At 36.5% G+C, this 72,089-nt stretch overlaps 2 protein-coding genes across 2 annotated transcripts in view; one reads left to right on the forward strand and one right to left on the reverse strand.

Annotated features, from left to right (window-relative positions):
- The window catches only part of CLDN16 (claudin 16), a 21,367-nt gene extending 18,949 nt beyond the window's left edge, over positions 1 to 2,418 (forward strand). The window contains exons 4-5 of the mRNA XM_060100162.1: positions 1,435 to 1,626; positions 2,285 to 2,418. Of these exons, the coding sequence (XP_059956145.1) occupies positions 1,435 to 1,626; positions 2,285 to 2,418 (326 nt within the window). The remainder of the gene's footprint in view (positions 1 to 1,434; positions 1,627 to 2,284) is intronic.
- Positions 2,419 to 26,151: 23,733 nt separating this feature from the next.
- Positions 26,152 to 44,850, reverse strand: TMEM207 (transmembrane protein 207). Its single transcript, XM_060098845.1, has 5 exons — positions 44,776 to 44,850; positions 42,883 to 42,920; positions 36,915 to 36,959; positions 35,950 to 36,092; positions 26,152 to 26,288 (listed from the first exon to the last, which is right to left on the reverse strand). The coding sequence occupies exons 1-5, from the start codon at positions 44,848 to 44,850 to the stop codon at positions 26,152 to 26,154; spliced, it is 438 nt and encodes a 145-aa protein (XP_059954828.1).
- Between the last annotated feature and the right edge of the window lie 27,239 nt (positions 44,851 to 72,089).

Here is a 72,089-nt window from a genome sequence, read left to right on the forward strand (position 1 = left end):
AGATGGTGGAAAGGAAAGTTTGCTTTATTTTGGATGCAGGCAACCAGTGGGGAGGGCAGAGGCCTGTCCAAAGGCTGACCGCCCCCCCACTCCCCGACAATGGGGAGCAAGAGCTTTTATAGGTGGAGGGAAGGGGCTACATGTAGAAACAGTACAGTCAGCTCTGACAGCCATCTTGAAATCGGTCATCGGTGGTCTGACTAGCATCATCTTGATTGTTTTAAGTACAGTTAATCTTCAGTTCCATGGTCAGTTTGTTCCCACTTCTTTGAGGCCAGTTGTCAGAATTGTGGCAGCTTATGTCATGGCTACAGCCTGCTCATCATGTAGTTAACTTCTTCCACCTGGTAGGGGTTTCAGTATCTATAAACCAGCGCACAGGATATGGCTCAGAGTACTATCCATAGCCCTTGAGAAGGAACTGAAGGGCCTTGACTTTGCTTACTGACTAAACTATCACTGTTTTGTCCTGTCTGACTGCTTTTTTTTCTTCTGCATTTTCTCACATCTCTGATTAAACTTATTCTTTGGCTAAAGTTTTTCCATAGACAAAAGGCAGGCGGAGGACGTGGGGGAGAAAGGACCATAAGGTCCTGCTCCGTTTCACACACACATATATATATGTGTGTATATATATATGTGTGTGTGTATACATATATGTGTGTGTATACATATATATATATATGCATATGTATATATATGCACACATATATATGTATACATATATATACCAAAATCTGTTTCTAAGTTTCAAAAAAGAGTTTTCATCCTAAACCTATGGGTTACAGTATTATGGAAAAGGTGTGGTAATTTACACCCTGTATTTTAATGGTTACTATGCGTTCATGATCTGGTCCTTCTTAAACTTCTTCCATTAAACAATTGAGAAAAGAATGCAATTAAATTGTGACTTCAATAGATATCACAGACAGACATACTAGAGAAAAAATGTGAGAGTTTCTTGGGGGTTACAGATTTCAGAAACACCATTTTCATATAGCCTTTTGTCTGACAACTCCCCACTCTTTTTTCTTACCTCTGAGCCCTGACATGCAATTTATACCTTTAAAGCAAGAGGACTCTAGTGACATTGTTTCAAGACAATCAATTTTCAGAAAGACAATTCTGTGAGAATTAAATTTTATTTAAAATGAACAAAATTTCTTAGGCTATCCTAATATGGTGTGGGAGTGTTACATAAATTTTCAACTTCTACTTTAGTTATTTGTTTTTTACCTCAAAGTACTAAAATGAAGGACTTTAAAAACATAGTTTCCATATGGGTGCTGATTATGTAGTTGACATAACTTCAGTCATGGGTCTGGGGAGCCATAGAATACTCTTAAATACAATACAGTAGAATACTCTTAAATCTCCTTGGATATAAATTTTTTAAAGGCCTGCATTATTTTTAGCAATTTTCATCTCCTTCAGGTGCCCCAGGAATCATCGGCTCTGTGTGGTATGCTGTTGATGTTTATGTGGAACGTTCTTCTCTGGTTTTGCACAATATATTTCTTGGCATCCAATACAAATTTGGTTGGTCCTGTTGGCTTGGAATGGCTGGGTCTCTGGGTTGCTTCTTGGCTGGTGCTGTCCTCACATGCTGCTTATACCTCTTCAAAGGTAAGAACAAAATAAATTAGCACACTTCCTTGCCTCCAGTATCATTCCTCCTAACCCAATGGAAACATATCTCACCAGCTCAAAGTAATGTTGATAACTTGATCCCTACCTACTTCCATTAGAAATTTCAGTTGTTCAAGGACAACTGATTTGCAGTACTAGAACCTTACTATCCTGTTAGTGGTATATTTGTTGAAAAGAAAAAAAAAATACTATAGCTACAACTGTATCTAACATTGAAATATATAATGGTTATTTTGATGTGTCATAATCTTATATATCTCACTTCACCCAATCAACTAAATTTATATCTAGAGTTAAACAGAGAAATAGACAGAGAGCCAAGTCAAATGCATACTTGTTAAAGAGTGTAATATGTTACTATTGGGTTTCTCAAAATGTCACTGAAAAAAAAAATAAGGAAATCCCTCTTCTCATAAGAAAGAAAAGAAAAGGAAACTACTTGACTGAATTTTAAATCTAAAAATAACTTTCAAGTTGAAAATCTTAGAGCTTCTTCTAAGTTCTTAGATGATTCTTTCTTATAATATTTATATTATTGCCCCTTTTGGGTAAGAGTATATAAAATTACATTTTCCCCCAAAGTTTACTGAGCCATAATTATTTTTATATCGCCATGTTTATCTCTTCCAAACAGATGTTGTACCTGAGAGGAGCTATCCTTATTCCAGGAGGAAAGCCTATTCAACTACAGCTGTTTCCATGGCCCAGTCATACGCAGCCCCTCGGACACAGACTGCCAAAATGTATGCTGTAGACACTAGGGTGTGAAGTGACACATATCAGTCTGTGTGTCTATGTTTAACTAACCAATCAATATGTTCAAGTTAATAAAATAGCCAGCCAATCCAGGAACAGTTATCTAGACTTCCTGTTCAACTAAATTAATTGCTTAGCTTAATCAAAAAGTTTGATTCTCCTATCACTTCTCCTTCTCACTTATTCTTATATTCTTCCACATTCTTTTACCCTCTCTCACACATATACACACGTACACTTTCCCTGTATTTTAAGATAAGGTTGTTGGGATATAAAACTGTTTGTTGTGATATTGCTGCTATAGATAGTGACATGGTGATATTAAAATTAAATGACACTTTAAGAATAGAAAACAACTTTCAAAAGAGGTCAGAGATTCTAATCTTTGAAAAGATTGACAAGCTCTTAGCTCTTTCCCTGGCTTTTGGCTCACTTTTTGTATTCTCAATTGAGTGAGTTATTTGATAACTTTGAAGAAGATGATTCTTCCAAATTCAAACGAGTATATCAAAACTTACCATTGCTCTGATTCTGTTAAAATAGAAAAAGAAAATAACAGCTTCATGTACCAGCCACTGGTGGGAGTTAAAGATAAAAAGGTCCCCCTCCAAACTCTAAATGTCAAAAGCAAATACTAAATTAATACCAGAGTCAGTACTGAACTTCTTCCTTATTAACCACATTAAAGATCTGTGTATTTTTTTAATCACTACTCCAAGTTTGCCTATAGATTGTCAAATATTAAACTACAGCAGTTAATAACTAAACCAGGGAGTTCACTTAGCATTGATTGGGCATCCAAATGTATCTCAAGAATGTACCATATTAGAATTCACCAATTCAGGTGTCCTCTCACCACTGGATCCTCAGCACTCAGCAAAATAGTTGACATATGATAAAATGTAAAAAGTATTTGCTGCTTGAAAACAATAAAGGCTCAACAATGCTCTGTTGAAAAAAATTAATTTTCCTCACAAAATTTGTGCTTTTTTGAAAAAATGGAATTATATACACACTTAAAGAAATCAATGAATAATTGCTAATGGGATTTTGTTCATATCCATAATATAACCATATTTCAATTTTTTTAATTGTAGAGTTTTTTTAAAGTTATAAAATTTAACCTCAGGTTTTCTGCTTCCTTGAAACTCACATGAATAACATTAATAGCCATACAGTACCTTAACAGACTATCAACTGAACTAAAAATTAATTCTTTGGAAAATGGAAATTTAGTTGTGAACATCTGAAGCTCCTAAAAGAAGTGTTTCCAATTTAAAAAAGCTAAAAATAATGTGAAAACAAGATGATGGAAACTGGTACATACATTGCTAAGAATGATGTTCATGACTCCATACGACATCTCTTTACTACTATCTCAGGAGAATTTATAATATAATCATAGAATTAAGAGCAACTGATTCACTTTTATTTCATGGATGTTATTAACTGTAACTGACATTTAACAAAAATAATTGTAGATTATGTTTACTAATTATATGGGTATTATTCTAAGCATTTTAAAGTTTATTTTGTGTTGTTCTTTTTTTCTCAACATTAGCTTTCAAATTTTTTATTCCCATATTTATTTTATGATATATTGTCTGTCATGTTTTATATATTTTAATAAGTCTCTTGACATACTTCTGGGGAAAGGCAGGGTAAAATTAATTAAATAATTAATTAGATTTTAGAGATACAAATTTTTCCCTCCTTAAAGGTTTCATTTCTATGAGGAAATATTTCAGAGGATTATGGTGATAATCGAAATCTATGAATGTTTTGAATATTTTTCTCAATAAAAACATTTTGCATATCCTGGGGAAAATATTAGTATTTTTTAAAAAAATCCCTTTGGGAATGTTCATTCCTAATCCACTGTAATCTAATGAAGCATTCCAAAATAAAGCATAACAAATAATATATTTTGCTTAGCAACTACAAAATATATTTGCTGTATAGTGAACAGCAAAATAAATATCAAATTGTGAAGAAGCAATAGTTGACATAGTGGTAGCTCAACATGCTCAGAAAGAAAAAAATAACATAAGCCCAAAGTATACTCATATCTAGTTATTAGGTTGAATCATTAACATAGCCCACCAAATTCTGAGTACTATAATTTAGTCATGTCCTGTTAATTGCAATAGGAAAAAATAAAAATGTATAAAATGGAGCAATCTTATTTACCTATCCCTTTATTAATCATGACTTTCTAATATCACATTTTTAACTGAAATTAGCCTTTTGTTATTATAAAAGTTATATATGTGCATTGTAGAAAGTTGGAAAACAAAAACAAAAATGTACCTTGTTTAAATACCATGGGACCATATTCTCTCCACCTATATCACTACTCCTAAAACCCTATTGAACATCTGCACATTCTTCCAGATATTCTGTTTATACACATACACACAAAGACTATCTATTCTTCTTTAAGAGACCATTCCATATCTGTGGCTTTGTAACCTAATTTCTCCCCCATTAATTATCATTGTCTTTTCATAGCAATAAATTTTCATCTTATTGATAACCAATCCATGTTTAAATTTACCCAAGTTTCTCAAAATGCACCATACTACTGGTTTGTTTCAACCAGTATTTTCATTTCCTCTGATTATTATGCCCCTTAAGTCTCTTTTAATTAAGCTACATTTTTTTCACCATCCCTGATTTATTAAAAAAAAAAAAGACAAAACAAAACTGAACCAGTTTTCCTACAGTTTATTCCACTTTCTGGATTTGTCTGGTGATGTCACTTAACTTGTTTCTCTATACCTTGTGTTTTCAGTAAATTGAAATTTAAATCAAAAGGCTTTGATGGAATCAAGTTAAGTAGTTTCTAAAATAAACCATAGGTGATGTGAAGCATATCTGGAGACCTAATATCTTGTTGATTTAGCCTTAATTATGGTAAGGTTGTTCACTGGATTAGGGTGTTGCTAATCTGATCCTTCCATTCTTCAATTGTACATACTTTTCCTTTAGTGACAAAAACAAGTGATTATTGTGGTGTTATTTTGGAAACCATAGGAATATCCTATTCTCCATCAACCATAATAATACTTTTAACAATTGATAATCTTTATTGGAGTCAGTACATTTGTTACAGTTTGTAGAAAGATGGTTTTCTAATTCTATTTTATCTTCATCTGTAGTAAAATCTCTTCTGTAAAATAAGCCTTGGTCTCTTCATTTGAGTCTATTTAGTTACCCTGAAAAGGCAGGATAAATGCTTAAAATTCTTCCCCTTCATTTATCAATTCACAATACAAAATAAGGAGCTGGCTTATTAGTGAGATAATATGTAATTTATCAGCCAAACAGGGACTATTTGAGAGTAAAAGTGGGGCCCATTAATAATTAAATGCTGGGAAAGTAAGGAGGTACTGTCTTTCTTTTAGCTCAAAGAGTGATGCATATTATGTTTCAATATTTCCTTATATTTGAGTGTCATTATGAACCTACAGATTACCATTGATTCAATGTGCTTTAATCCATAATAACTATTATTATTATGATACTTAAATTGTTCATCTTTTGTCTGCCTGGGCTTTTTTAAACTGGCTCCTGTGTTTTCTTGATACAGTACTTTAAAAATTTTTTTCTTCTGTAATCTTAATGTTGAGGTACATCCAGAAAAGTACATGTTTACAGCTAGATGAATTTTCACAGAGTGAATATACCTGCATAATCTGTATTCATGTCAATAAATAGATTATCCTTTCCCAGAAGCTCCCTCTGCCCCACCTTCCTGTCCTTACCCTCACCGTTCTGTGGGTAACCACTATCCTGATTTCCAAAACCATAGATGAGTTTTGTCTGTTTTCGAACTACTGTATATTTAATTCTTTGAATCTAACTTCTTACCCAACATTATGTCTTAAGATTCAAAATTCATCTATATGGTTTCATGTAGTTTAGTTCACTTACTTTCATTGCAGTACAGTATTCTATTGCAGAAAATACCACAACAAAATGTTTAATCCATTTTACTGGTAATGGACATTTGGTACGTTTCCAGTTTTTAGCTATTACAAATAGTGCTGCTATGAACTTTCTTTGTTTCTATTTTTTATTAAAGTGTAGTTGATTTACAATATTGTGTTAGTTTAAGGTATACAGCATAGTGATTCAGTATTTTTGCAGATTATATTCCATTATAGGTTATTACAAGATATTGGGTATAATTTCCTGTGCTATACAGCAAATTATTATGCTTAAACATTCTTGTACATGATTTGGGGAGAGCTATACCTTCTCTTCTCTGATACCTAGGAGTGGAGTTGCTCCATCACAGTTGCGCTTGGGTTCAGGGGTAGTGGATATTGCCAAAACATGTCCCAAAGTGCTTGTACCAATTTACACACTCACAGCAGTACATGATGTTCCACATCCTTGTCAGTGCCTAATATTATCTATCTTCTTTCATTTTAACCATTCTAGTAGTATGTAGGGGGTCAAAAAATAAAAATTTGTAGTTTATAACTCATCTCCCTAATAACTAATGAAGCCATACACATTTTACTATGGTTATTATCTATTTGAATATTCGATTTAGTGAATTATATGTTCAATTTCTTTGCCAATCATTCTATTTTCTTTTTTCTTTAAAGAGTTCTTTATATATTCTTGATCTGAGTCCTTTATCAGATATATGTGTTACAAATATCTTCTCCTAGCCTGTGGGCTGCTTTTCCACTTTATTAATGAAATTTTCTAATGACAAGTTATTTTTATTTATTTATTATTATTATTTTTTTGTGGTACGAGGGCCTCTCACTGTTGTGGCCTCTCCCGTTGGGGAGCACAGGCTCCAGACGCGCAGGCTCAGCGGCCATGGCTCACGGGCCCAGCCACTCCATGGCATACGGGATCCTCCTGGACCGGGGCACGAACCCACATCCCCTGAACTGGCAGGCGGACTCTCAACAACTGCGCCACCAGGGAAGCCCTGACAAGTTATTTTTACTGTAGTCCAGTTCATAATTTTTTCCCTTTATGATGATAATTTCTTTGTATCCTGGTTAAGAAATTTTTGTATGCCCCAAATCGTGATGATATTCTCTTCTGTTTTCTTCTAAACTATTTTAGTGATCCCTTGTATATTCTTTTATGTATTTTCTTTCTTGTATTTAAGTACAACATATATACTGAAAAGTACACAGATAATAAGTGTATAATTTGATAAATTTTTACAAAGTGAACATACTATGTAATCATCATCCAGATCAAAAATAACCAGAATTTCAGATTTATTTTATTTTATTTTTTTTTTAATGAGCTTACCTATATTTATTTATTTATTTATTTATTTATTTATTTATTTTTTTATGGTTGCTTTAAGATTATTTATTTATTTTATTTTTTTTATTTTACAAATTTAATCAGTTATACATATACATTTGTTTCCATATCCCCTCCCTTTTGCGTCTCCCTCCCAACCTCCCTATCCCACCCCTCCAGGCAGTCACAAAGAACCGAGCTGATCTCTCTGTGCTATGCGGCTGCTTCCCACTAGCTATCTACCTTATGTTTGGTAGTGTATATATGTCCATGCCGCTCTTTCACTTTGTCACAGCTTACCCTTCCCCCTCCCCATATCCTCAAGTCCATTCTCTAGTAGGTCTGTGTCTTTATTCCTGTCTTACTCCTATGTTCTTGATGACATTTTCTTTTCTTAAATTCCATATATATGTGTCAGCATACAGTATTTGTCTTTCTCTTTCTGACTTACTTCACTCTGTATGACAGACTCTAGGTCCATCCACCTCATTACAAATAGCTCAGTTTCATTTCTTTTTATGGCTGAGTAATATTCCATTGTATATATGTGCCACATCTTCTTTATCCATTCATCCGATGATGGACACTTAGGTTGTTTCCATCTCTGGGCTATTGTAAATAGGGCTGCTATGAACATTTTGGTACATGTCTCTTTTTGAATTATGGTTTTCTCAGGGTATATGACCAGTAGTGGGATTGCTGGGTCATACGGTAGTTCTATTTGTAGTTTTTTAAGGAACCTCCATACCGTTCTCCATAGTGGCTGTACCAATTCACATTCCCACCAGCAGTGCAAGAGTGTTCCCTTTTTTCCACAACCTCTCCAGCATTTATTGTTTCTAGATTTTTTGATGATGGCCATTCTGACTGGTGTGAGATGATATCTCATTGTAGTTTTGATTTGCATTTCTCTAATGAGTAAAGATGTTGAGCATCCTTTCATGTGTTTGTTGGCAGTCTGTATATCTTCTGTGGAGAAATGTCTATTTAGGTCTTCTGCCCATTTTTGGATTGGGTTGTTTGTTTTTTTGCTATTGAGCTGCATGAGCTGCTTATAAATTTTGGAGATTAATCCTTTGTCAGTTGCTTCATTTGCAAATATTTTCTCCCATTCTGAGGGTTGTCTTTTGGTCTTGTTTATGGTTTCCTTTGCTGTGCAAAAGCTTTTAAGTTTCATTAGGTCCCATGTGTTTATTTTTGTCTTTATTTCCATTTCTCTAGGAGGTGGGTCAAAAAGGTTCTTGCTGTGATTTATGTCATAGAGTGTTCTGCCTATGTTTTCCTCTAGGAGTTTGATAGTGTCTGGCCTTACATTTAGGTCTTTAATCCATTTTGAGCTTATTTTTGTGTATGGTGTTAGGGAGTGATCTAATCTCATACTTTTACATGTCCCTGTCCAGTTTTCCCAGCACCACTTATTGAAGAGACTGTCCTTTCTCCACTGTACATTCCTGCCTCCTTTATCAAAGATAAGGTGACCATATGTCCGTGGGTTTATCTCTGGGCTTTCTATCCTGTTCCATTGATCTATCTTTCTGTTTTTGTGCCAGTACCATACTGTCTTGATTACTGTAGCCTTGTAGTATAGTCTGAAGTCAGGGAGCCTGATTCCTCCAGCTCCATTTTTCGTTCTCAAGATTGCTTTGGCTATTCGGGGTCTTTTGTGTTTCCATACAAAGTGTGCAATTTTTTGTTCTAATTCTGTGAAAAATGCCATTGGTAGTTTGATAGGGATTGCATTGAATCTGTAGATTGCTTTGGGTAGTAGAGTCATTTTCACAATGTTGATTCTTCCAATCCAAGAACATGGTACATCTCTCCATCTATTTGTATCATCTTTAATTTCTTTCATCAGTGTCTTATAATTTTCTGCATACAGGTCTTTTGTCTCCTTAGGTAGGTTTATTCCTAGATATTTTATTCTTTTTGTTGCAATGGTAAATGGGAGTGTTTCCTTGATTTCACTTTCAGATTTTTCATCATTAGTATATAGGAATGCCAAAGATTTCTGTGCATTAATTTTGTATCCTGCTACTTTACCAAATTCATTGATTAACTCTAGTAGTTTTCTGGTAGCATCTTTAGGATTCTCTATGTATAGTATCATGTCATCTGCAAACAGTGACAGCTTTACTTCTTCTTTTCCAATTTGGATTCCTTTTATTTCCTTTTCTTCTCTGATTGCTGTGGCTAAAACTTCCAAAACTATGTTGAATAAGAGTGGTGAGAGTGGGCAACCTTGTCTTTTTCCTGATCTTAGTGGAAATGGTTTCAGTTTTTCACCATTGAGGACGATGCTGGCTGTGTGTTTGTCATATATGGCCTTTATTATGTTGAGGAAAGTTCCCTCTATGCCTACTTTCTGCAGGGTTTTTATCATAAATGGGTGTTGAATTTTGTCAAAAGCTTTCTCTGCATCTATTGAGATGATCATATGGTTTTTCTCCTTCAGTTTGTTAATATGGTGTATCACGTTGATTGATTTGCGTATATTGAAGAATCCTTGCATTCCTGGAATAAACCCCACTTGATCATGGTGTATGATCCTTTTAATGTGCTGCTGGATTCTGTTTGCTAGTATTTTGTTGAGGATTTTTGCATCTATGTTCATCAGTGATATTGGCCTGTAGTTTTCTTTCTTTGTGACATCCTTGTCTGGTTTTGGTATCAAGGTGATGGTGGCCTCGTAGAATGAGTCTGGGAGTGTTCCTCCCTCTGCTATATTTTGGAAGAGTTTGAGAAGGATAGGTGTTAGCTCTTCTCTAAATGCTTGATAGAATTCGCCTGTGAAGCCATCTGGTCCTGGGCTTTTGTTTGTCGGAAGATTTTTGATCACAGTTTCAATTTCAGTGCTTGTGATTGGTCTGTTCATATTTTCTATTTCTTCCTGATTCAGTCTTGGCAGGTTGTGCATTTCTAAGAATTTGTCCATTTCTTCCAGATTGTCCATTTTATTGGCATAGAGTTGCTTATAGTAATCTCTCATGATCTTTTGTATTTCTGCAGTGTCAGTTGTTACTTCTCCTTTTTCATTTCTAATTCTATTGATTTGAGTCTTCTCCCTTTTTTTCTTGATGAGTCTGGCTAATGGTTTATCAATTTTGTTTATCTTCTGAAAGAACCAGCTTTTAGTTTTATTGATCTTTGCTATCATTTCCTTCATTTCTTTTTCATTTATTTCTGATCTGATTTTTATGATTTCTTTCCTTCTGCTAACTTTGGGATGTTTTTGTTCTTCTTTCTCTACTTGCTTTAGGTGCAAGGTTAGGTTGTTTATTCGACTTGTTTCCTGTTTCTTAAGGTGGGATTGTATTGCCATAAACTTCCCTCTTAGAACTGCTTTTGCTGCATCCCATAGGTTTTGGGTCGTCGTGTCTCCATTGTCATTTGTTTCTAGGTATTTTTTAATTTCCTCTTTGATTTCTTCAGTGATCACTTCGTTATTAAGTAGTGTATTGTTTAGCCTCCACGTGTTTGTATGTTTTACAGATCTTTTCCTGTAATTGATATCTAGTCTCATAGCATTGTGGTCGGAAAAGATACTTGATACAATTTCAATTTTCTTAAATTTACCAAGGCTTGATTTGTGACCCAAGATATGATCTATCCTGGAGAATGTTCCATGAGCACTTGAGAAAAATGTGTATTCTGTTGTTTTTGGATGAAATGTCCTATAAATATCAATTAAGTCCATCTTGTTTAATGTATCATTTAAAGCTTGTGTTTCCTTATTTATTTTCATTTTGGATGACCTGTCCATTGGTGAAAGTGGGGTGTTAAAGTCCCCTACTATGATTGTGTTACTGTCGATTTCTCCTTTTATGGCTGTTAATATTTCTCTTATGTATTGAGGTGCTCCTATGTTTGGTGCATAAATATTTACAATTGTTATATCTTCTCCTTGGATCGATCCCTTGATCATTATGTAGTGTCCTTCTTTGTCTCTTCTAGTAGTCTTTATTTTAAAGTCTATTTTGTCTGATATGAGAATTGCTACTCCAGCTTTCTTTTGGTTTCCATTTGCATGGAATATCTTTTTCCATCCCCTTACTTTCAGTCTGTATGTGTCTCTAGGTCTGAAGTGGGTCTCTTGTAGACAGCATATATATGGGTCTTGTTTTTGTATCCATTCAGCCAGTCTGTGTCTTTTGGTGGGAGCATTTAGTCCATTTACATTTAAGGTAATTATTGATATGTATGTTCCTATTCCCATTTTCTTAATTGTTTTGGGTTCGTTATTGTAGTTCTTTTCCTTCTGTTGTGTTTCTTGCCTAGAGAAGTTCCTTTAGCATTTGTTGTAAAGCTGGTTTGGTGGTGCTGAACTCTCTCAGCTTTTGCTTGTCTGTAAAGGTTTTAATTTCTCCATCAAATCTGAATGAGATCCTTGCTGGGTAGAGTAATCTTGGTTGCAGGTTTTTCTCCTTCATCACTTTAAGTATGTCCTGCCACTCCCTTCTGGCTTGTAGAGTTTCTGCTGAGAGATCAGCTGTTATCCTGATGGGGATTCCCTTGTGTGTTATTTGTTGTTTTTGCCTTGCTGCTTTTAATATGATTTCTTTCTGTTTAATTTTTGACAGTTTGATTAATATGTGTCTTGGTGTATTTCTCCTTGGATTTATTCTGTATGGGACTCTCTGTGCCTCCTGGACTTGATTAACTATTTCCTTTCCCATATTAGGGAAGTTTTCAACTATAATCTCTTCAAATATTTTCTCAGTCCCTTTCTTTTTCTCTTCTTCTTCTGGAACCCCTATAATTCGAATGTTGGTGCGTTTAATGTTGTCCCAGAGGTCTCTGAGACTGTCCTCTGTTCTTTTCATTCTTTTTTCTTTATTTTGCTGTGCAGCAGTTATTTCCACTATTTTATCTTCCACCTCACTTATCCGTTCTTCTGCCTCAGTTATTCTGCTATTGATCCCATCTAGAGTATTTTTTATTTCATGTATTGTGTTTTTAATCGATGCTTGATTCATCTTTAGTTCTTCTAGGTCCTTATTAACTGTTTCTTGCATTTTGTCTATTCTATTTCCAAGATTTTGGATCATCTTTATCATCATTATTCTGAATTCTTTTTCAGGTAGACTGCCTATTACCTCTTCATTTGTTAGGTCTGGTGGGTTTTTATCTTGCTCCTTCTCCTGCTGTGTGTTTTTCTGTCTTCTCATTTTGCTTATGTTACTGTGTTTGGGGTCTCCTTTTTGCAGGCTGCAGGTTCGTAGTTCCCGTTGTTTTTGGTGTCTGTTCCCAGTGGCTAAGGTTGGTTTAGTGGGTTGTGTAGGCTTCTTGGTGGAGGGGACTACTGCCTGTGTTCTGGTGGATGAGGCTGGATCTTGTCTTTCTGGTGGGCAGGTCCACGTCTGGTGGTGTGTTTTGGGGTGTCTGTGGACTTTTTATGATTTTAGGCCACCTCTCTGCTAATGGGTGGCGTTGTGTTCCTGTCTTGCTAGTTGTTTGGCATAGGGTGTCCAGCACTATAGCTTGCTGGTCGTTGAGTGAAGCTAGGTGCTGCTGTTGAGATGGAGATCTCTGGAAGATTTTCGCCGTTTGATATTGTGTGGAGCTAGGAGGTCTCTTGTGGACCAGTGTCCTGAAGTTGGCTCTCCCACCTCAGAGGCACAGCACTGACTCCTGGCTCCTCAATTTGGGATGATTTGTTGTCTATTCATGTATTCCACAGATGCAGGGTACATCAAGTTGATTGTGGAGCTTTAATCCGCTGCTTCTGAGGCTGCTGGGAGAGGTTTCCCTTTCTCTTCTTTGTTCTCACAGCTCCTGGGTCTCAGCTTTGGACCTGGCCCCGCCTCTGCTCGTAGGTCGCCGGAGGGCGTCTGTTCTTCGCTCAGACAGGACAGGGTTAAAGGAGCAGCCTCTTCGGGGACTCTGGCTCACTCAGGCCGGGCGGGAGGGAGGGGTACGGCGTGCGGGGCGAGCCTGCAGCGGCAGAGGTCGGCGTGACGCTGCAGCAGCCCGAGGCGCGCCGTGCGTTCTCCCAGGGAAGCCTCCCCTGGATCCCGGGACCCTGGCAGTGGCGGGCTGCACAGGCTCCCGGAAGGGCGGTGTGGACAGTAACCTGCGCTCGCACACAGGCTTCTTGGCGGCGGCAGCAGCAGCCCCAGCGTCCCACGCCCGTCTCTGGGCTCCGCGCTTTCAGCCGCGACTCGCACCCGTCTCTGGAGCTCCTTTACGTGGCGCTCTTAATCCCCTCTCCTCGCGCACCAGGAAACCAAGAGGGAAGAAAAAGTCTCCTGCCTCTTCGGCAGCTCCAGAGTTTTCCCGGACTCCCTCCCGGCTAGCTGTGGCACATTAGCCCCCTTCAGGCTGAGTTCTCGCCGCCAGCCCCAGTCCTCTCCCTGCGCTCTGACCGAAGCCCGAGCCTCAGCTCCAGTGCTGCGCGCCCCGGCGGGCGAGCAGACAAGCCTCTCGGGCTGGTGAGTGCCGCTCGGCACCGATCCTCTGTGTGGGGATCTCTCCGCTTTGCCCTACCCAGGTATGTGGGGAGTTTCTTGCCTTTTGGGAGGTCTGGGGTCTTCTGCCAGCGTTCAGTAGGTGTTCTGTAGGAGTTGTTCCACGTGTAGCTGTATTTCTGGTGTATCCGTGGGGAGGAAGGTGATCTCCGCGTCTTACTCTTCCGCCATCTTACCCGGAAGTCCCCCAGGTTTATTTTTAATATACTTCCTAGATGATTCCTCTGCAGCTTGCATCATCCCACTTAACCGACCCAAGGGTGAAAACCACTTTTAGAAAAATATCTGGGTAAAGATAATTTCCATAAAAGGAGATAGGATAATGCAACTGTACAGATTTCCGATTATGTCCTTCGCCATATAATTTCCTCATTCTTAGTGCTGTAAACTTTAAAATTTTCAGATATACTGATATTAGAATGATCAATATATAATTCACAATTGATTGTGCGTGCACACGTGCATGCATGCACGCACACACACACACACCCCTACATACACAATACTTACCGGGAGTAAAATCAAGTAGAGCAATTGAAGTACAATGTTGAAGAGTTTTTCTTTGGTCTCCAGAGTTTAAGTCCTCTAAACGTAGGTTATATTTCATGGGTGCCTGGGATTCATAAAATTCAATCTTCCATTTTGTTTGAAAGTATGAACAACTGTTTCTTTTTAAGTACAATAGGAATCTCTGTCACTTATTCACCTTGGGGATCAAGTTTGCTACTTAATTTAAATATGAATCCAAGTGTTTTTGAATAAATTTAAAGAACAAAATAAATAGTATCCATAACCAGCATTTTATTGGAAGATTAAAGAGTCCAGGAGAAACATCTTATACCTAACTCCAATGAGTAGGTCAATTGGCTTTAACAAATTTCTTATAAAAGTATTAATACATTTGGTTAGAATTTGTTCCCAGACAACTGAAATGAGGTCCTGAAAATATAGTTCTAAGATTTATTTTTAATTTGACAATTACTCAAACTAATAATTTTAAAATAACTGATTCTTTTCAGTTTTTCTTCATAAAAATGTATATAAAATATAAAAAAAATAAGGAAAGGGTGAGGGTATTCCAGAAAACTTTATAATAATGCAAAATATGTAAAAAATATTAGGATGTCATCTAGATTATTATTCTATTTGAAAATTAGCCTTCCATAGTGATACTTATCAGTTTAATTATTCACATCACCTTACTCTCATTTAACTCTCGTGTTAGAGAGAAGTAATCATAGGAATGGAAATCTAAGTATCACAGGGTATCTTAACTAATTCTTTGCCTAGAACTAGAAATTCACACACACACACACACACACACACAAACACGCACAGAGTGATCTTTGGGAATATGGCTACTTTCCTTCAATTTGTTTTTTAAAACATAAAAGAAAAAGTTTAATGCTGGAAAAGAAACACTACAATAATGAGTTAGAAGTAGAGATTTAGTCTTAGAATGAATTTTTGAGGTCATCTTGTTTAACTCCCTCATTCTATAAATGTGCTTACTGTTTCAATTACTTTTGATAATAACATGATAGAAGTAAAATAGAGAAGTGGCATGGTAGTGGTGGGTTGAATTGGGAGATTGGGATTGGCATATATACACTAATATGTATAAAATGGATAACTAATAAGAACCTGCTGTATAAAAAATAAAATTCAAAAATTCAGAAAAAAAGAAGTAAAATAGAGGATTTTTTTTAATGTAAGTGGTGTCATACACCACTAGGCACAGTATTATTCATTAAACATACTGTTACTATTACTATATAATATTCTGTAAAACTATTCTTAATATTCTATGAGAATCTGTTGTTAATTCATTCAAAAACATTTATGTTGTCCTGTGGGCTAGATACCAGGTATTTTATGCTTAATAGAAAAATGAGAAAGTTGTCTCTGTCTCTCTTATTACCTTCATTTCTACAGCCAGATGAACATTAAATGTCCTTAAAAGCCCTGTAAATCACTGTTTTGGTTCAAGTCATTATCTCCATCCTAGTCCAGATTGTTATCTTTTCTCTCTTTGATGATGGTGGCAGCTTCCTCTTTTCCTTCTTCCAATCCGTGTTTACACTACAGCCAGACAGAGCTTTTAAAAATACATATCCAATCATGTTACCCCTTTGCTTCAATGTCTTCCTATTGTTTCTAGGATAAAGTAACAAAAATTTTAACATGATTTTTAAAGGTCAATCATGACTTGGTCCTTGGGTACCTCTCCTACTTCTTTTAGCACTCTCTCCTTTGCTCCACCCTCCAACCAGACTGCATTTCTTTCTCTGCCTCAAAAGCCCCATGTTTCTCTTGCCTCTGGCTCTGGAACAGCTTCTTCCTTTTCCAGTTCTTATCCCTATCATCCTTCCTATCTCTAGTAACACATCACTTCTTCAAGGGAGGCCTCCCTGACTTCCACTAGACTAGGTTCCCTAACACCTGAGGGCTCTGCCTTCATTGCCCGCATTGCACTTCACTTATGAGTGCATGATCTCCTGCAAGTTTGCAAGCTCTAAAAGGGTAAAACACTTTATACTTTGTGTACTGCTCTGTTCCCAGCAACTGGCACAGTGCCTGATGCGTAGTAGACCTCCAATACATATTTTTGAATAAATGAGTGAGTGAATGATGATAATACCCTAGCCTGGAGAAGCTAAACATTTTATTTGTATCCATTGTATGCAGTTATTTGTTCATTGGATTATTCCTTCCATTATTAATGCATACATTTGTGCAGTTTTATTGAAAGACCATCTCTATGTTTTCAAGCAACCAAAGACACAGAGAGGACAGAGGCATAAAAAAAGAAGAAACTTAGAGTACAATAAAGTAATTGCTATAATGTGGGTATGTATGGAATATCATGGAAAAAGCAATCTCTGCATCTGCCTGTGGAGTCAGGGAAGGCTTCATAGGGGAGGGAAATTTCAGTTGCATGAGGAAAGATGACAGGCATTTTCAAAGAAAACGATTACGGGAAAGAATTCTGTGTAAAGAGGAAAACATGCACAAAGAAATAGAATCAAGAGAGGGCAAGTAATTTGCTGAAAATGTAGTTCAATGTCCTCAGAGCATAATTGGGATAAGGAGGTTGCGATATATTCACAAATTAACTTTAAAATGAAAATCCTAGGAAGATAGTATTTCCTTCTTTCCAAGTAGGAAAATGGAGATGAAGATGTTTGCTAAAAAGCCCTCAATGCCACCATTAGAAATGCAAGCCAAGGTCATAAGGTGCTAGTTTTATTCTGTCAGATAACTATCCTGGTTTCCCTCCTACAGTCAGCCACTTTGAGGCATCATCCAAGGAGCAAAGTCTTATTAAAGACAGCTTTTGCCATCACAGAGATAAGTTTCATTCCCAAATTAATATTCCTACCATATCTTCTCCTTTACACTTTCATCTTCTTTCAAATCAGTTCTTTTTCCTTTTTGGTTTTGTCTCTTTATGTCAACATCCTCATGCTGGAGAGAATAGTTCCAATTTCATTTTAAGGAGATAAGCTGGGGATTATGTGGAAAAAGCATTCCTAGAGCAGGTTCTGCAGCTTTTGAGCTACGAAGTAATTGCTCTCCAGTGAATAATATTGGCCCTTGATATGCTGTAATTAATTGGAAAACAATATAATACATAGTCCTATATTGGTAACTCTATGTTTCCATTCAAAAAATCTGGTGATTTTTCATTTAAAATTTTATTGAAGTAATCTTTACTTTTTTAAAGAAAATAATAAAGAATAAAACAAACAAACAAAAACACCACTTATCCCTGTACCCAGAGAGTGTTTGTTAACATAGAGGAAAATTATACGTGCATAAGATTTTTCACAAATTAACAGTACAGAAATGTAAATATTAAACAACGTCTCTCTTACCCACATCCATGGTTTCCCCCCACCACTTCTCTCCCAAGAGATGTACCTATCACATATTTCTTATGTCTTTACAAAGAAAATAAATTTTATGGCATATATAGATCCTTTGAAAATGTATACACCATACTCTTTATCTTCCTTTTAAAAATAAAATTAATAGTTAACTATACTTATTGGCATTTTCCATATTACCTTATTCTTGTTAATGGCTGCATAGTTCTTTGTTCATATGTACCATTATTTGTCTAATTTGTCCCCTTAAACATCTCCATTGCTTCCTCCACTTTTTGTATCATAAGCACTGTGGCAATGAATATTCTTTTAAAAGCATCTTTGCCTTCTTATAGGATTACAACTATAGAATTACTTTCCAACTGTGTCTAAAAGTAGAAATGCTGAATCTATGAGAATATGTATTAATATTTTTGATACACATAGCCAAATTGGGTTCCAAAAAATGTTATGCTAATTCACACTTCTCCCAGTGGTATATAAAAAGGCTTGTTTACTCATATCCTTGCCAACATAAGATATTAGCAACATGTAATATTGTTACCACTTTTATGAGTAAAAAACTGATATCATATTATTGTTTTGATTTGCATTTATTTAACTAAATTGAGTATGGTTGATAAACTTTTTAAAATAATCACTAATTGTTTGAATATTTACTTCTGCAGATGGAAATTATTTTTTTATTGTTTTTACTACCCTGCTATGGTCTATTCCCAATTTCAAAACATGTATTTATTTTCTCAAAGTGTGTTATACTTCCTACCCATCTTATTTGAAATATTTTTAGGTGGTACATTGAGTATTTTTATTTTACAGCCGTCTATTTATTTTTATGTGGATATAAAAAACATGTTTTCCACTTAGAATACAATTTGAACTTTTCATTTAAATACATTTAAGTTTGAGACTGAGTTGATTTTAAAATACATTAAATAAAAATAAGTAAAAATGTTTTTTGGGTTATCAAAAATGGGTAAGTCCATATTTGGCTGACTGAATTTTGGTATACAATGGGCTAATCAACATAATATTCTCAAAATAAAATATATGCTAAGCAAAAGGTTCAGTAGTTTATTAAGTTTCATTGCTCAGGAAAAGTAGAGCCACAGGCTAGAATTAGAGTTAGCAAGTGAAAAATGGACATATGCTCAAATTCAACCTATAGACTTTCTCCAGAGCCAAAAACTAAGAAAATAAGAGTATTTATTTATTTGGTTATTTAAAATAGATCTCAGAAATCAAATCATTTCACTCATAAATATCTTATTATATATATAACAGATAAAGACTTTTTAACAATGTAACTACAATACCATTATCTCAGTCAACAACATAAACAACAGCTTCTTAATATCATTCTTCTCAATGTCTATTTTGTTCCAATTGTCTGAAAAATGTCTTTTCCTTCTACTAAATTTAAACTACATTATATAGTGCCTTTGTTTTCTAAAGCTATGGAGCAAGACGTATTGATTAAAGGAGGAAATCAGAGGGGGGCTTTATTTTATTGGTGAAGGGAAAGGCTTCAAGTTTAGTAAATAAAAACAAAATAAGCTAATTTGGTTAATATAGCAGCAACTGAAGCAGTTAGCAAACCTTGTCTAAAACAGACAAAATAAAGGTGAAGGAAACTAAGAATAAAATGCATTATTGGAAAATAAAAATTGGAGGCTAAAAATACAGTGGAGGCTTAATCACACAGAGTTAATGTTCCAGTATTGGCTGTTCTGAGCATATGTCAATTCTCGTTTTCTTCTTAATGGAATCCTCTCTTTATGCTCATAAATTTATAGTAAAACTGTATTTATAAAGTAGAAAAACTCTCCTCTGAAGACTTACACAGTTTAGTTTTGGTCCCAAACACTTAAACCTTAAACAGCAAAGCAGAGTTCCCGGGGTTACACAGACTTACCCTTTTTAGTGAGCATCTATTGTTACTTGAGTGTTCCCTTGAGTGGCTTACACACCTTATCAAAGTGTTCCTTTCCACCACAAACTCTCCTTTAAAAAAACCCTTATCTCCAGAAAGACCTTAGAACCTCAGTAATGTTTTGGTATCCTTGAGAGATTGGCCTCCCAACCCTTCATCCAACTCTCCTCATATAGCATCAATCTATTTTGTTGGCCATGCCACAGGTGACAAGCATTCCACATGGTATCAGGTAAGCATGCAATCGTCCACTGATTGTTTAAAATCAGTCCCTAGGCTTTCTTATTTTGTGTCTCTCAATACTCTTCATGAAAAAATAATAGCTCCAGACCTTTTAAATCTAAAAGGCAATTAGTCAGTGGTACCTAAGGCTCTTTAACAGTATAAACTTATCCAGATTTAGATACATAAATGAGAGAATAATCTGAACTGACAGATGAATTCAGGTTTCATATTCAATGAAAAAAGTTAAAGTTGACAATTTACTAAATATAAAGAGAGACAAAACTATATTAATTACTAGTGAAAGGGAAATTCTCTTAGTTTTGCTTACTGCATCCCATAAACAGATTTTCCAAAGGGGAAACTTTTCCTCAATAAACATGAGAATGAAACTAAGACACCTGAATTCTTTGATAATTTCAGTGCTTCTGAACAATACCATATTTCATCTTACTAATATAAAAATCTGACATCTTGATTGATATACATTACTTGCTTCATGAATCAGATAGATCTAGGCTGGCATAATTTTAGAAGGGGAAAAATAACTATTTCCAAATGCACAAATATAAATTACATTTTGTTTATCAACAAATTATATCATTTTGTAAAAGGATATTACTTTCATTTTCTCAGAACTACATTTAGTAAAATAACAAAAAATATATATATACTATTTTTCCAAGATGTAGTATTAAACAGGAAGAAAAAAGCTTGTATTGTTATTTTGTACAAAATCACAAAGCAAAATGGATTTAAAAGTGAAAGATTCCTTTGGAATGTATACTCTATTTCCTTTCTTTGTTCTGATTAAAAAAATCTTTCTCTATTGAAAGTGGAGCCTTATAGCCAACACATTTTCATGGTGTCATTTTATCTTATTCAAACCTGAAGTATTTCACATTTGCCTTAAATATAATATTCTGGTTGAGTTTCATTTTCATTGTCCAGCTGAATGCTATTCAGTCTTATCCTAGCTCTATTTCATTTCCATGAAAGATATTGAATTTTATAGTTGTCTTTTATAAAAGTTGTGCTCCTAACACAAATGAAACAAATTGGAACCACAAAACTGAAAATTAAAGGGGAACTCATGGTCAGGTAGAAAAGTATTAGACTAGACCTATAGGGTCAGTCCTGTAGGGTTATAGACCACATAAGGAACATATATACAAATTACCCTGCCTTTTTAGGCAACTCAAACTTACAAGTGTCACCCTCAGAAGTACAAGTATATTTCAAATTTTCTAGACTCTCTGATGGCAGGCGTCTCACCTGACGCTCAGCTTCATTGTGAGCAACACGAGCTAAAGTACTAAATTCCTCTGTGCAAATTTGAACCTCATTATTATTCCATTCTGCTAGAGTGTGTCCCTTAGCCATTAAATCAAATCTAGCTATTGGGCTAGAACCATGGATAGGCTTTCATGCCCTCTGCTGGACAGTCAAAGAAAAAGCTGCACCCTTCAGCAGTAAGAAAAACCTCCTTTTAAAAAATGAATCCTCTTTTAACATGGGAAGAAAAAGAAAATCTAGTCCTATCAAAATTAAAATCTGAGATGCCAGGTTAAATTGAATTTTAATGACTTACTGATAAACTAAGATGCAGGCAAAGATTTTTAGAAATGAGATGACAGAAAGGAACACAGGTTTTTTAATTTCTATTTTAAATATCATGATAATCTTATAACCCAAATTAGTTTTATCATTTTATTATTTGCAGTAGTTTTCAGTGGACCATAATGGACACTTACTACGGAACTTTCAAGTCTCTGTCTGGAGGTCAGATTAAAGTAGTGGAAACTCTAGTATCATGAAAAATAATACTAACAAAGTTTATCAGAGAAATACATCCAGAACCTTGTACAATATTTGACATACAACAGTCATTCAGTAAGTATTTTTAAGACATTAAATTAAGATGTGACCTGTGATATTCGATAAAAAATCTTTGTCAGAAAATTTCTCTGAAAACAAACTATTTTCTGTCAACCCTACCCACCTGCTTACAGCCTATTCTCCACACTTCTTCCCCAGCCCCCAAAAGTAAACCAACCAACCACACACCAAGCATGAACTTTGGTTAGACTTGCACTGGCACATAAAATTCAAGTCACTTAAAAATGAATTCTGACGGCTGCAACCCTGACTTTCACTAATGTCTTCATCAAACTCCAGCTGCTGAATCACTAGACCTGTTTCCAGATGTGCTTATACTTTTCTATGTGTTAATTATAACCTCTGCCTGTTCTGTAACTAGAATGGATTTTAACATACGTAGCTTATAGGATATGACCAAAATCTCTTTCGTTAGAGTTACTTATTTGAAATAAATGTAATTATAACCCACATTCTCTGATGTTTATTTCTATAACCACTTTTGAAGATAAAAGATCATAGTGAAAAAATACTTGCGGCAGGAATAAAGAGATCAAAATAGTCTCTAGTTTTGCCTCACACTACTTAGCTATGTACCTTGAGTAGTCAATTATATTTCCAAAGCCCATTTTTCTCATCTATTAAATGAAGGCAGTGTTTTGTGCTTTTTTAAAACAGAATTTTGCTGAGATTTTCAATTATAAAAGTAATGTACACATGTTATTAGGCAATTAGAAAAATCCAAAAAAGTGAATAAAAAATAAAATCACCTGTAGCCCCACAACCTAAAAACACTTATGTTTAACATTTTTCCTTGTGATATGATTCCCTCTGTTTGTTTGCAACTGCAAAGTATGAATCTGCCAAACCTTTATTTGTTTAACTTTATTTTTATTAAAGTAACTCTTGCATTTAGTTTTAAAAGTCAAATAGTACTATAGGCTCATGATGAAAACCAACACATCTCTGCTCTGCCTGTTCCCACACAGCATTATCTCCAAATGCTATTTCTTGAGGAAATAATTTTCAACTCTTTGACCTTTTGTTTCAGATATTTATGATATTTCCACATGATGTACTTTACTACTATTTTTTGATTTTTTAAAAAAATTTAGATATTATTCATTGATTCCACACAATCTGAGATTAGGATTTACTTTCTAACCCTAACCCACCTCCCCTCATCCAAACTTTCCTCCTCTGCCTACACTGTCAATATGAATAACCCTCATTTTATAATTCAACATCAATTATTTACATTATTCACAACTTAACCATTTGGGTTGTTAATCCAACTTTTGTTTTTCATAGGTTTATAATCACCTTGTTTTTTCAGTTTCTTCACTTTCCATTTACCAATCTTTAGTTTATCACCACATTTTCATTACAGATTTTTTCCTTAATCTTACCTCTTATTCTCCTATAGCTATTCACTGTCATGTTCTGATTGGAACTGGCTCTTCTCTGGGCTGCTTCAATGCTATCTTGCTGTAGATGAAGTTCATCATCATTCCCTAAATTCTCTTCACCTCTCTTGCCTCTAACTCTTGGGCATTTCTGCATTGGTACAGCAGGAATTTGCTTGATTATTCTCAGTTTCTTTCCAAAAGTCCTTTAGCATAGCAGAGAAACTAGAAACCCCAGTCAGTTATGATTTATCTATTTTTATCTATCTTAGACATCTTTCCATGTACTAAAACTTGTTGCTAATTTTCTTCATCATCTTCTTGCTACTCTCTTTGTTCTTGTGAATTAAAAAGCCCTTTTACTCCTTTACTATAATCTTCATGGGTTTAAGAAGAGAATGGATACATTCAATCTACCATGTATAACTTAAAGTTATACAACATTGTCAGCTGTCCCTGGCTCTTAGCCACAGTCACTTTTGTAAGGCTTCATTCCCATCAAATTCCCATCCAGTTATTTTCGGAAATTTTGAGAACTAGTGAGCTTTACTTATAAAATTGTTTGAATACATACTAAGTGCCAGGCTGCTTTAGAGGCTTGGGATATAAATTAGTGTATGACACAAAGATCCCTCCCTTCATGGATTTATGTTCTAGCAAGGGAAGGCTGACAGCAGATTATAAATCGAATTTTACTATACAGTATAGTAGAAGATGATAAGTAGAAGACAATAGATGTTATAGGAAAAGGAGTAGTGTACCTGAGACAAGGAGGTGAAAGTGCTAGGGTTGGGAGAAATTGCAATTTCAAGTAGGGTCATCAGGGCGGACCTCACAGAAAAAGTGACTTTCAAACAAAGACTTACAGGAGGTGAAGGCGTGAAGCAATGTTGATATCTGGGAGAAGAGTTTTGCAGGCAAAAGGAATAGAAAGCACTAAGGCTGGAAAGGTCAGATGGGGGTTGGGTACAGCCTGGCAGGTTTGAGAACAGGGCTCCTGGAGCAAATGAAGAAGGGTGAGAGTCACTAGAAAGGAGAACTGAGAGGCATATGGATCCTCTAATGCCATGTGTCGAGGACTTTTGTCATTTTCTGAGTGGGATATGTTGTCATTGGAGTTTAGTTAAGGAACATGATCATCCTTATGCTATAAGAATGCTACTCTAGTTACTGTGTTGGAAATAAAATATAGGAGGACAAAGCTGGGAGCAAACAGACCCGTTTAGATACTATTACAGTAATCCAGGGAAGAACTGACAGTACATGGCTCACACCAGAGATGGAGTAAAAAATGTTTAGAATCTAGAACTATTCTGAAGGTAGAGCCAAGCTAAGGCATTTCCTGATGTAGGAAGTCACATAAACGGAAAACTCAAGGCTCAAGTTATTTGGTCTGAGCACCTGGAAGGTTGCTATTAACCATCAATTAAGATAGGGAAGGTTTGGGCTTCCCTGGTGGCGCAGTGGTTGAGAGTCCGCCTGCCGATGCAGGGGACACGGGTTCGTGCCCCGGTCTGGGAGGATCCCACATGCCGCGGAGCGGCTGGGCCCGTGAGCCATGGCTGCTGAGCCTGCACGTCCGGAGCCTGTGCTCCGCAACGGGAGAGGCCACAACAGTGGGAGGCCCGCATACCGCAAAAACAAAACAAACAAAAAAAAAACAAAAAAAAAGATAGGGAAGGTTTGGATAAACATGTTTGGGAAGCAATTAGGATTTAAGCTTGGTCAATGTTAAATTTGAAATGTATATTCGACTAACAAGTGAAGATGTCAAAGATTCTGTTCAACAAAGACCATATGGCATCTGTCATGCATGTCTTTTCCTGGACCCCTTGCTCATGGCCACTGCAGAAATGTCACTTGATGATATCTCACTGCTACTTCTGTAGTTAGGGTCCTCAATGGGAATACTGATATTTATGCCAAGGGTTCTTACCATGGTTTGCTAAGAAATGCCAAGTCTTGAGGCACTGGTCTTGGGCTCTGGAGTCTACACTCACTCATATAAAATGGGAGCCTCTACTTCTCCACACTGTGGGATTACATGTGTCTCACAGCTTAAGTAGTCTCCTTCAGCTTCAATCAACACTTTCTCCCTTCTCAGGCTGTGACATACAACTCCTTGAACTTTTAATCTTCCTCTTCATTCATCCTTAACCCTTCAACTCCAAATGGCCCTTCTTCCTACTCTCTCCCCTCACCCTAATTCTAATATTCTCTTTCTGGTTCTCGGTCTGGACATGTATGCATCTCTATTTGGGTCACTGTTAAATTATGATAATTTTATTGACTCCATACTAGGGAAGAGGTCAAATTAAAATAGAGATTGAGGCAGAAAAAATTATGATGTGTACGACAGCGGAATCCTAACCTTAATGGAAGCCACTCCTTGAGTTAAGTACTGCCTATTTGAGTACATGGATAAATTTGATTAGGAGCATAAAAGTATAAAGCAGCAGTGACATACCAAGAGTCCACGAATTTACTACGGAAACATCTCCATGCTACAAGTTCTTTTCCTACATTCATGCTTTTGTCTATTTGTCCTTTTTTAGACTACATTAATTGATCTCTAGGAATTCCCACTAAATGATAGAACTGTTCTTAAATTTTATGTTTTGGAATTAAAAACATTTCTAATAGTTTCAATTAATCATCCAGATCTAAAATCGGCTTGATTTTAGAATTTTTTCATATGGAGGTGGGGGGCCTAAAGCACCAAAACATGGAACATGATACAGCTCAGGATTTTGAGTTTGAAGGTGCATTCCAACAGTTGGATTCACAGCTGCTTCTGTCCCTGGAAAGAGAAAGGTGGAGACATAATCTTTCTAGTCAGCATAAAACAGAAGCACATGAACTGCCTAATAAAATCTGGCATTTCTTGGATCACTGGAGCAACAGAAAATTGTTTGTTCCCTTGAGAAAAAATTTACAACCATATCACTCTCTGCCATAATAGTTTAGTCATTACAGCAAGAAAGTTTGCTCTCATGAACCCATTAGACCATCATTGACTAAGCCATAAAGAAGCATCTACAACTTAACAGCTGAAACTAGAAGAAATAGTCCTTTTGGAAGATCAGAAGACAAGATTCCTGTAAACACTGATGGCATTTTAGCTAATGTTTCCATCATGAGATATGCAAATATCACTAGAAACATTAAAGTATTACCTCTGAACTTCATTATTTTATATGTATGCTCTGTAAACTGCACCTAACACAATTAATTAATTTCAACATCTCTATGATGAATAGTAAAAATATCAAGTTGTGAAAAGTTGGCAATTAAAGTATACACATGCAATAAACAAAAGGCATTCTCAAATTTTAAATTTTGAAATCAAAGCTCTTGACTTTAGATTATGCACACTACAAGCCATTAAATATCAAAAAAGAAACATTTTCTTCCTTAAACTGATCACCTTGAGAGATCATGCACTTATTCCAATAGTTCTTTGGGAAGTCTTCTATTAGTATTGGCTTGAAAGACTGTTTCTGAGTCACACAGGAAATCAACAGTAATTTTTTATAGCCATTTCTCTCTTTATATTTTTTCTTTTATTCACAGGGGTCTTCACCTTTCTGGGAATGATTTGGCTTCTTCTTCCCAGAACAATAATAACAACCATAAATTCACCTTTAAAAAAGAAACTACACCCTTAAACTAAATCTGGCCCTTTGACTGCTTTTGTATATTAAATTGAAATAGCACAAACATGTCCATTCATTTGCATATTGTCTCTGGCTGCTTTTTCTACTATAATTGCATAAGTGAGTCGTCCCCACAGAGACCATACACTTGCAAAATCAAATATATTTTGGCCTTTAATATAAAAAAAATGTGCTGACCTCTTTCTTAAAGGATTAAGATTCAATACCATTGAGAAGATTCCAAAGAACACGTCACAATTATCAAAATGATTCCAAGAGTAGTTACATATTAGGCAATAGCTGCTTCACTGGAATCCATATGTAGATTACTCAAAATTATTACTTTGGAGTGCATTCTATTTACTTAGAATCATGAATTTCCATAGTATAATAATTCAAATATTATTATAATATGTGAAGGGTGGGGCCATATTTAGAATATAAATCTCACCTCCTGGTTCAACACTTTTCTTAAGGGGTTATTTATTTAATTGAATAATCTACTCCTAGGTTATTACACAGTTTTTTACACCTCAGTTTTTTGTTGTGTCATAAAAATCTCGTGATGGTATCTACATCTATAAAAACAAAGCTAAATGAATGTAAAGTGCTTAAAACAAAGCCTGACGCACATTAAAATTGATTGTCACACGGGCTTCCCTGGTGGCGCAGTGGTTGAGAGTCAGCCTGCTGATGCAGGGGACACGGGTTCGTGCCCCAGTCCAGGAAGATGCCACATGCCACGGAGCGGCTGGGCCCGTGAGTCATGGACACTGAGGCTGCGCGTCCAGAGCCTGTGCTCCGCAACGGGAGAGGCCACAGCAGTGAGAGGCCCGCGTACCGCAAAAAAAAAAAAAAAAAAAAAAAAAAAAAAATTGATTGTCACTATTATTAGTAGTGATAATAGTATTAGCATTATTACTATATAGCAAGAACTGTACTATGCTAAGAGTATGATGCATTTTCTTTTATTTATAATAGTGTTTCCCAAACTATCCTATCTTAATGGTTAAATAATGATTTAATTATTATCCTTACTAATGTTACAACACAGAGATCACTGAATGAAAACTTTCTTGGAGTTAGAGCCTTGAATAGTTAGGAAGTTTAGGATGACGAAGGCTAAGTCTGAGGGTCTTGATAAAATAGAGTTAACAGTGGCAAAGTAGACTTGCCTCAGTACTTCCCTCCGTATGGATACCAGTAGTAAGCACTGTCCATTTTCCAGATGAGCTGCTCCTGGCATATCCAATACAAAGTCAGAGGTCATTTGGCCATCATTGTACTTGGAGTGGTTGACCAGATTGACTCGACACAATTATTAGCTCACATTTATTTCCACCACTGCCATTATTAAGATCATGCCCCAAGCAACAAGACATTGAAACTTGCTCTATGTGATAGAAAAGTTTTACTGTTATTTCCTTACTACAAATTTGCCCATTGCTCTTAAACTTGTGAAAACCACAGGGTATACATTTGATAAACAGAACTAAGCTCAGAGAGCTTTTGTAAAATTGAACATATACCACTTTTCAATTTTTTTTCACATCATGTTTACATACAATATCATGTGATTGTGAGGGGGACAGATATTATTTTTGTCTTTTGACAAATTAAGAACCTGAGAGAGCTCAGTTAAAAATGCCTACAAAAATCCTATGGTTTTGACAGAGCTGTTGGTTAAGATATTAGAGTTTGTTTTTTAATTTTGTAAAATACACTCACTGCCAAGTTTTTACAGCCAGGTTTCAGATTCCCCAAGTCATTAAGAATCACTCCAATGGACTTAGCTTATTTTAACATACCTTTCTTCCTCTTCCTGCTCTGTTCCCTTCTCTGTGTCATTCTGTACTCTTACAGGGGGGTGGCTAATATTGCCTGAATTTGAGTCACTATTCTACCCTCTACTCTGTTGCTTAATCTCTAAGTGCCTTTGTTCCCTCATCTTTAATGTTCAGAATGTTAGTGAACCCCTCACAGAGTTGTAGGGAAGAATAAATGAGATGAGAGATGTCAAGGGTTAGCCCAGTGCATGACACATGAGTGCTCAATAAACGTGAGCCATTACTATTATCATGCCCGTGCATGACAGTGTATAAAGGAAATACTCTCATTTCTTTCCTACAATGAGTCCCAGAATATTTACATGAAGGACACAAAGTACATGAAAATACCATTTCAAAAAAGGTTCTAAAATAAGACAGGATCCTGGGAGAGGGGAAGGGAGCACTCACATTTAATCATTGCTGGAAGACTAGTGTTTCTATTTGCCCTGAAATAAGAAAAAGGTAAGATTATTTCTGAAATTGCAGAAGAAATTGGGTCAGGGAGATTGGATAGTTGAAAGGCAGCATTATCAAGGAGATCTTGCCAAGGAGGTGCTAAGCCAGGATGAGTCCCAGGAGGGGTGTCTCTGTGGCTCTCACCTTGCTGTCTTCTCAGGAAAAGCATGGGACCAGCCTGCTGCCTCGTCTGGGACCCAGCTCTGATCCACATGAGGTAGGAAGAAAAGGATTCCATGTAGATTTTATAGTAACATTATTTTTTGTTAAAACTTATCTTTTGTTAAGACAGATAATGGTTGGGATTCCTCTCCTAAGCTCTTAAATTCTCTCTTCTCTAATGAACACTAGATTTTTTTTCTGCTTCAAGCCTTTTGTTCTTCTCTCACCTCCTAACCCCCAAACTTCTTTCTCTTCATTATCTTTAAATGTCATATTCTTCATAAATAAGGGATTTCATTCAGCTTCACAACCTTATTTAGAATGAAAGCTTATTTTCATCCATATTTTTGGTGAATTTGAAAAAAAATGTTTTTAATAAGTTTTAAAATTCCTCTGTCACTACTTATTTTTAATACATATTAAAAAATAAGGCAATTAATCTAACAAACCCAAAACATTTTATTTTTTTTTAATCACTTGTATTTTCTACCTCTTCACCCTGCCTGTATAGACTTATAAAGTGGAGAGCATTGATCCCAAATAATAGATATTTGGGATATGGATTTTTGTGTGAGAATTTAAATAATATTCTCCTCTTCTTTTCCATCTTTACTAAAAATTTGCATACATCCTTTTTTTTATTCTTTCTTCTTTATTTTTTTTTATTAGTTTCTGCTTTATAACAAAGTGAATCAGTCATACATATACATCTGTTCCCACACCCCTTCCCTCTTGCGTCTCCCTCCCTCCCACCTTCCCTATCCCACACCTCCAGGCGGTCACAAAGCACCGAGCTGATCTCCATGTGCTATGCGGCTGCTTCCCACTATCTATCTACCTTACATTTGGTAGTGTATATATGTCCATGCCTCTCTTTCGCTTTGTCACAGCTTACCCTTCCCCCTCCCCATATCTTCAAGTCCGTTCTCAAGTAGGTCTATGTCTTTATTCCTGTTTTACCCCTAGGTTCTTCATGACATTTTTTTTCTTAAATTCCATATATATGTGTTAGCATACGGTATTTGTCTTTCTCTTTCTGACTTACTTCACTCTGTATGACAGACTCTAGGTCTATCCACCTCATTACAAATAGCTCAGTTTCATTTCTTTTTATGGCTGAGTAATATTCCATTGTATATATGTGCCACATCTTCTTTATCCATTCTTCCGATGATGGACACTTAGGTTGTTTCCATCTCCGGGCTATTGTGAATAGAGCTGCAATGAAGATTTTGGTACATGTCTCTTTTTGAATTATGGTTTTCTCAGGGTATATGCCTAGTAGTGGGATTGCTTTTAAAAAATCACTTTCTATGGTCCAACATGTGTTCTCATTCTCCATTTATACATTTGAGGAAAGAAAAAAAAAACTGGTTGCAAATCTCCTATGTTTTCTGTTGAATTATCAGAAAGGAGGTTGTCCAAAGCATCATTAAAATAGGAAATATAATGAGATAAGAAATCTTTGAAACACTAAACTATTTTTACCCCTTAGATAGGTGCTTAAAAAAATGAATCATACCAGAACTGTTAGGCTCTGATGGTTGAGAGAAGAGATCAAGAAGGTCTCAGAGGGCCTCCCTGGTGGCGCAAGTGGTTGAGAGTCCGCCTGCCGATGCAGGGGATGCGGGTTCGTGCCCCGGTCTGGGAGGATCCCATGTGCCGCCGAGCGGCTGGGCCCGTGAGCCATGGCCGCTGAGCCTGCGCGTCCGGAGCCTGCGCGTCCGGAGCCTGTGCTCCACAACGGGGGAGGCCACAGCAGTGAGAGGCCCGCATACCGAAAAAAAAAAAAAAAAAAAAAAAAAAAAAAAAAAAAAAGGTCTCAGAGACTACTTCATGGATGATCCCATTCAAAAAGATGGAGAGCACAGAATGGATCCCTTCTGGGCTTAGAGCAGAGATGGTAAGGGAAAACTGGATCCAGAAGATGAGCCAGGGATAGGGACAGGAAAATAACAGAAGAAGGAACTGTTTAGGAGACCCTGGACCTGGGTCCAAGAAGAGGAGGTGGGCCTGAAGAAGAAGAAATAGCATAATTTTAGGGCTTGTATAAAATAAATAGGTTTAATTTCTGCCTTTAAAATATCTCCAACTTCAAACTCTAAGTTCCTTCTCCTTTAGCTCTTCATTCTTCCCCTCCTCCTGCACTTTCTTTCTTTTCTTTTCTTTTCTTTTTTTATGGTATGCAGGACTCTCACTGTTGTGCCCTCTCCCGTTGTGGAGCACAGGCTCCGGACGTGCAGGCTCAGCGGCCATGGCTCACTGGCCCAGCAGCTCCGCGGCATGTGGGATCCTCCCGGAGTGGGGCACAAACCCATGTCCCCAGCATTGGCAGGCGGACTCTCAACACCTCTGCCACCAGTGAAGCCCCCTCCTGCACTTTCTTGACCTTATTTTTGTCTTCTTCCTTCTCCTTTTTCTCCAACAATACGTCCACTTCCTCCGTAACCTCCACAGGAGTATCAGAGAGATTAATTCTCCTTTTATTGGTGTATAAAGAGCTTCACCATAACATGTTATGACATAGAAATATAGATCCTATTAAAAGGGGAAGGAAAACTGAGAAATCTGATCACCGAGCCAGCAGACAACTGTGAAAAGTCATGATTCTTGATCCAGGAGATGCTCTTGAGCCCTTGGTGTTTGGCTGAGATTCCTAAGGACCTTTCCCAGACAGAAATCTCATCAGAAACTGTGATGGACTGAGCTGGCAAGACTTTCCTTAAACACATTTTACAAGGATTCCCAAGCCAAGTGTTTCCCTTTCTCTCTTTAATATTTCTAATCAAGATAATTGACTACTTGAGCCATGAAATATTGGCAGGAATTCCCAGTGAGATAAATTTCCTATTTTATATATTTCAACATCAGTAAAGTTCACTCTATCCCAGCCTCTGGTAATCAGTCAAAATTCTCCTCTTTGCTCTTCTCAGTTGAGGGCAGCTTTCATGGGGTCCTGAGAGTCAGACTTCTGACCCACAGGTCAGAAGAACAGAACTATTTCAACTAATATATTCAGCAAATAATGGGAATAACATGATTTTTTTTTTTTTTTTTTTTTTTTTTTTTTTTTTTTTTTTTTTTTGCAGTACACGGGCCTCTCACTGTTGTGACCTCTCCCATTGCAGAGCATAGGCTCCGGACACACAGGCTCAGCGGCCATGGCTCACGGGCCCAGCCGCTCCACGGCATGTGGGATCTTCCCGGACTGGGGCACGAACCCGTGTCCCCTGCATCGGCAGGTGGACTCTCAACCACTGCGCCACCAGGGAAGCCCCATGAAATAAGTTTTGAAGAAATAAAGCGAGGGTCTCGGAGGAACCCGAGGTTTATATATCAAATCTAGTCTCACCTATAAAATGTTTTAAATGACTTATTTCCTACATTCTGTATTCACGAGGGAAGGTTCTATCTACCCCTTTGTGCTCAAGGGGTGGCAGGGAGTCCAGAAACCTTATATTCTAATATGTCACCAGTATTTTTCAAATGAGTTCTCATTTTCCTCTCCTGCTTCTGAACAGTGGCTATAGGGAAGACTCAGAAGTACAAACCCATAAGCTGCAGTGTAGATGGATGAATCCAGCAGTAGAGGACTCAGCTCTAAGCTGGGAGCACAAACTTTTTCAGGGCTGTGAGGGCAGAAGCTGTGGTTCGACCCTTACTTTCCTCTGTAGCCATAAAAATATCCTGTAGTATTTCCCTCACTTCTGCTTTGGAGAGCACTTCCTTTTATGGAAATATTAGTTAGGGAGGATCCTTTGTCTGGAGAAGTAAAAGTGTAATGAGAATCTAGTGTGGAAAGGAAATCCAGTGTGAGTCTGGGTTTCAGACTGCCCTAAAATATTGGTTCTCTAGAGTTTACTTCCAGAAATTACTAGTTAAGAAGAGGTGACTAGAGATCACAGAAAATACCACTTCCTAAATTACTCTTTTGTGTTTTGCTTTGGAGAGCAGGAACAGGAATGGCAAGAAACACAGCTCTGAGAGCCATATCCACATCAAAGATGATGTGAATGGCTGTTCACTGCCTGTACAGCCACCTTGGACATCCATAGGGCAGGATGAGAGGTGGGCAGTGGGTGGGATAACCCATCACTGATCCCAGCATAGGTGAGGATAAAAAGAAACATGAGGAGGCCACTGAGGTTGTATCCTCTGAGATGGACATCAACAGAAGTGAACTTGGTAATGCAATTTAAGCTGAGAAATAGTTAAATGTTCCTTGTGCAAAATAAGAGCCAGAGCTATACCTGAGGGATTAGGGAAGAGAGGATAGAATGAGGAAGGGAATGAGGGAGGAAGTGAGGATTCTGGAGAGCAACACCTACCATTGCAGAATCACCCAATGGAAATGTCTGGAGGTTCAGGATATAAAGCTGTACTTAGTGTCCAGGGATAAGGTGGCTAAGCCATGTGTGCCCTGACTAAATTTTCATTGCTTTCTCTACCGTCAATTCTGGACAATCTGTAGTTGAACTGCAGCTAAGATTTATGGGGTATATTTATACAGTAGAATGAGAAAAGTAGATAACATCATCTAAGGGAAGTAAAAGCCACTTTTTTGAGTTGGTATTTAGGAATTAGAGATAATATATGAGAAGCCCCTGACCTAGTGCCTAGTGCTTGGTAGGTGTGAATTAAATTGTGATATATATGTATATATACACATATATATATACTAAACAATTTCTTCCTACATATTTTCTTCTGTCCATAATGACTTCAGGGTAATGTAGAGAATGTGACTCTAATGTAACTCACTGCACTCGGTGCTATTACATGCAGATTATTGAAGTACTATCTCAGTCTTGACTCCTTTTCTCACACTCATATGTGTTCAGGGAAATTCAGACAAATTCAAAAGCATGTATGTAAACCACCATCCAGGAAATATAAAAATATTAGATAAATGGGCATTTAACTGTGACACATAAACTGCCTAAAAAGTTATAACAGTCTAACTGGGTAGCTTATTTACTGAAAATTAAAAACAAATTTTTTTATGCTTCAAGGCTGTCTAGTGAAAGAGTCTTCCTCAGAATGAGAGAGGGCTGAAAAGACTGCTGTGGATTTTCCTCTTTAGGAACTCAGGTCAAGTTGGAAGAAACATAATTGCATTTATTTATTAAATACCTCTTGTTAGATAAAGAAAAATAGACCAATGTGACCATGTTGATCCCTTTGACTAACGTATTTTGTTAGAAGGCCAGTGACCCTATTTCCCTGTATGCTCAGTGGAAAGTGTTTTTGATTTTAGGAGAAAAAGCTATTTTCATTGGAGACTTTAATTATTCTTCTCCAAATAACCATTTCTTAAGTTGACAATGTGTTTCCCTGTTAAATAATAACTTAAAAAAAATCCAATAGTGAATATAATCACTAAATCTTAGTACTGAATTTTGATATTTAAACATTTTAGTTTATTTTTACCCCACTTCCTATTTAGCTGTTAGTTTTTACAGGACAGCTCCTGCTCTGTTGAAAATCTTATGCTGATCCAAGTTTCTGAAGGGTAGCTGTTAATCTCTACCAAGCACCCTTGAGGCAACTGCAGTATACAATGCAGTGCCTTAACAGGAAAGCCTCATAACAGAGGGTCTCTGGATGAGGACACTGCTTAACATGAAGAAATAATCTATCAATTGTCACTTCCCAGAAATCAGAAAATTATCATTTTTCTATTTACAGCAGAGGCTGGCAATTACAAATAACTCAAGACCATACTTTCCTCCATTTCATACCTCTTAATGCAGACTGGAAAATAATAGGAAAGACATGGTTTGGGGGGTGGGAGCAGGCATATTGGCAGCATCCTGACAGGATCAGGATGCTGCCAATATGTCTGGGGAGAAAGGACATGAGTATTGACACTTGCCTGTCCAATTCCAGTATTTCAGGCTCTGCAGTGGCAGCAGATAATCTGTAAATTGCTATTCAATATCACTGCAAGTAAGTGAGACATGGAGAGCTTTGTAAATGAGACTATGAACACGGGGTAGGATAGATGGATATTAAAAGCCCAGAGATGCTCTTCTGTACCTTAAAACTTACCATTCACTTGGAGTGGCCAGCCCTGTGTATCTTTTCCCTTCTGCTTGTTGACTGAATGACATGTTTAGGTTCTATCTCCATACTCAACTCTGAGTCATTTCCCCAGGACATTTTTTTTTTTCTTTTGGGGTCTTTTTCTTCTGAAGTTTTCTCATTTAGACTCTCTTCCCAGTGCATGCCTTTGAGTCTTCAATAAACCATGTCTTCTTCTATGTTTAAAAACCTGCTTTTCATAGATTAGATTTTCAACAAACACAAAACTATAAGGTTTCCAAAGGGGAAGTCTAGAAGTGTGTAGACAGCTTACCATAAACAGGGTCCAAGTCTCCAACAGCAAAAACAGCCATGGTGCGTCTTCGGGGACCATTTGGGAGCTTCCTCAGCCAGCACTGGAGGCAGAAGAGCACTGCTCCACAGAGAAGAGCCACCAGGAAAATCAGCAGCAAGAACCTTATGCCAGAAGAAGAAGGGGAGGAGTGAGGTGGAGCATTCTGGGAAGTTAAGAACTCCTGCTACTTCCTGGAAAGGGGCAAAAACTCAGCAAGACTGGATGCAAGCAATCTGGGAGGCCAAATTCCTTAAGCAATCCCCCACCACCACTCATACATTTTCACTGACTCTGGAATGTTCTCTGAGCTTAGAGGGGGTCAGTCTTGCCAAGTAATCTTAACTGTTTTCTCTTTAGGAATTAGAGAGTTGTTCAAAAGAGTAGCATCTTGATTCCTTAACTCATACATCAATTATTCCTTCCATTCAGCCATCCATTCATTCATTCAACTAGTAGGTAAGTGACCAAATAGATTTTAGATGTTGGAACTGGGGATTCACAGGTTGACAAGACAGGGTCTCTGTCTTTGAGGAGCTAACCATCTAATTGAGAGAACTGGTAATGTTTAGTTTTGAAAATACAGAAGCCAAGATTTAGGAAGTTATAACAATCTTTTTTTTGTCATTTTCTGAATGGCTTTTAAGGTCAGAACTAAAATCAGTGGAGGAGTCATTTTGGGAGATTTCAAGATAAAGAACAATGATTTTACCTTTAAAAATATCCAACTTGGGAATAAACTATTATTCTTAAAAATAGTAAGTTCCCTGTCATAGGAAGTGTTTAAGTAAACACTGGCCAACAACCTGAAAATGATGTTTCTTTTGATCCACATGATCCTTAAAGTTTTCTTATGCTCTATGATTTCATATTCTATCTCAATTATTTAGGAAAAGAGTGTCATATACCACCAAAGGTTTTATAACACAAATTGAGGACGTCCTTACCAGATATACCAGCCATTTGTGTACTGATCTTTATAGCTTGTGCACCTGGTAATAAAGGAAGAGCAGTTAGTCCTGGGCCTCTAGATGGACAAGGATTATTCTTCTGGACCATAGTATTTGTTCTGACCACACTTGTTTCCTTAGCAATCACCTACTCACTGCACCCCCATAATCAAACAAATGTTTACTGAATGTCCACTTCATTTAAGGCACTGAGAATACAGGTAAATGTGAAACTGTCAGATATGTAATCAGATAATTGCACTGTAATAGGCTTGATTCTAGAGTTATGAATACTGTTGTGCATTGAGAAGGTAGTGACTAACTTTTCAGGGCTAACATGTCATAGGTGTTAAGCATTAGGCAGATAACCATCGCAGTATTTTGTTTATTCAGAGACCTAGAGTTTTTCAAAATGCAAATTCTCCAGGGAAATTTCGTAATCTCTATTATCCTTTAATATCTTGGTAAGGAAGATATTACTAAACCGGCCTGTAAACCTGTTGGAGAAAAAAATTAGAATAAAAGGAAAATGGGTGTGTGTGGTCACACATACCATTTACCAAGGATTTAGAAGTTGATCTTCCATTAGGATGGTTAAACCATTTTTGTATCTAAGCACAACTCAGTCATTCCTGGGTTTAGGTTAAAAAGATGACACAAAAACAAAGTTCACAGTGTAATTTTCATGAGGTTTAACTCCCTAGGGGTAGACACTCAAGTGCTATTCATTCCAGAGTCCCTCACTATATCAGACACGGGCACTAAATATATGTTTGCTGATGGACTTTTTTCACACCTTGGTGTATGGGCCGCTGTTAAAGTATTCTAGTATTAATTAGTGGAAAACCGTTCATCGCAGCCTGATAAACTTCTGAGATAGAGCTGTACTTAATTATGTCTTCTTCAGCCATTGTTAAAATAATACTTAGTACTTTTCAGCTTGAAAGTATTTTTAAATGTCAGCTAATTTATTGCTCCCAGTATCTCTAAGGAAGCAGTGTGTCATGTTTATTATTATACTAGTCAGAAATGACTTTTTAACATATGTGAAGTATCAACTTAAAAATTTTACCACAAACATTTAAGACAAACGTCAGTCACTCAGATGACAAGACTTTTGTGTGGGTGTGCACCTAGAGGGTTTAGCCAAGTATATAGGTACAAATGGCAGGGGGGAAAATGGTAACTGAAGTATAACTTTCAAAAACATCATAAAACAAGTGATCATCAATAAAGGATTATAAAGATGATTAATGGAACATCCTTATAAAGGAATATTATCCATTCATCAAAGAGAATATAGATTTATATTTATAATTAAACAAAATAATACAGAGAGCTCAATTCTACTTTGTATATTTTCTTTTATGTAAATATAATGATTTCACTACATAGGTATTATACAGTTAGTATGTATACATATATACCAAATTGCTAACAATGCTTGCTTCTCTTGAAGATGGTATTGCGAGGCACTTTATATTTTCAGTATTTCTATATTGTTTGAATTTTTATAATGTACATGAATCACTTTTGTAGTCATAAAATTTTTACATAGTATATTATAAATACAAAAAATCTTTAAAATGTAGTATCCCACTTTAAAGATGTATGTAGGGAAATTCTGCTGGTGTCCTGGCTCAATAAAACAGCTCAAGGTTCTTGGTTTTGAATCTTGAAATCTAAACTTATGACCAGAAAAAAGTATGGATTGCTTTATCTTCCCCCGTATATAAATCTCTGCTTCTCTTCTTTACATTTAAAAATAGACCATATAGGGCTTCCCTGGTGGCACAGTGGTTGAGAGTCAGCCTGCTGATGCAGGGGACATGGGTTCGTGCCCCGGTCCGGGAGGATCCCACATGCCACGGAGCGGCTGGGCCCGTGAGCCATGGCCGCTGAGCCTGTGCGTCCGGAGCCTGTGCTCTGCAACAGGAGAGACCACAACAGTGAGAGGCCCACGTAACGGAAAAAAAAAAAAATAGACCATATACTTATTAAAATGTCAATTCTAAATCTTAACTACCTTATGTCATTTCTTTTTGACACTCAATAAGTGTTAATTATTGAGTGGCTCTTATTGAGCCACTCAATATTTTTTCAAGTGCTAACAATTATCCGAACGTATTTACTTTACTTCCTTTTTCTGACCCTGTGCGCACACTGGTGAAGTTACTGATATGCAATAAAATGGCCAGGAAGCAGTTAGCTGGAGAAATGCAAAGTGGTCATACAATTTCACAACTGCAGGCTCCTTTGGGATCATTTATTTCACCTTTAGGATTTTGCACACTGTGCAACAGATACTCACAGTGGGAAAGGAAATGGGGAGGTCACTACCTGACCAAAGAACTTAAACTAGAATACAGGTCTTCTGGCTCCATGTGCCTCCTTCTTCACCATTGTTTCCATGTCTTTCACAAGTTCAATTTTTAAACAGAAATTTTTTGAGTTCTTAAAATATTAAAGTGTCTGAACAGTATCAGTATTTTAAATATTTAAAGTTTAGGTGCAAGTGTAGAAAAAGTTATTTACTCAGAGATTTACTTATGCTTGATCAAATTGGGATGAGGATGTCTAAAATATAAAAAAAAAAAAAAATCCAGGAGAAGTGAGATCCGACTATAACGTTTAAGGACATTTCCAATAATCAGAGCTCTCTAGAAGTAGGTGTCAAAGGAGATAATTTCTGTCCCTTCCAGAACAACCAATGCCCTACTTTGATGTATGGAGATAATTCCTGCTCTATAGGGATGGTTAAACTAGTTGATCTTAATTTTTTTTTCTCAGTGCTGAGAATCTGTGGACCTAAGATTAACTGCAAATTCATTACTTTGATAAATAGAAGAAGAGTGCAAAGTTGTTTCATTGGCTTCTCTACTAGAATTATCCATAATTTCCTGTGCTGGGCATTCTTCTAAACCAGTTGTATAACTTCATGTGAATTAACTCACTTTCAAACTTAAAATGCTATAAAGTGGGGTCACACTATTATAATCCTCACTTTACAGTTGAGACAATTCAGTCATAAAGAGGTTAAGTAACTTGTTCATGATAAGATGGCTGGAAGTGGCAGAGGCAGGCTTTAAACCCAAATGGTCTGGCTGTGGAGTTCATGTCTCTTACCACAATGCAGCATTGTAAAGGGAGAGTAAAATTCATCTCTAGCCTCATATTACTATGTGAACTACTGCCTGAATGGATTCAATATTCTGTGTTCCAAAATGCTTTAAGAAAATATTAAAAATACAAAAAAAAAATTAGAAATGAGAGCACAGAGAGTATCAGACAAAGAGAATAAGCCAAGAGTGAGATCAGTTAGTAAACTGAATGTAGTAAATCCCGTATATAAAATTAGTACTGAACTCCAGATCTGGCTTAAGCTTTCTAGTAGTTAATAGGATGGAAGACATAATTGGTTATATAGTATCGTCTAAAATTAACAAAAACAGGCAGCATTATTCACCAAATGCACAACTATTCTAGCTATAGAAATGAGAGACAAATTCAAACTATGGGGCTTCATAAAGAGTCTGTCTTTAACAACAGGAGCAATGTTTCTCACAGTACTCTTAGAATAAATGCAATAATAAATTTCATGGGTCCTTTTTGTAAAAATTACTCTTAACAGAAGCCAGAATGCAATTCAGCTACAATTATTTGGGGGAGGGACAGGTGCCAAATCATATCATCCAGAGACCAGTGGCCTGACCTAATTAATCTGGGGTGGGTAAATTGTACAGTATCCAAAAAGATGGTTGGATTGTGTATCCCTAGGTATTTCACCAGGTGTGTAATTTTATCTAAATATTGGACATGCAGTGTGGATTTGTATTGAAAATCCCAGGCTCAGGAATCAGTCATAGGCCCAGATGCAAGCTCTGCCTTTTACTTGTTTACTCTTGAGCAAAATACTTAACTTCCCCAAGCCAGGTAACATGGTAGACTATCATCAGCAATGTATTAATGCAATTAATTTACAGAATCCCATATGTGTATGATTGTATTTATGTTTTGTAAAATACCATATCTATGTACATACATGTACATCAGTGTACATGGCTATTTCTGGGGAAGGGAAAATATTAAAGGTGTAATTTTTCAGAGGGACTCTGACTTGTTTGATTTCATACAATAAATTACTTATAATATCTAAATTATACACAAAAAGTCTAGCAATGCATTGTTTATACTAAAAATGCAGTTATAAAAATAAATTGTTCGGCAGCTGCATAGCACAGGGAGATAATCTCGGTGCTTTGTGACCACCTAGAGGGGTGGGATAGGGAGGGTGGGAGGGAGACGCAAGAGGGAAGGGATATGCGGATATATGTATACATATAGCTGATTCACTTTGTTGTACAGCAGAAACTAACACACCATTGTAAGGCAATTATACTCCAATAAAGATGTTAAAATAAAAAATAAATAAATAGATCAGGTTAGAGCAGAAAAAATTAGTCTTGTGCTGAAAAAAAATGTAAATAGAACTAATAATAGATCCCACAAACACCTTCCTGTGTTGGCAAAATATTTGAAATATTGTGTCTACCTTCAATACATTTACTTACCTTATACAAGCTCTCCACAAAATCAGCCACTTTCTTGCCTTCTCTGTCTTAATTTTCTGTTAATTTGCATTATATTTGAGGTGGTTTCTTGTTTTTATTCAAAAGCAATGATATTAAATAATGACTAATATAACAGACATTTACATGCAAAATGATGTAGCCAAAAAGTTTGTACCTAAGTTCTAATTTAAGCCCTGCAATTAATTTGTTACTATCTCTCTTTGGGCCTCAATTTCTTCACCTGAAAAAAAAAAGGCCAGTAGCCTCAGTGACTCTAAAGTTAGCTTATAAAGTTCCTCAATACCATATTCTCCTGTCATGTTGATTGGGGAATTAGATTCAACACTTCTGATCCTTTCCAATGATGAATTTCTTTATTCTATTATTCTGGGTCAAAGGCAGAAGATGAAAGGGCAAGGTGAGACAGCCATGAGGTCCAAAGTTAGGTAAGCACACCAATAGTCAAAAGTCCATTATGTCACCAACACCAGAAGACAGAGAAAAAAGCAAGTCCAAAATCAAGGCAAAGAAAGAACAATGGAGAGCCATGCAGTAGCTGAAAGAGTGGCACACATTTAATAAGCAGATGATCAATAATGGGATGATCCATCAGAAATAGGTGAAGGATTCCAGGGCCAAGGAAAGCATCCCACCCAGCATGGCCTCATAATCTGGAGACAATGCCCGGAGACCCCAGCCTTGAGGGTAACAGTCAATGATAATTAAAAACAGCTAACGGGCAGTGAGGGCTGCTCCCAGGAGAAGATAGGGCTTGGCAGAAGTGCCTTCTGACACTTGCACAAAGTCTCAGTACATTACAGTTATCGTTAATCATCAGCAGCTTTATTTATGGCACCTTCTCCCCATCTCCCGAATAGAATTCTGAGAAGAATTAAGCCTACAGTATGAAAAGTGAGAAAATAGTGTCAATTATTCACATAACATATCAAAAGCACTTTGAAAGGTACACATAATACAGGTTAGATCTTTGGTAGTTTGCTTATATTTGAAACCAAATTACCCAGAAAACTGTCTCCCATCATCCCTGTGAGTTACACATGTGGATGGAGTCATAGAGGAGGTCATGATTCTTTCAGGAACTTAAAGGACACTTAAAACTTCAAGTATGGAGAATGCAGTGAGCAAAAATACCTAGAAATCAACTAGGCCCCTTATTTATTTAACAAAGCTGATCATAATGAAACTGCATCTTTTCTGCTTTTAGAAAAATTGAGCCATTTGCATTTAAAAGCAATTTACTTTTTATTTTTCTCGCATGATTATAATGATCATTTGAAACTCATTTGGGGCTTCTCAAATGACTTGAGACATTTTTATTCTTTGAATTTTGAAAATGCTGAATAAAACCATGGAGGCTCTTGCTATTTACTTACATTTCATTTTCTTCACATGTTGAGTCCGATAGCACCAACTGAAACACATGTTTAGAACAATGAAATCCAAACATCTCATGTCTAATCTTTTAATACAGCGCCTAGAGACAATGTGGGTTTATATCATTTCACTTGTTTTTCTTTTTTAATTAAAAGCTCTGCAGCAGAGTCTATTGGTGGAAAGAATTGTAATTGAAAAAAATCTCTGGGTAGATTCTCCAGCTCAGCAGTGACAGGAGATATATACTGGGAGCCAGATTCTTATCCTACACACCACCATAGGTGGGTGTGAAAACACTTTGTTTTTTCTATAGGCAGATTTTGCTTTATCTAAAGAGCTTTTGTTCACCTTGCATTTTTCTTTGTTTTCACATTTTAGCTAGAGGAAGGAGTTTCATTACTTGTGAATATTATTTTCATGCAAAGGAATCAAGTTCCCTACATGAAAACTGAAGTCCATTCCCTTAGCGTTAGTGGATATTAAATACATGAACGAAGGAGGGAGTGATTTTAACCTGCTCTAAGGCTAAGGCCAACCTAAGATCCATTGACATTCCTGTTGAGATTTACATTTTTCTCTTTATCAAAGAAGAGGGGAAAGCTAATAACCTTGATTGCTTTGTTTTAAAAGACCCAAACCGTAAGTATTCTAACACAATTATCTTAGTCTTCTGTGTCGAGCCTTATAGGTTACAATAACTCACGTCACAGAGGAAAGAAAGTACTCCTATCTAGAGGACTTGCTTATAGGTTTGTTTTTCTCTTGAACTGAGACCCTTTTCATGTACAATGAGAAAAATTGTTGAATATTATTTATATGTAGCCCTAAAAATTGTGTTGATGAGGTCAGTGAAGTATTTATTTTCCTGGACCCTACATACAAATATCAATACAAGTAAGAAGTTACAAAATTTACAATCATAGACTTGGAAATTTTGCGTGAGATACATTTTTTTCCCTTAATCCCAAACTCATCTTCTTCAGCACCTCATATTTATTCCACTAAGTTTGTCTGGGCAAAGAGATTTGTGGAGTTGCAGATGGAGTCATGAATTGGCCATCAGAGAGCGTGGTAATGAACAATTTATAAGCACAGAAAATGAGTTGCACTCTCTTTTGCTAGAATGCTGCAAATAGACTTGTATACTAACTGAGAGGAAAATGAACGTTCAAATTTTGTCCATAAAGAAACTTTATTTATGAGCAGATGAAATCATTTAGGATCCAGCTTAACAGATAAACAAATAAAGCCAGCATTTCACTTTCAAGTCACTTCCTTGAAACCCTAGCAAGAAGTACACAGTGTTACATTATTACCACCTCACTTTCAATGTCAGACTTTGCAGTTATCAAGAAATGGGGAGTGAAGTCTTAATATATTTCATACCTAAATCTTTCAGATACGCTGCATTCAAGAAACACAGATACAGAAATGCAGGGATTAGTCAGAATGAGATACTAGAGCAGAGGAATCAAAATAGACTCTAAGATGGTTCTGTCTGCACTGTTTAGCACTGAAAAACTGTTGAGCCTCAAGTATGGTTTTGGGCAACAGTAAACGTGTCTTAAATTAATCCTGCCACAACATTTTATGTCAATAGCACTTCTGATTTTTAAAAATTTTACAGCATAACAAAGTTAAAAAAGATTTAATCACCTCATATTTCAATAGCAATAGAACTAAATAAAGAAGACATAGGACTAAGGTCATAAACCATTCTGTTATCTGTATGTTTAACCAATATATATAATGCCCTAAGATTCTGGTAACACATTCTTAAAGGAAATCTTCTAACTGTCAGAGTCATTGTTACCCAAACCACAAATCTATAACAAATCAGATCCTTAGAGTAGTAGCTTTGAAAATCTTTTCCCAGATAGAGAGATGGTTACCTGGAATAGTGGCAAACACAAGATTCCTGTTTTTGAGACCACCGAAGTGACACTTAGAAGTCTGGATCTCGACATAACTTAAAGGACAAGAGGCTCAAAGATAGTGGTTTGCTGTCTGTGTTTATCTCCGTCTTTCTCAGAACGTGTTAGCTTCTCTATAAGCGCTGCTTCCTGCCAGGGCACTCATTAATGCTGGCTCCTTGTGACTGGTAAAGTGCCTGCCAGGAGCAGGAATTTTAGGTGCAAGCTCACAGGTACTGAAAGTTCAAGGATTTCAGTTTAAGCTCAGAACACTGATAATGTTTCTCAAACCCTTAAAAGCCAGGGTAATACATGCTGACCCACAAAACTAGCTGGCTGCTGAAATAACTTACGACATTCAAGTGCATGTTTTATTCCAGGGTACTTCTGGGTTGTTCGTTGCTTGTTTTGTAGATTTTTTTTTTTTTTGGAAAATTTATTAGTTTCCTTCTCTTTGTTGGTCCTCTTTGCTCTTCTTTTCCAATACATCATTTTCAGTCCCAGGTGTAACCCAACCTTGGGCATAAAGCTTTCCCTGTCTCATAATAATTGCAGCTTACTTTTAAACAGAGTATATTTCAGTATATATATAAATGAAACAACTCCAGCACAACTGCCAACAAAAAAGTTACCAAAAATGTCTAAGGAAGTTCTGAAAAAGAACAACTAAAGAGGCACTAAACTACTATATATTAAGACATTATAATCCTTACAAAAATTGGTACTGACACATGTAAGCAAAAAGATAGATGGAACAGAATAGAGTTCAGAAATAAACTAAAATACACAGAGATTTATTTCAGCTACCATTTTATTAACATCTATATTGGAGTATAATTGCTTTACAGTGATGTGTTAGTTTCTGCTGTATAACAAAATGAATCAGCTATATGTATACGTATATCCCCATATCTCCTCCCTCTTGTGTCTCCCTCCCACCCTCACTATCCCACCCCTTGAGGTGGTCACAAAGCACTAAGCTGATCTCCCTGTGCTATGTGCTCCTTCCCACTAGCTATCTATTTTACATTTGGTAGGGTATATATGTCAATTCCACTTTCTCACTTCATCCCAGCTTACCCTTCCCCCTCCCCGTGTACTCAAATCCATTCTCTACATCTGTGTCTTTATTCCTGTCCTACCCCTAGATTCTTCAGACTTTTTTCTTTTTAGATTCCATGTATATGTGTTATCATATGGTATTTGTTTTTCTCTTTCTGACTTGCTTCACTCTGAATGACAGTCTCTAGATCTGTCCACCTCAATACAGATAAATCAATTTCATTTCTTTTTATTGCTGAGTAATATTCCATTTTATATATGTGCCATGTCTTCTTTATACATTCATCTGTTGATAGACACTTACATTGCTTCCATGTCTTGGCTATTTTATATAGAGCTGCAATGAACATTGTGGTACATGTATCTTTTTGAATTATGGTTTTCTCAGGTACATATATGCAGTAGTGGGATTGCTGGGTTATATGGTACTTCTATTTTTAGTTTTTAAGGAACCTCCATACTGTTCTCCTTAGTGGCTGTATCAATTTACATTCCCACCAACAGTGCAAGAGGGTTCCCTTTTCTCCACACCTTCTCCAGCATTTATTGTTTGTAGATTTTCTGATGATGCCCATTCTAACTGGTGTGAGGTGATACCTCATTGTAGTTTTGATTTACATTTCTCTAATGATTAATGATGTTGAGCATCCTTTCATGTGTTTGTTGGTAATCTGTATGTCTTCTTTGGAGAAATGTCTATTTAGGTCTTCTGCCCATTTTTGGATTGGGTTTTTTGCTTTCTAATTTTGAGCTGCATTAGCTGATTGTATACTTTGGAGATTAATCCTTTGTCAGTTGATTCATTTGCAAATATTTTCTCCCATTCTGAGAGTTGCCTTTTTGTCTTGTTTATGGTTTCCTTTGCTGTACAAAAGCTTTTAAGTTTCATTAGGTCCTATTTGTTTATTTTTGTTTTTATTTCTATTTCTCTGTGAGGTGGGTGAAAAGGATCTTGTGATTTATGTCACAGAATGTTCTGCCTATGTTTTCCTGTAAGAGTTTTATAGTGTCTGGCCTTACATTTAGGTCTTTAATCCATTTTAAGTTTATTTTTGTGTATGGTGTTAAGAAGTGTTCTAATTTCTTTCTTTTATTTGTAGCTGTCCAGTTTTCCCAGCACCACTCATTGAAGAGGCTGTCTTTTCTCCATTGTAAATTCTTGCCTCCTTTATCAAAGATAAGGTGACCATATTTACGTGGGTTTATCTCTGGGCCTTCCATCCTGTTCCACTGATCTATATTTCTGTTTTTGTGACAGTACCATACTGTCTTGATTACTGTACCTTTGTAGTATAGTCTAAAGCCAGGGCACCTGATTCTTCCAGCTCCGTTTTTTCTTTCTTAAGTTTGCTTTGGCTATTTGAGGTCTTTTGTTTTTCCCTACAAATAGTGAAATTTTTTGTTATAGTTCAGTGAAAAATGTCATTGGTAGTTTGATAGGGGTTGTGTTGAATCTGTAGATTGCTTTGGGTAGTATAGTCATTTTCACAATGTTGATTCTTCCAATCTGAGAACATGTATATCTCTCCATCTGTTTGTATCATCTATAATTTCTTTTATCAGTGTCATAGTTTTCTGTATACAAGTCTTTTGTCTCCTTAGGTAGGTTTATTCCTAGGTATTTTATTCTTTTGTTGCAATGGTAAATGGGAGTGTTTCCTTAATTTCTCTTTCATATTTGTCATCATTAGTGTATAGGAATGTAAGTTATTTCTGTGCATTAATTTTGTATCCTGCTACTGTACCAAATTCATTGATTAGCTCTACTAGTTTTCTCATAGAATCTTTAGGATTCCCTATGTATAGTATCATGTCATCTGCAAACAGTGACAGCTTTACTTCTTTTCCAATTTGGATTCCTTTTATTTCTTTTTCTTCTCTGATTCTTGTGGCTAAAACTTCCAAAACTATTTTGAATAAGAGTGGTGAGAGTGGACAACCTTGTCTTGTTCCTGATCTTAGTGGAAAAGGTTTTAGTTTTTCACCATTGAGAACGATGTTGGCTGTGGGTTTTTCATATATGGCCTTTACTATGTTGAGGTAGGTTCCCTCTATAACTACTTTCTGGACGGCTTTTATCATAAATATGTGCTGAATTTTGTCAAGAGCTTTTCCTGCATCTATTGAGATTATCATATGTTTTTTATCCTTCAATTTGTTAATATGGTTTATCACATTGATTGATTTGCATATATTGAAGAACCCTTGCATTGCTGGGATAAACACCACTTGATCACGGTGTATGATACTTTCAATATGCTGTTGTATTCTGTTTGCTAGTATTTTGTTGAGGATTTTTGCATCTATGTTCATCAGTAATATTGACCTGTAGTTTTCTTTTTTTGTGACATTTTTCTCTGGTTTTGGTATCAGGGTGATGGTGGCCTCATAGAATGAGTTTGGGAGTTTTCCTTCTTCTGCAATTTTTTGGAAGAGTTTGTGAAGGATAGGTGTTAGCTCTTCTCTAAATGCTTTCTAGAATTCACCTGTGAAGCTATCTGGTCCTGGGATTTGTTTGTTGAAAGATTTTTAATCACAGTTTCAATTTCAGTGCTTGTGATTGGTCTGTTTATACTTCCTATTTCTTCCTGTTTCAGTCTCATAAGGTTGTGCTTTTCTAAGAATTTGTCCATTTCTTCCAGGTTGTCCATTTTATTGAAATATAGTTGCTTGTAGTAATCTCTCATGACCCTTTATATTTCTGCAGTGTCGGTTGTTACTTCTCCTTTTTCATTTGTAATTTTATTGTTTTGAGTGTTCTCCCATTTTTTCTTGATGAGTCTGGCTAATGGTTTATCAATTTTGTTATCTTCTCAAAGAACCAGCTTTTAGTTTTACTGATGTTTACTATTGTTTCCTTCAGTCATTTTTCATTTATTTCTGATATGATCTTTATGATTTGTTTCCTTCTGCTAACTTTGGGTATTTTCTGTTCTTTCTCTAATTGCTTTTGGTGTAAAGTTAGGTTGTTTATTTGAGATTTTTCTTGTTTCTTGAGGTAGGATTGTATTGCTATAAACTTCTCTCTTGGAACTGCTTTTGCTGCGTCACATATCGTTTGGGTCTTCGTGTTTTCATTGTCATTTGTTTCTAGGTATTTTTTTGATTTCCTTTTTGATTTCTTCAGTGATCTCTTGGTTATTTAGTAGCATATTTTTTAACCTCCATGTGTTTGTATTTTTTACAGATTTTTTCCTGTAATTGATATCTAGTCTCATAGCAGTGTGGTTGTAAAAAATACTTGCTACTATTTCAATTTTCTAAAATTTACCAGGGCTTGATTTGTGACACATGATATGATCTATCCTGGACAATATTCCATGAGCACTTCAGAAGAACTGTATTCTGTTGGTTTTGAATGGAATGTCTTGTAAATATCAATTAAGTCCATCTTGCTTAATGTGTCATTTAAAGCTTGTGTTTCCTTATTTATTTTCATTTTGGATGATGTGTCCATTGGTGAAAGTGGGGTGTTAAAGTCCCCTACTATGATTGTGTTACTGTCAATTTCCTCTTTTTTGGCTGTTAGCATTTGCCTTTTAGCTGTTAGCATTTGCTCCTACATTGGGTGCATAAATAGTAACAATTTTTATATCTTCTTCTTGGATTGATCCCTTGATCATTATGTAGTGTCCTTCTTTGTCTCTTGTAGTAGTCTTTGTTTAAAAGTCTGTTTTGTCTGATATGAGAATTGCTACTTCAGCTTCCTTTTGATTTCCATTTGCATGGAATATCTGTTTTCCATACCCTGACTTTCAGTCTGTATGTGTCTCTCGGTCTGAAGTGGTTCTCTTGTAGACAGCATATATACAGGTCTTGTTTTTTGTTTTTGTTTTTTTCCATTAGCCAGTCTATGTCTTTTGGTTGGATCATTTAATCCATTTACATTTAAAGTAGTTATCAATATGTATGTTCTTATATCCATTTTCTTAATTGTTTTGAGTTTGTTATTGTGGATGTTTTCCTTCTCTTGTGTTTCTGCCTAGAGAAGTTCCTTTAACATTTGTTTTAATGCTGGTTTTGTGGTGCTGAATTCTCTTAGCTTTTACTTGTCTGCAAAGATTTTAATTTCTCCATCAAATTTGAATGAGATCCTTGGTGGGTAGAGTAATCTTGGTTGTAGGTTTTTCCCTTTCATCACTTTAAATATGTCCTGCCACACCCTTCGGACTTGCAGAGTTTCTGCTGAAAGATCAGCTGTTAACCTTATGGGGATTCCCTTGTATGTTATTTGTTGCTTTTCCCTTGATGCTTTTAACATTTTTTCTCTGTATTTAATTTTTGTTAGTTTGATTAATGCATGCCTTGGCATGTTTCTCCTTGGACTTATCCTGTATAGGACTCTCTGTGTTTCCTGGACTTGATTGACTATTTCCTTTCCCATATTAGGGAAGTTTAAAACTATAATCTCTGCAAATATTTTCTCAGTCCCTTTCTTTTTCTCTTCTTCTTCTGGGGCCCCTATAATTTGAATGCTGGTGTGTTTAATGTTGTCCCAGAGGTTCTAAGAGTGTCCTCAATTGTTTTCAGTCTGTTTTTCTTTATTCTGTTCTGCAGTAGTTGTTTCCACTATTTTATCTTCCAGGTCACTTATCTGTTCTTCACCCTCAGTTATTCTGCTATTGTTTCCTTCTAGAGAATTTTTCATTTCACTTATGGTGTTGTTCATCTTGTTTGTTTGCTCTTTAGTTCTTCTCAGTCCTTGTTAAATGTTGCTTGTATTTTTTCCATTATATTTCCAAGATTTTGGATCATCTTTACTATCATTACTCTGAATTCTTTTTCAGGTAGACTGCCTATTTCCTCTTCATTTGTTTGGTCTAGTGGGTTTTTACCTTGCTCCTTCATCTGCTGTGTGTTTCCCTGTCTTCTCATTTTGCTTAACTTACTCTACTTGGGGTGTCCTTTTTGCAGGCTGCAGGTTCATTGTTCCCATTGTTTTTGTTGCCCCCAGTGGGTAAGGTTGGTTCAGTGGGTTGTGTAGGCTTCCTGTTGGAGGGAACTAGTTCCTGTGTTCTGGTGGATGAGGCTGGATCTTGTCTTTCTTGTGAGCAGAACTACGTCCTGTGGTGTGTTTTGGGGTGTCTGTGAACTTATTATGATTTTAGGCATACTCTCTGCTAATGGGTGGGGTTGTGTTCCTGTCTTGCTGGTTGTTTGGCTTGGGGTGTGCAGCACTGGAGCTTGCTGTTGATAGAGTGGAGCTGGGTCTTAGCATTGAGAAGGAGATCCCTGGGAGAACTCTTGCTGATTGATATTATGTGGGGCCAGGAGATCTCTGGTGGTGCAGTGTCCTGAACTTGGCTCTCCCATCTCTGAGGCTCAGGCCTGACACCTGGCTGGAACATCAAGACCCTGTCAACAACATTGCTCAGAAGAAAAGTGAGAAAAAGTAAAAGAAAGAATGAAAAAAAAATAAAATGCAGTTATTAAAATAAAAAATATTTTAAAATTATTAAAGTTAAAGAAAAAAAGAAAAAAGAGAGCAACCAACCAATAAACAAATCCACCAATGGTAACAAACACTAAAAACTATATTTAAAAAAAAAATTGGACAGACAGAACCCTAGGACAAATGGTAAAAGCAAAGCTATACAGACAAAATCACACAAAGAAGCATACATATACACACTCACAAAAAGAGAAAAAGGAAAATATATATATATATATACAAAAAATAAAGCAAGAAAGCAAACCCCAAATATACAGTTGCTCCCAAAGTCCACCACCTCAATTTTGGGATGATTTATTGTCTATTCAGGTATTCCACAGATGCAAGGTACATGAGGTTGATTGTGGAGGTTTAATCAACTGCTCTTGAGGCTGCTGGGAGAAATTTCCCTTTCTCTTCTTTGTTTGTACAATTCCTGGGGTTCAGCTTTTGATTTGGCCCCATGTCTGCATGTAGGTCACCCTCTGTCATCTGTTCTTTACCCAGACAGGAGGAGGTTAAAGGAGTGGCTGATTAGGGGACTGTGGCTCACTCAGGCACGGGGGAGGGAGGGGTACATTAGTCATAATTGGAACGTGGGGTGAGCCTACGGCAGCAGAGTGATGCTGCACCAGCCTGAGGCATGCCATATGTTCTCCTGGGGAAGTTGTCCCTGGTTCACAGGACCCTGACAGTGGCGGGCTGCACAGGATCCCAGGAGGGGAGGTGTGGATAGTGACCTGTGCTTGCACACAGGCTTCTTGGTGGCTGCAACAGCAACCTTAGTGTTTCATGCCCATATCTGGTGTCCACGCTGATAGCTGTGGCTTGTGCCCGTCTCTGGAGCTCGTTTAGGCAGTGCTCTGAATCCCCTCTCCTCGCGCACTGTGAAACAATATTCTCTTGCCTCTTCGGCAGCTCCAGACTTTTTCCCGGACTCCCTCCCGGCTAGCCATGGCGCACTAGCCCCCTTCAGGCTGTGTTCACTCCGCCAACTCCAGTCCTCTCCCTGCATCCGACCGAAGCCCGAGCCTCAGCTCCCAGCCCTGCCCGCCCCGGCAGGTGAGCAGACAAGCCTCTCAGGCTGGTGAGCGCTTGTGGGCACCGATCCTCTGTGCGGGAGTCTCTCCACTTTGCCCTCTGCACCCCTGATGCTGGGCTCTCCTCCGTGACTCCAAAGCTTCCCCCCCACCCCCGCACACCTCCTGTCTCCACCAGTGAAGGGTATTCCTAATGTGTGGAATCTTTTCCTTCTTCCCAGCTTTCCCCCTGAGGTGCAGGTCCCATCCTTATTCTTTTGTCTCTGTTTTTTCTTTTTTCTTTTGCCCTACCCAAGTACATGGGGAGTTTCTTGCCTTTTGGGAAGTCTGAGGCCTTCTGCCAGCATTCAGTAGGTGTTCTGTAGGAGTTGCTCCACATGTAGATGTATTTTTGATATATTTGTGGGGAGGAAGGTGATCTCCACATCTTACTCCTCTGCCATCTTGAAGGTCCCCCTTCAGTTGCCATTTTATTGTTTGTTTGTTTGTTTGTTTGCGGTACACGGGCCTCTCACTGCTGTGGCCTCTCCCGTTGCAGAGCACAGGCTCTGGATGCACAGGCTCAGCAGCCATGGCTCACGGGCCCAGCTGCTCTGTGGCATGTGGGATCGTCCTGGACCGGGGTGCGAACCCGTGTCCCCTGTATCGGCAGATGGACTCTCAACCACTACGCCACCAGGGAAGCCCCTCAGTTGCCGTTTTAAACCAGTAAGGAATAGATACTCTTCAGGGAATGATGAAGAACTGAGTGTTTAGGTGGAAAGAATGCAACAAATGACTTTTAAGATGCTTAAACATGTTCATAATTAGATACATACAACTTACCATTATAATCAGATCTGCAAGTTCAAAAAATCTATAGTAAATTAAGGAGAGATAGATATGGGAAGTCAAATCCTCTCTTATATGGTTGGGAAAACTGCAGAGCCTCTTTGGAAAATATTTAGGCAATATCTATTAACCTAAATACTGAATATACCCTTTGGCCAAGAATTTCCCTTTCAGGAGAGTATCTTACAGATACTACTTACACATGGCACAAATCATTACATACAGTGATGTTCACTGAAGCATTGTTGGTAATAACAAAATATTGGAAACAACAAATGTCCATCAAAATGTGACTGATTAGGGCCTTCCCTGGTGGCGCAGTGGTTGAGGAGTCTGCCTGCCAATGCAGTGGACGTGGGTTCGTGCCCCGGTTGGGGAGGATCCCACATGCCGCGGAGCGGCTGGGCCTGTGAGCCATGGCCGCTGAGCCTGTGCATCCGGAGCCTGTGCTCCACAGCGGGAGAGGCCACAACAGTGAGAGGCCCGCATACCGCAAAAAAAAAAAAAAAAAAAAAAAAAAAGTGACTGATTAAATACAAAATGTTTACATCTACTCAACAGAATACTATGCAGTTTAAAAAGTTGTTTAAAAAGGTGGAGGCAGATCACAGATGCTGATATATTGTAGAAAAGCTTCTAAGATTTATCATTAAGTAAAAGGAACCAGTTTAGAGCACTGTGTACATCTCCTATCTTCTATGAAACAAATAGGGAAGTATAGCTTATAGTGTTTTCTCTCTATATAAAATCTGCATAGGCTTCCCTGGTGGTGCAGTGGTTGAGAGTCTGCCTGCCGATGCAGGGGACACGGGTTCGTGTCCCGGTCCGGGAAGATCCCACATGCCGCGGAGTGGCTGGGCCCGTGAGCCATGGCTGCTGAGCCTGTGCATCCGGAGCCTGTGCTCTGCAACGGGAGAGGCCACAGCAGTGAGAGGCCCGCGTACCAAAAAAAAGAAAAAAGAAAAAAGAGAAAAGAAAATCTGCATATATATGCTTATACGTGGATAGAATGTCTTTGCCTAAAACTATTAACAGTAATATATCTGTATGAAGGAAATGAGAGTCTGAGGAAACAAGAGTAGGAGGGATTTACTTTTCACTGTTAGTGTCTAGTATGTTTGATTTTATTTTTATTTCTGTCATCCAAACATTTTGTACACACAATGCATTTCTAAGGGCCAATTTTGAAGCCAATCATCTAGAATTCAGAACAAGATATTGTAGTTCAAGCCCCAGCCAGCATAATTCATGAAATCCAATTCAAATGATAATACATGGATTCATTTATGAACACACACATACACTGGAAACAAACAAGCCATGTTAGTTATCTAAACTACTGTTCTGAATTGGCCATTAAGGTATATGGATTAGTTGAGCTGCATCTGGATGGGCTGAGCAGGCTGTGTGCGGGCCTCAGTCTGTTTAGTATGCTGCCACAGACACAGCCATGAATTTCAAAGCAGAGGAAGGGCTTGGTGCCACTGCCAATGAGGAATAAGTAAACCAAGCCTACAGTATTATTCGTCTCTAAGACACCCTCCATTTTGAGTGTCTCTGAAGCCTGTAATTAAACAGAATGAAAAATAAGCTTTTCACTGGTGAACTTATTTATTAGGTGGTCAGAAGCCTGACTTCCATCAGTGGAGTTGGTGATCTTAAGAATTCCTGGGAAAGGAAGGGAAAGCCAGATAACTAGAAAAGAGGTGAAATCGAAACACGGGCAAGATATTTGGTTTAACCTTAGAAACTGGAACTATGACTAACCAGATACATAGATTAAATAATTCTCATGAAACACACACACACACACACACACACACACACACACACACACACAGGATCCCACAGCAGGTGGCTGACTGGGACTATGGCAGCTAATTGGAGGTGGAGTCTATCTTCACAATAATACCACAAGTGCCATTACTATATTTGATGCTAAAATAAGGTTCATACTCATCACTACCTTTCTCTTCACAGATTGCTATTTATCTGTTTAATTCTGGACTTTCTCAAAGCACTCTCAAAGGCCAGCATGGTAGATTTTCCTAAGACAGTAGTTTTCCTAGAGCATTCCCTTCCCAGCTTCATGACAGTTTGATGGTCTTGGAAAAGGAAGTCTGCCCATGAATGTCTTTTTACATGCATATTTAAGCTTTTTATTTTGAATTAATTGTAGACTCACATGCAGTTTTAAGAAATAATACATAAGCCTCGTGTACCATTTACCCAGTTTTCCCAGTGGTAACATTTTGCTTAACTACTGTACAATATCACAAGCAGGAAATGGATACTGATACAGTCTACCATCTGCATGATCTTTGTACTTTATGTTTTAACATTTAAAAGTTGTGATTAATCTAATAATTTTGTTCAACTGCATGCTTATGTACATGGACTTGTGGTAGTGAGTGAACATCCCTAGGAATTCAAGCTGAAGATGGATGACTGCTATCCATAACAATATGATCTCTTATGTCGCTAAGATTCTATGGACTCCTTATGTTTGGATGTAAGGGTGGAAAGAAGCAAAACTCTTGGAAAGAATCAAGAAGAAAAAGAAGAAGAAGAAAGAGGATGTGTACTGTGATGATATATGAGATTACACTCACAAGATTTATTGAATATTTGGATGCTGGACCTATAATTCTTATCTTTGTAACAAGAGAATGGGCAGATATATGTTCAATAATACAGTGCTGGTCATTTTCCCAGCCTTTTACCTATGCTAAAAGGAAGTAAATCCTACAGGGAAGGAGGGACATGAGAGCATATGAAAGTATTCTCTGGATTCGGAGCCTGGCAGAAGTTCAAATTCCCTGAAACTCTAAAGTCATATTGTTGTTTGTCCTTAAAGGTAATGGAATGCACCTGTTCAAAAAAAAAAATCTAAAGACCAAAATTCAAGGTACTAATAAGAATAAATAGAAGGTATGAATAGAAGTGGGCAATGCATAAAGGAAGGTCCAAAGAATAAGCAAGAAAGCATCAGCCACTCTCTTTATGGAAGTTAAAGGAGCAGGATCAGAAGGCCTGGGCTGAGTCATCACTTTGCCACTAACCAGAAGAGTGACAATGAAATGTTTATCTTCTCTAAAAACTGTGTTTTCTGCATAACTGTGATAGTAACATTGACTTATCTCCTTCACGTATTTTTTTTTTTTTAAGAATATGTTGGGGGTAGGAGTTTATTAATTAATTTATTTATTTTTGCTATGTTGGGTCTTCATTCCTGTGCGAGGGCTTTCCCTAGTTGTGGCAAGCAGGGGCCACTCTTCATCGCGGTGCACGGGCCTCTCACTATTGCGGCCTCTTTTGTTGCGGAGCACAGGCTCCAGACGCGCAGGCTCAGTAGTTGTGGCTCACGGTCCTAGTTGCTCCGTGGCATGTGGGATCCTCCTAGACCAGGGTTTGAACCCGTGTCCCCTGCACTAGCAGGCAGATTCTCAACCACTGTGTCACCAGGGAAGCCCCAGTTCACGTAATTTTTTAAAAAATATCAACTTGAAAATATCAACATGGAATCAGATAAGGCACAGAGATAAGGAACTAATTACTGGAGCATAATAAAATAAAATAAAGAATTCCAAAATTAGTTCAGTTCATGGAAGCTATGGGAGTCAGGGTTATACACAGAGGACATTAAATGAAGAAGCATATCTTGTTGTCCAGTTTCATCATTTGCTTCTTCTCCCCAGTGAAGAGAAATATTGATCACATTGCTAAATCAATGGTTGATTTTCAGTCTTCATCTTACTTGACCTAATTGGTAGCATTTCACTTAGGTAATCACTTCTTCCTCCTTTAAATACTTCTTCACCTTGCTTCCAAAACAATACGTTTCCTGATTTGCCTCGCACTCCACTGACTGCTTCTCTCTATCTTATTTGCTGATTTCCCCTCATTTCCCCAGACTTGACGTGTTAGAAGTGTCCTAAGGCTGAACCTCAGACCTTTTACTTTTCTATACGCATTCACACTTTTGGAAATCTCATTCAATCTCGCACACTATCATTCATAAACTGACAACTCCAAAACTCACATGTTCAATCCAGATCTCTTCCCTGAACTCATAACCAACTGCATACTTGATGTCACCATTTGGTGTTTACTAGACTTCTGCAAATAAACTTGCTGCAAATATATCTTCTCATTTCCCCCATCTCCCCTTACCCTTATTCCCACAGATCTTCCCTGGATCAGTGCATTGTAACTCTTTCCTCTTGGTTGTTCAGTCCAAAGAGACTGGTAAACATTGTTGAGTTCTCTCTTTCATATACAATCTCCAATCAATCAGCAAATATTGTAGTCTCTACTTTCAAGGTACATACAGAACCCAACACTTTTCATTACCTCCACCAGCAACTTTTCATCTGAATTAATTGCCAGTCCTCATCATTTGTTGCCTGAATTATTTCAATAGCTTCTTGTCAGTCCTTCTGTTTTTACACTTTCCTGCCCACAGTCAACTCTCAATACAGCAACCACATGATGCTCTTAACTGTAAGTTAGCTCTTATCACTCCTATGCACAAAACTCTCAAGTGGCTTCTAATTTCCTTCAGAGTGAAGAAAGGAAGTCCTTACAATGGGTTACAAAGCCTCACAAGGTCTGTTCTCTCTTCCCTTTCTGGCCTCATGTTCTACTGGTCTCCTTTGACTCACTCTGTTCCCAGCACACTGAAGTCCTTGCTTTTCCTTGAATTTCCCAAGCATTCTCCTACCTCTGAGCCTTTGCATTTACTCTTCCCTCAGCCTGTGAGGCACCTCCCTCATTTATCCATGTGACTTACTCCTCCACCTCCTTAAGCTCTTTGCTCAAATGCCACATTCTCAGTGAGGCTTTTTCTGACCTCTACATTTGGTATTACAACTTCCTTCCCAGCCAACACTCCCTATTCTCTTTGTGCGATTTATGTTTTCAAAAAAATTTTGTGAAATGCCTATTTATCATATACATTTATGACATTTATTTATTATTTTCTCCCTTTTCTGGAATAAAAACGTTATGAGGAAAGGAAGTTTTTTCTGTTTGGTTCACTGTTTATCTCCAGTACCTAAAACAGTGCCTTTCACATACTAAGTACTCAATAAAGATTTGTTGAATAGAAGAACTAATTGATTAATTGATGTATGAGTGAATGAGCTAGCTTAGAGTCTGGCTAAAGAACATCTCAGACAGCTGGCTGACTCTACAGAGAACAAGTTCCTTGTGGGAGCAGGGGTCCAGGCATTCTTCTACAGTGAAAATGTCTTCCAGATTGTATGAGATGGAAAAAATAAGCATAAGTTTAAGGTCACTTTTGCTCAGATTTTACTGACTGCACTACTCTTACATGAATATAAGAAGGTGTCAACCAGAAAAAAAAAAATGCAGCAGGAGGAAGAGAATCAGAATGATAAAAAGGCACAGTAGTCAGATGAATCTAAGATCACCTTGGAGAGATAGAGTCTCTACAGCTTTTTGAATGGAAAAACTTGACATTGGTTTGTTCTACACTCATTACTAGATTGTACCAACAACTAAGAGGCCATGTCTGAAATGGACCATTAAGTGTAGCCCTTTGCAGATTTAACACAAGTTATATCACTCTGAAGAGTGCTTTGACATAACTTAGAGTTAAACATTTGCTGTAAATGCCACTGTTTATGGTAATAATTGACAAAGCTTGCTTAGGTTAGATGTGAGTAAGAGTAAGAGTTGTTTTGTTAACTGGTAACATTACTGAATTCCTGAAAATTGCAAATTCTGTTTGTGTTTTAAAAACCATTGGATTAACATTGCAGTTGCTAAATAGCTGAGTTTGTTGCTCTGTTAAATATAGTGTGACAGATATTAAACTCTACCTCTTGGTTCCTCTCGCAAATTTCAGTGGAAAATTTTTGTCAAATATTAAAAATTTAGGCTTCTAACTTCCAATTTTGATTTTATAAAACATTACTCAAACCTTTATGAATGTGAGGGATAAATATTCTTAACTTCTTTTTCTATCTCACATCCTTCCCTCCCTACTTTCATTTTGGAGTGCCTGATTTTCTTCCTTTCACATAAAAATAGAGTCAATGTTTCTTTCAAAAGAGTAATCAAAAAAGGCTTTTGAAATTTTTGTTGTCTTAAACCCAGAATAGGTAGTGGGAGAATTCAGAGTTTACCAATTTTGCTAACTTTGTTGTCATGACAGTAAAAGGCAAATGTGTCTTGCTTGGACCAACTATCCATGTGGAAATTGGTTCAATTTGGTTTGTAGAAAGAATACATGCTGCAGGAGGTTTAGTTTATTTCCATACTTTGTACTGACAAAATAGCCAAGACTTTCTGTTCCAAAGGGATTGTACTAACTGTAGCTACTAATTAGCAAGTGTCTGTCACTGTGCTAAGCAATTTATAAACATTGATTCACTTAAGACTAGCCATGCTTTATTTTCATGTAAAGTCATTCCATTTACAGTTGGAAAAACTAAAGCTATGGAACTTCCTTTACTTGCCAAAGTTCACACAGCTAGGAAGTAACAGAGGTAGAATTTAAATAGATGACTGTGACTGCCCTATGTATATACAAATGCTCTTCTTCTCCCTCTAACTTCCACTTATTGCCTTGTAGACATGAGTACAAAGTCACCATTCTGTTATTATAAGAATATCAGTGATGGTCACTCAATGAGCTTTGTTTCCACAGGACTTTCTTGGTACCCAATGTGTGCCAGATACTGGGATAAATATGTGGAATCTCAAGGCTGTTCCTCATGTCTATTAAAGACTGACTGGAATAGGTTTTCTCCGATAGATGTGTAAAGAAAATTCAATTGGAATTTACAGAGATAGCAATTATTTTTGCATTGGAAAGAGTTGAAAGCAATGATGACTATCCAAAATCTACTCTGCCTTCCTTATAATACTGATTTTACGGAACCATTTTTTCTTCTCTCAACGCCATGGATGGCTCAAACATTTGTGTTGTCCATTCATTCACCTTGTTAATAATTAGTGTAGGCATGGTATGTGACCCAGTTATAGACAATGAGATATGAGAGGAAATATGCTGTAATAGACATGGATTATAAGAAATGTTCCTCCACACTAATGAAATATTAACCAGAGAATGATTTTAAAAAAACTTTCTGACTTTGGATATTTTGTGTTTAAAATATTATGTCTATTTCATAGCAGGTTTCATGGGAGATGATACTGAAGATAGATCCAAGGTGCATTGTAAAAGATGCATAGAGGTAAACTGAAGTGCAAGGGCATCTCAGGTAGAAATAACAGAGTTAGCTAAGGTACAGAGAGTCAAAATTGTGTAAGATACAGTTGGGAATGGCAACCAGGGACTCCAATGGACCTAGGACCAGGAATGTAGGCCCAGATCATGGAGATTTTCAATATCAGAATAAAGAGACTAGAGAAGTCTTTCCCTTCAGGAAATAAAAATGGTTAGAAGATTTTGGGATAAGATGACACAATAATCAGTTTCTAATCTAAAGATGACTCTGGCTGAAGAAAACAACAGGTGAAGTATTTGCAGTGATTAACATCTAAATTCGTAAAAATGACTACATGTACTTCAGCGTATTATTAATAATTAATCATGTGTTTACTTAGTTTTTATTCAGATGTTAGACATACTAATAATTAACCAGATTTCTAACAGAATGATGAAAATAATTGACTATAAATATACCAAAATGTCAAAGAAGCAAAATATTTATTTTCCTTTCACATAAATTTGCCAGAAATTCTCTTCAATGAGGAATGTGAAAGAAAATAAAAGATTGACTACGGCATGCCCTGGGGAAAAATTTATGCTCCATGGAGTCTGCATTCCACTGTGGCTGAGGAAAGGAGCACTTTGTATTTGTAATTTAGACTATAATTTGGGTTGTGATAGGGTGACACTAAGTGGCTGAAAAGGGAAAGGCTTAGTCAATAGAAATCAAAATAAGAACAAAAAATTGCACTTGTGGTGACATTTATGACTCCCAGGCAACAGCATTAGGAAATTATACTCATAGTAGTTCGGAATCATTAAAAAAAATCAACATTAGCAATTTCTCTCCTTCTAAGTAGCTCAACTCTCATCCATTCTTATAAATGGATGATAAAAGCCAATGGAAATTGAATCATACAAGATAAATCAGTAAATAAGAGTTTTCCCTTTTAAATTAAAAAATATATATATTTTTTCTATTGTATTTCCTGACTCAAAGGTATATTTATTCGATGACATTTTTTCCTTTTGTGGTGTTATTAATACCAATAGTAAAATAATAATAATTTTACTTTTCAGCTTATAAAGCTTACAGAGTTTTTTCAACTCAATATCTCTGAGTAAATTTACTCAAATAAGTAAATATATACATAATATTTAGCTGAGATATTGCTTTTGGACCCCTTCAAAAATTTCTACCTGAAGGTGGAAGAAAACATGACATTCTGGCAAAATTTATAATCAATTTTTGTTGTTACTTCCCTTAATGCTTTGAGAACTCTCTTTTTAAAAGCAACTATATTTTTATTCACTGAAAATCAAAAGAACTTCCTAGTCCAATATTCAATCGTTCCTTATTTATTTATTCATTTCTTTTTTCATTCAATAAATATTAGATTGAACCATATAAAATTGTTATTTTTTATTGGTTAAAAATGGCTAGAACTTCTCTGGTGGTCCAGTGGTTAAGATTCCACACTTCCACTGAAGGGGGCACGGGTTGGATCCCTGGTAGGGGAAGTTCTGCATGCTGCACGATGCGGCCAAAAAAAAAAAAGGCTAAATATTGGCAATTACATATTATTCAACCTGCTATTTATTAAGTTATTTTGATGATGGTGGTAGATATATGGTATCTCTAATCATGGACCTCTGACCTCTGACATGTGACCCATCAGTCTAGTAGGAACAACCTCCACTGGGACAGCCCATTTTATCTTTTAGATAATTCTCATAAAATGTAGAAATTGTCTTCCTTCAGTTGAGCTAAAATCTTGCTTTCTGCACCTTCTAATATTGGTTCTAGTTCTGGCTTTTGAAGCCACAAAAAAGAAATCTACTCCATTTAATACATGATTAGTCTCTGAATATCAGAAAATCAACTGCACTTATTTCTGCTTCTATTTTGTGGTTTTACCTCTCTCGATTAAACATTTTAGTTGCCTCATATGAAACGTGGTAATCCCAAATTGGTATTTGAAAATGTTGGCCACTACATCTTCCAGATATTTTACCTCTCTGAGCTTCTGTTACATCTCTTTTCTGGCTTTCTTCCTGCCTCTCAGATTCTCCTTCATTTTCTCTGGATTATTGTTCTTTTACTCACCCCTTCAATATTATTGTTCCCATCCTTAGCCCTTTACCTTGTTCACTAAAGGGACCCTAGATGACCTCATCCTGCCCCTTGGCTTCAACTGTCACCCACTTGCTAAATGTTTCCAGCTCTAGCTGAAAATTCTCTTAACCACAGACCTGTATATTCAACTGCCTCATAGATATCTCTACTTGGAAGTTTCATCTATACTAAACATATCCACTGCTCATGTATCCACAATACATCATCTTATATTCATCAGTTAATCTGTATTCTCTGTGTGTTATCTTTCCATTCACCCTGTCACTCAAGGCAGAAGCATAGATGTTGTCTGATACCATCATTCTTATCCCCTGCTCACCCCTCACCCCACACATATAAAAAGTAATTAATCAGTAATAAGCACAAATTCTATTTCCTTAATTGCTCTCAAAACCATCTCTTCCAAACTCAGTTCTTTTTCATTTGTGCCATAATTTCCAAATAAATATTTTATTTTACAGAATTATTGCAGTATAATAAATGTGACATAAACTACAAATTATTTAAAGTCTATACTTCAGTGAATTTGACATAGGTATACACCCATGAACCTGTTACCATAATCAAGATGCTGAACAATTCCACAAACCCCCAAATTTCCTCAAGCCTCTTTGTGTTCTATCCCTTCCTCCAACCAGTCCCCAAGCAATCACTATCTGATTTTTGATTCTACAGTTTAGTAGCAGTCTTTAGAATTTTATATAAATGGAATCATACAGTATGAGCTCTTCTATGTCTGGCTTCTTCCACTCAAATTCAACCATGTTGCTGCATGTTCATTTATTTGTATTGCTGCATAATATCCCATTTGCCACAATTTATTTATTAATTAACCTATTGATGAATATTTGATTGTATGCAGGTTTTATCAATTACAAATAAAGCTTCTATGAGCATTCATTTACAAGTTTTTATTGGGGCACAGGTTTTCCTTCCTCTTGGAAGTGTCTAGGAATGGAATGTCTAGGTCATGTGGAAGATGTATGTTTAACTATTTAGGAAAAGTTGAAACTGTTTTTCAATGCAGTTGTAACATGTTACTTCCCCATCAGAAGTGTATGATAGTTACAGTTACTCCACATTTTTTGTCAACATCTGGTACAGTCATTTTAAGGTATGCAGTGATATATCATGGTGTTTTTTAGTTGAATCCTCTGATGACCAAAGATGTTTAAGCATATTTTCATATGTTATTGGACATTTGTACACCTTTTATGAAATGTGTGTTCAAATCTTGCCAATGTTTTTAACTGAGTTGTATTGTGATTTAGTTGTAAGAGTTTTTTTTTTTTTTTTTTTACTGGTTCAAGTTTTTCTTATTTTAAAATTTTTTTTAAAATTTTATTTAATTTTTTTATACAGCAGGTTCTTTTTTGTTTTGTTTTGTTTTTTTTGCGGTACACGGGTCTCTCACTGTTGTGGCCTCTCCCGTTGCGGAGCACAGGCTCCGGACGCGCAGGCTCAGCGGCCATGGCTCACGGGCACAGCCGCTCCATGGCATGTGAGATCTTCCCGGACTAGGGCACGAACCCGTGTTCCCTGCATCGGCAGGCGGACTCTCAACCACTGCGCCACCAGGGAAGCCCGCTATACAGCAGGTTCTTATTAGTTATCTATTTTATACATAGTAGTGTATATACATCAATCCCAATCTCTCAGTTCATCCCACCCCCACCCCCACCCCCATTTTCCCCCCTTGGTGTTCATACATTTAAGAGTTTTTAATATATTCTGGATACAAGTCCCTTTGTCTCATATATATGTTGCAAATATTTCCTCTCAATCAGTCATTTGTATATTTATTTTATTACAGGTGAAAGTTTTTATTTTGATGAAGTCCAATGTATATATTTTTTTAATTTTATATCTCACATTATGCAAGATAAATAATGTGGAGATCTACCATAAAGTGTCTATAGCTAACAATACTGTATGATATACTTAAAATTTGCTAAGAAGGTAGATCTTATGTTAAGTGTTCTTACCACACTTAAGTAATAATAATAATAATAATAATAATAATAATAATAATAATAATAATGGAGGTGGAGGGAAACCTTACGAGGCAATGGGTGTATCTATGGCTTTGATGGTGGTAGTGGTTTCACGGGTGTATATGTATCCTCAAACTCCTTGAGTTGTATCCATTAAATATGTACAGCTTTTTACATGTCAATCTCGCCTCAATAAGGTGGTTTAAAAAACAAACATAATTTACTCTATAACAGAATAAAGGAGAAAAACCGTATGAGCATTTTAGTAGTTAGATGTAGAAAAAGGTTTTGACAAAATTTAACATTGATCTTCAACAAAAGTACTAACTGTACAACTAAAAGTACTAAAAGTACAACTCAATGGGGAAAGGAAAATCCTTTCAACAAATTGTGCTGAAAAACCAAATATCTTTATAGAAAAAAACAAACATCAATTTCTACCTTGCCACATACCCAGAAATTATTCAAAGTGGATTATGGACCTAAATAAAAGAACCCAAAGTACAAAATACTTAGAATAAAATATAAGAATATGTCTTTGTAAAATTGAGGCAAAGATTTATTACAAACACATACAACCTCTGTGTGTGCCATCTGTCAGGGCTCATGTATTTTGTCTGTGGGGTGTGTGCAACACCAGCCAAAAGGGAGAAGCCAAAAGCAGATTGTTGGGATCACATGTCAGCTAGCTGTGTGGGTCTGCAGATGGGCTGTTCCTCAGGGTTGGTGTTCTGGGCTCTTGGTGGAGTCCACGAGCAGTGGATAGGATCTGTGGCCAGTTGTTGAGATCAACATGCTATTTGCTGTGAGTCCCTGCCTCTATTTTTTCTGCTCTTACCTATCCCCAGACTACAGCCATGCTAGTCCTCTCAACGTTCAGGTGGGGTGAGCCAGAAGTGGGCCTCCTGGGCAGGGTCCTGCAAAGCTGGGGAAGCATAGTGTAATAGCTGCTTTAAAGTACTATCTGATCATTTAAACAACTATATCATCTTGGTTTGGCATCTTTTGACTGTCTTTACTCTTAGAAAGGATTACCTTTCCTAATTCCTTTTATGTCAATTAATTTTGGATTGTGTCACTGAAATTGTGAATTCTTTTTTTGTTTATACTGTGTATATATTATTCTGCTATAATTCTATGGAAAACATTCTTATTTTTCTTTCAGCAGTCAATCAATTTGGTTATATTTAGAGTATAACTTCCAGCTCACTTTCTGAGGATGGTGGCTCAGTTTCATTTCTTAAAACTTCATGTCATTGTTTGAGTCAGTCCTGTCCATGCAGTTAGGCTAAGACTTGTGTGAGATTCATTCCCAGAATTAAGACTTCTTTCCCTAGCTCTTTTCCATCTTCCCACACCCCCCAGCCCACTTATGCTCCTTTCCTTGTTTCCTATGGCCAGAAAAAATGTTGAGTTGTTGGTATTTTAGTTGCTCACACTGCATCACTTTGCAGCTGAGGTTCACTTTCAAATATTTCCAAAGGGGGGAAAAATCCTGAAAATCCACTCTCATACTTTTCCATATTTTGACTCCTCTTCATAGCTACTACATTTGTTAACTCTCCTTAACAAACAAAATGTAGTTGTCTCTTTTTGTATTTTGTAGAGTTTGTAGCTGTTGTCAGCAGGAGGGTTGGGTTATTGGGGGTTCACATAACCAAACAAGAAATGGAACTCACACTGTTTCTTTTGTAAAGTGTTCTCTTTCATTTTTTTGTCATATATTCCAGAGGGAATTATACTTTAGATTATAGGGGAGGAGAAGGGGTTTGACAAAAGGAGCCGTATTCAGTTACTTATCCTACACATTCAGTGTATGATGTAGCTCATGCTATAGAGGAAAGAAAACCTGTGTTTTTTCTATTTGAAATTAATTGGCTGTTCCTGCTTGAGAAAGTAGCTTTGATTCTTAGAGCCTCAATTTACTTAGGAATATATTACCAGAACTTGGTGTAGAAATTCTTTAAAAACTCCATATTTCTACAGAAAATAGGAGTTGTTATAATCAAAATTCTGACACAGCTATTTTAGTAGATAACTTTGTTTATTATTTTTGGTTATTAAGAAGCATTTTAGCATTAATGAACCTATTTTGTCCAAGTAAGAGAGAAATCTAAGAAGCCTGCAGAGATTGGGTTTTGATCTGTGACTTAATCTACATTGTTGCTGCTCTTGTTAGTTGAGGCTGAAATAATCATAATCTGCTGATCCAAAGCATATTTTTCTTTGCCTAGTTTTCAGGCAGGCTTGGAATTAGGGACCTAAATTAGAAATTATCCTATCTGCTTACTAACACATATTGGTTTCATTTTTTAGAGAAAGCAATTAAGAATATGATGAGCCCACAGTAAGAGAGGCTGTCTGAAAGCTCTTTACGGTCCTCATCACTTAGAAGAATAGCTATTCAATAAAATACATCTGAAATTTATGGATTTAAGACTTAAACCCCTGTGACTATGATTTTTTATTTTAATAAGCTTTTTACTCTTCAGTAAATGAATCAGAAGCAATTTTTAAATTACATTTTGTCCTTCATGCAGTTACTTTTATTTCTGCCTCCTCACAACATACCCATTTGCTCATTAGAATTTGTATCCAGATATTACTTATAACTGGCATATAGGTAAAAAGCTATGACAAAAATAATTTCTTTGTGATTTCAAGACTTAAATTTTACTTAATCCTGGGAAGGAAAGGACAGAATGGAAATAATGACTTTTTAAAATATAAAAGTTATATTTTTTATTCCATTTTTAAATACTGACACTATTTTAGGCTGGACTTTGAAATTACATGATAATAGCTGACACTTTTCATGAAACATTATCAAGTCAATTTCCTTGGCAAAATCATTTAGCCATGAATACTGAAATATATTATGCTTTAAGACATTTTATCAGCTAATTCATGCATACTATATTTGAAATTTCACATTTGGGTGGCATATATGAACGTAGCATGAGAAATACCAAAAATTATTGCTGAGAACCTTTGAATTCCAATGGCTGTGAAGAAGTTATTTTATTATTTATTTCAGATTTTCAAAGAACTTGTCCAAAATTCTTACTTTAATATAATTCCAGCACTTTATTTTTCACTCATAATTCTTGTATTAGTAACATCTCTGGAACTACCATGCACGATTTTTGTATTCTTATGACCTCGATAATCATTTCTGCTCTTTGAAATTGTGTGACATATAAGATCCTAGAAGTGAAATCAGAAGAAGTTTCTGGGTGGTTCTAAATTTTGATTTTTGATAAACCAAGTAACCTTCTGGCTTCCTACCACTTGTAAATGGAGAAATCCTATTACCATTACCATAACAGAGGTTTGCATTAAAAGCTCTTTGTAAAGTGTTGTTTAATTCTCCCAAGATGTCCTGTGCATGGGAAACTTTCAATACATAAAGTATTGAAATTGACGGACAGTGCTAACCCATCTGATTCTGGTAAAATGGTATATTAAAATGGTATAAAATTCCTCCCATTGTGAACAACTTGAGATGCTAGATATAATCAAACAATATATAAAATGTGTAGCTGAAGTAACAAAATGCAATAAGAATCATCAGGTGATAGAAATTAAAACTGAACAGTTCTTGTGATAGAAACCATAGGGCACAGTCGATAGAAACATTGAGTATAAGACTTAGTATGTCTAGTGCTTGGATTTTTTTTTCTTCCATTTTTAAAGTCTTTATTGAATTTGTTACAACATTGCTCCTGTTTCATGTTTTGGTTTTTTGGCCACGAGGCATGTGGTATCTTAGTTCCCCAACCAGGGATCGAACTGGCACCCCCTGCATTGGTCTTAACCACTGGACCACCAGGCAAGTCTCCTAGTGCTTGGATGTTAATAACCTTACTTTGGTAAGAAGTTGGAAAGAGACTGATGCATGTAGCTGGGACCCTAAAAGAATTGAAACCTCAATCAAAGGGTAAACTAGAAAAAAATCTATTTGCTGACATAGGAAGCAGATAGACAACAATGAATCTTCTCATCTTCTCTCTGCCTGGCTTTTGAATGGAAAAAAAAAGTCAGGGGGGAACTTGCAAACTTGGACCCAAGTCTTTGAAAATTGGAATCTAAATTACCAACGACTGCAAGATGTAGGAACCTCCATTTCAATAATTAAGATAAATGTTAGTCTCAAACCAGTGTGTTCCTAACAAAGGCAAATATAAAACCAACCTAAAGAGATATTCCACGGTCCCAATCACAAGAAAATCTCACAGAAGAAGGCCTCTTGAAATGATATCATAATAAAAGTAGATTACAGGAAGTTATAAGAACTGAAAAGTGAATTAGAGAGTTGAAAGATAAATTGGAGAATATCATCTGTAATGCAGCACAAAGACAATGAGATAGAAACATGGAAGACATGTTTAGAGACAAGGAGAATAGAATAAGAATGTCCAATTATGTTTGATAGGTGTTCCAGAAAAAGAAAATACAGAAAAGAAGGACATCTATATTTGAAGACAGCATGGTTGAGAATTTTTTGAATTAAAATTCTTCATTTTCAAGAAGTATAAGTTCAATAAAAAATAAATAATTCCACAGTTAGACATATTTTAGTGAAACTTCAGAACATGAAATCAAAGACAATATGTAAAATCCAACTAAATAGAAAAGACAAATTACACACAAAAGAGCTATAATTAGAATGACTATAGATAGCTCAACAGAAACAATAGCAATCACGATTATGGTGTAACATCTTCATAACATGGAACAAAAATAACTGTCAACCTATAATCCCCTGCCCAGATAATCTATCAAGAATGAGCATTATATGAATCAAATTTCAAATAAACGAAGACTGAGAGCCCCTGACAGACTCCTCCTTCAGGAGGAAGAATTTTAAATCCTGGAAGAATTGGGATACAAGAGCAATGGTGAGCAAAATATTGGGAAATATGTGAGTTAATATAAAGTATCTTATAGTCTTTGCATTGTTTTTGTGGAAGGTAAAGCTTTTAATTAAACTTTAAGTCAAATCTGAAGTTAAAAGTAACCACAAAAAGAATACAAATGAAAATGTAAAACCTTGAAACTAGTAGTGACCAAAAAAAGGAAATAAATTATATAACATTAAGATTAATCCAGTGGAAGAATAGAAAAGAGAAAAAGAGCAAAGAATAAAGCATGATATGGAAAGCGTAAATTGTATATACAAATAAAATTTTGAGTGCATATAGTAAAATTAGGTAGCATTATAAGTGTGTCAGATGTGTTTTCTCATTTAATCCTTATACTGATGTCAGGCAATAAGTATAATAAGCATGTCATTTTATAGATTATGAAGTTGGCATGCATATGATTTAAATAGTTTTTTCAAGCTTGCATAACTAATAAATAGTAGAACTTAGAGAGTCTGGCCTGGAGTCCATTCTCTCAGCACTATAATTTTTTTATATACAAAATTAAGATGGTGAAATAATTCTAAATTTATCAGTAATTATAGTAAATGTAAAAGATCTATACTTTCCAGTTAAATATAAATGGTATAATATTGCCTATTAAAAGACTCTCAGAATGGATTAAAAGAACAGTGACAACAAAGAGCTTGACATAATAAATAATAAAATAATTAATAATGAAAGTATCTGGGTGAGAAAAATACCAAAAAATGTCTAATGAAAGGAATATTACTTTATCTATATTAATGACAAAAAATAGACACTAATGCAAAAATGTCTTATTAGGAATTAAGATGCTTATTATATGATGAAACAGGAATAATTCATCAAGAAAATAAACAATACTATTAAATTGCATTTTCAAGATGAAAGCAAAAAAAATTTGCAATTCTAAAGATTTTTTGGAAAATATAGGAAAAATCTGCTAAAGAATAGTAATCTCTCCTTGATATTTACATATTAGAAAATATTCACAGTATAATTTTTCTCTAGTTTTACAAATGCCCTTTACTGACACTCAACAAATCAAGCTTGTTGAGAGCTCAAGAGATGAATATTTTAGCCAAAATTTCAAACATGTTTTGGACATAATTGCTCATCTTAACTTTTCCATGAAAACTTTCCTGATTTTCCCCACTAGGTATTTCTCTCCCTGTTTTGAATCTCCAAAGCACTGTGTTTATATTGCTTTATGGTACCTGTCTTTATTTAACTCGGTGGTCCTCACCAGGGGCAACTTTGCCCACCGGGGACATTTGGCAGTGTCTGGAGACATTTTTGGTTGTCACAACTCAGAGAGTATTATTGTGGGTAAAAGCCAGAAATGAAGCTAAACATCCTACAGTGCACAGAACAGTTCCCCACAATAGGAATTATTTGGCCCAAACTATCAACAGTGCTGAGGTTGACAATAAGAAATCTGGTTTTAGTTTGTAGTATATTCATTTGATTTTCCACCTTCTCTGCTTTCAGTTACATTATAAGCATGGTGGGTGGTATATTGCTCACTTGGATTCCATATAACATGTAGTTTTTGTGTCTGTTACATGGTAAGTGGACATTTGTTAAATAGAATTTTTATTCAACAACAATCTTTAGTGTCCCTTATGTCTCAGGTGCTCTCTTCAGAGTTTGTGTAAAAGAGTGTAAGGAGGTAGTCTTTATCATCTAGGAATTCTGAACTTAATACTGAAAGAGAAATAGAAATCGATAATTTATAATACAATACACTATGTAATTCAACAAAAATATGAGGGAAAATATGCAGTGGGAAATGAAAATAATCTGAGACTAACTCTGCTTAGAGGAGAAAACTTTAGTGATAAAACCACAGTGAGTTGGAGTTTGAATAAGGAAAATAATCTGAAAAAATAGAGAAGTGAATGAGACAACTTGTGATGGGTAGATGAGCAAATGATTCTATTCTAGCACTCTATAACCAATCTACTGAGAAAAACAATGGATGATTGGGAGATTGGGATTGACATATACACAGTACTATACATAAAATAGATAACTAATAAGGACCTACTGTATAACACCGGGAACTCTACTCAGTGCTCTGTAATGACCTATAAAGGGAAAGAAGCTAAAAAAAGAGTTGACATATGTATATCTATAATTGACTCATTTTGCTGTACAGCAGAAACTAATACAACATTCTAAATCAACTATAACCAATAAAAATTTTTTAAAAAGCCATGAATGGAGTAATTGTTTAGAAGTCATAGAATTGCAAAGGTGGACATGATCGTAGAGTCCATCTACTCAAACCCCCAATTTTATAGATATTGGAAACTGAATTCTAGATAGGTGAAGTGATTAATAGTGTCTCAGAGAGTTTCTAGCAGAGACTGACCCAGGCCTCAGGTCTCCTGATTTCTATCTGTTCATTCTTTCTCTTATAACCCATTGCTATCCTTCACCTAATGTCCAAGGAACAGCATATTTTCACCAAATTATGGAGTTGTGAGATGGCTATTTTGCCATGGTAATTTAGCCAGTGTATTAGTCAGGGTTCTACAGAGAAACAGAAACAGAACCAATAAGGTTCTGTTATACACACACACACACACACACACACACACACCATAAAGTATTTGATTCGCACACTTATGGAGGTTAGACAAGGTCTGAGGTCTGCAGTTGGCAGGCTGGAGATCCTGGAG

The sequence above is a fragment of the Mesoplodon densirostris genome, chromosome 5, assembly GCF_025265405.1.
Source record: "Mesoplodon densirostris isolate mMesDen1 chromosome 5, mMesDen1 primary haplotype, whole genome shotgun sequence".
Lineage (NCBI taxonomy): Eukaryota > Metazoa > Chordata > Mammalia > Artiodactyla > Ziphiidae > Mesoplodon > Mesoplodon densirostris.

What these genes read in the sequence shown, in the direction of transcription:
- TMEM207 (XM_060098845.1), bottom strand. Translation starts at nt 44,850, where the DNA reads ATGTCGAGATCCAGACTTCTAAGTGTCACTTCGGTGGTCTCAAAAACA. An exon ending in ACAAATGGCTGGTATATCTG is followed by an intron (nt 36,093 to 36,914) that starts GTAAGGACGTCC and finishes TTCTGGCATAAG; the next exon opens with GTTCTTGCTGCTGATTTTCC. An exon ending in AGACTTGGACCCTGTTTATG is followed by an intron (nt 26,289 to 35,949) that starts GTAAGCTGTCTA and finishes TTCTCTTTCCAG; the next exon opens with GGACAGAAGCAGCTGTGAAT.